Raw genomic sequence first — 72,089 nt, forward strand, 5'->3', positions numbered from 1 at the left:
ATAAGGCCGTTTTCATTTATGCAAAAGGAAAGACTTTTTAAAAACGAATTCCCAATTCCACCTATTTTTGTAATTCAACATTATAAATATCGCAAAAGTCAGATGTTTTATAATCCATATGTTTCTTGACATGCAGTAAAATCAGTTTTCAAAACAATCAAAGAGCAGTTCCTCAAAATGAGAAACAGATAAGCTAGAATGTTTCAGTCAAGAAAAGAACCTATGGCTTGGTAACTAGAAGGACTGGTGGCTTAAAAGAATAAGCATTAACTAAACAAAATTGCAACTTGATATAAATTTCAAAACATGCTAAGTTCAGTAACATAAGAAAAGATTCTGCATAATACACGGATGAGGTAGTCAAGACGCTAAGACCGATGAGGGAGGTGGCAAAAGAAACATTGGGGCTGATTTAATACTGTACTGAACGCTGGCATCATCTTGGCACAGACACTGCAAATGCTGTAGAAGATGGGCTTGTTTTGCAGTGCCTCAGGATTTCCGAGGCATTAAATACATAGGCCCAGACCAGCAACAGATGCCAGTTGCAAATAAAAAGAAAAAAACCTCTAAAATGCTGAAAATCTGAAATAAAACAAAATGGTCTATACCTAAAGCATTAATCAGTCTTTTCTCTTTACAGATGCTGATGAACCTCATGTGTACTTACAGCATTTTCTGTTTTTATTTCAGATGCTGAAGTCACATTTGCTTGCATTGTGTTAGGGAGAAACAGCCAAGGGTTGTGATTGTTTTTGTATCAGGATCATTATCTTTTTCCTTAAAAATAATGGGGTAAAGCCTGTCCAGTTAGGAGCTAAAAAATGCTATGTTGTAAAAAAAATTAATTTTTATTGCTGGACAAAACTAATGAATTCCTCGAGGATGTGGAAGGCAGTTTTTTTTAAAAAAACGAAAAGAAAAATCCAGTTATCTCAATTTCAGTATTCCATAGATGTTACAGTGACACAAAAGCTGAATGTATCAATGAGCTTCAGCACAGAGTACCACACTTCCTACTTCCACGTTGCAAATTCCAAATTATAGCCAGAGGAGACACAAAGCAAAGACAACATGCTTCTACTCCAGAAGGAGAGGTGGAAAAAATTTAGATAACTCAGAGTTTCAGTCAATTCTGAACTTCTTGTAGACCACCCAGCAGTAGATTTATAGCAGCAAATATCCCTCGGCTGGAAAAAGTGCAAGGGATCCAAAAGAGGGACAGGAATTCATCCAAAAAAAGGATAGTTTTATTAAGGTGGAAAATCAATACATTAAAATGCTCAATCCCTCCCAATCTGACAACACTGCTGCAAACTCATTAACAAGAATTGCCATATTTGCCACTGCAGAAACAAAATTGTAACAGCAAACTACTCAGTTTGGCTATGCTGATAACAGAAACATTAAAGATAGAGCAAAAAATCTGTGAAATCAAGAGACAGCAAGATGCTGCAATGGAACACCATTGATATCTATCAAAGGATGAGCAAGATGAGGCAAAATGGCCTCCCCAATTTGTACTCAACCTTTATGTCTCAACCTCAGAAATTGTGTCTTTTATGACTTCCAAAAGACAAGATTTTCAGCAAAACAAAGTGTACTATTACTGAAATAAACAAAATATCAAAGAACATTATTTTGTATGTACAGTATGCATCACCCAAGCCCTTTGGTTACTATATTCAACCAGTGCATGAAGCAGGAGTATGATGCAGTGACTTAAATGGAAAACGACTGTACACAAAATCATAGAATCGTTACAGCACAGAAAGACACCATAACGATTCTATGATTCCCTTTTGCTTTCCTTTAGCAGGTTTTGATGCAGTCTTCAAGACTAACGTACTCAAGGACTGTGGACTAAATGGATTTTGGCTGGCACTCAAAGCTGTTCTGTTAACAGAACATTTTCTCCAGGCTCAACCAAACTTTAACTTATTGATCTCTTTGGATGCAGGCTCTGTTTTATGCTTACCGTGCAGCCACTTCAGGTTTTCAAAAGATTAGTAACCAACCAAGCTTTTATACTTCATCTACTGCAGAGCATGTTTGTGAAAGTACCATTATACACATGGCATAAACAATCTACCAGGTACGACTGCAAATCATTGGAACTAACAATGTAATTTTGACTGCACCGCTCGAAGACTCTAGATTCAACAAAACTGGATTTTAAAATGCCTACCAGCTTTGACAAATACTTATAGTGATGTCGCATTTCACTAGCTTTACAGCAATAAATAGACCAAAACAAAAAAAGCAATATGTCAGGATTTATCAAAGGTAAAATCTAGTTTATTCATTGAAGAATACACAGGAAATATAAACATTTTCCTAAGATACTAACATTTCACCAAAGCGAATGAGTTGGTGCCCAATATTTGTTACAAAAACTAGATCTGGATTTGTTTTTGTTTTTAAATTGATTTATTAATAAATGAACTGCACATTATTGGATTTCATTTTTTTTTAAATGAGCCTCTTTCACAGACAGACTTTGGAAGATACCTAGTACGCATTATTACATTTGTTGATACAAAGCTACGTGGACAGGTAACAAGTAGAAAGGAAACAGGTCATCTTCATTAAAGCTTGAACCAAATGTAGATAGGGTGAGATATGGCAGATGGATTTTAATATGGATAAATGCAGGGTAATGTATATAGGAACAAGTAACAGTAAACATGTCTATAACATGAAACGGTCCTACTGTACACTCTATTGGCAGGGGATGAAAAGGATTTGGGAATGATCACTGATCACATCCTGCTCAGTGTGAAGCACTTATTAACAAGGCAAATCAGGTACTGGATGGCATTGAATTCCAAGTCAGAACAAGGTTTACTGAAGGACGCTGTTATACCGATCAATGATGAGGGGAAGAGGTTAGTCCTCTAAAATAACGACTTCTGACCATGCCTACCTTTTTACTCTTCTACTGCATGGAGTCAGTTTAGCTCAAGTCTAATAATTAAACGCTATCATGGTAAATTACTTACCGGAGAACAGATAGGATGCCCGATACATCTGCTATTAATTCAGAAAGCAGATAATATTCACAGTGCTAGGCCTTTGTGCAAGCTGAACTACGGTCTAGACTTATTTATACAATTAAATGATTCAGAGATACAAACAATAGGCAAAATAGAAGATAGCACAATTGGCCATTTGCAATACATAAAACTGGGATGGCTATTTAAAAGTCCATTGTTCTCCAGCAACTCTTCGATACAGACAGACTCTGGTGCTACTTGCAGAGCTCTACACACTTTCTATTATACACCAAACAGCAACAATGATCAGAAATAGTTGAACAGACGTTTCCACTATTAAGTATATTTCCCCTTTAGAATGTTAAGCAATTTCTTTGAAATAGTACATGCCAAATCTACTCAGTTCTTCCTCCACCCTGACATCACTGCCCTAACAAACACTCCCTTTTCTTCAGCCAATTCCATATCCATTTCCAGATTTTACCTTGAATTCCCACTGTTTTCAGTTTCAGTAGCTGTCTTTCATGAAGAACTTTAAGTCGAAGGCTTTTGAGAAATCTAAATGTACCAAGTCATATGGTTTTCCACTGTTTTCTTGGAATGTTGTTAATAAAGGAGGAAATCAATGCAATAGTGAGGAAGGATATTGGCTTGGAAAATCACGATGTGGAATCTGTATGGGTGGAGCTAAGAAACACCAAGGGGTAGAAAACGTTGGTGGGGGTTGTTTATAGGCCCCCAAACAGTAGTGGAGATATAGGGGAGGGCATTAAACAGGAAATTGGAGATGCATGCATGAAGGGTACAACTATAATCATGGGTGACTTTAATCTACATATAGAATGGTCAAACAAATTAGCAATAACACTGTGGGGGAGGAATTCTGGAGTGTGTAAGTGATGGCTTTCTAGACCAATACGTTGAGGAACCAACTAGAGAACAGGCGATTCTAGTCTGGGTATTGTGCAATGAGAAAGGATTAATTAACAATCTTGTTGTGCGGGGTCCCTTAGGGAAGAGCGACCATAACATGATAGAATTCCTCATTAAGATGGAGAGTGAAGTAGTTGAATCCGAAACTAGGGTCCTGAATCTAAATAAAGGAAATTACGAAAGTATGAGGTGCGAGTTGGCTATGATAGATTGGGGAACTTTACTAAAATGGATGACGGTGGATAGGCAATGGCTAATATTTAAAGAATGTGTGCAGGAATTACAACAATTATTCATTCCTGTCTGGCGCAAAAATAAAACAAGAAAGGTGGCTCAACCGTGGCTTACAAAAGAAATTAGGGATAGAATTAGATCCAAAGAGGAGACATAAAATTGCCAGAAAAAGCGGCAAGCCTGAGGATTAGGAGCAGTTCAGAATTCAGCAAAGGAGGTCAAAGAGATTGATTAAAAGGGGAAAAATAGAGTATGAGAGTAAACTAGCAGGGAACATAAAAACTGACCGTAAAAGCTTCTATAAATATGTCAAGAGAAAAAGATTAGTGAAAACAAATGTAGGTCCCTTACTGTCAAAAATGGGGGAAATTATAATGGGGAACAAAGAAATGGCAGAACAATTAAACACATACTTTGCTTGTGTCTTCACAAAGGAGGACACAAATAACCTCCCAGAAATGTTAGGGAAGCAAGGGTCTAGTGAGAGGGAGGAACTGAAGGAAACCAGCATTAGTAAAAGAATAGTGCTAGGGAAATTAATGGGGCAAAAGACTGACAAATCCCCAGGGCCTGATAATCTACATCCCAGAGTACTAAAGGAAGTGGCCCTGGGAATAGTGGATGCATTGGTCATCATCTTCCAAAATTCTATAGACTCTAGAACAGTTCCTACAGTTTGGAGGGAGGCAAATGTAACCCCACTATTTTAAAAAGGAGGAAGAGAAAAAACAGGGAATTACAGAGTAGTTAGCCAATCAGTAGTGGGGAAAATGCTAGAGTCTATTATAAAACATGTGATAACAGAACACTTGGAAGGCATTAGCGGGATTGGACAAAGTCAGCATGGGTTTATGAAAGGGAAATCATGCTCAACATACTGGAGTTTTTTTGAGGATGTAACTAGTAGGATAGGGGAGAACCAGTGGATGTGGTGTATTTGAATTTTCTGAAGGCTTTTGATAAGGTCCCACACATGAGGTTAGTGTGCAAAATTAAAGCACATGGGATTGGGGGGAATATACTGGCATGGATTGAGAATTGGTTGACAGACAGGAAACAGAGAGTAGGAATAAACAGGTCTTTTTCCGGGTGGCAGGCAGTGACCAGTGGAGCACCGCAGGGATCAGTGCTTGGGCCCCAGCTACTCACAATATATATCAATGATTTGGATGAGGGAACTAAATGTAACATTTCCAAGTTTGCAGACGACACAAAGCTGGGGTGGAATGTGAGCTGTGAGGAGGATGCAAAGAGGCTCCAATGTGGTTGAGACAAGTTGGGCGAGTGGGCAAGAACATGGCAGATGCAGTATAACGTGGATAAATGTGAGGTTATCCACTTTGGTTGTAAAAACAGAAAGGCAAATTATCTGAATGGTGATAGATTGGGAAAAGGGGAGATGCAACGAGACCTGGGTGTCCTTGTACATCAGGCGCTGAAAGCAAGCATTCAGGTGCAGCAAGCAGTTCGGAAGGCGAATGGTATGTTGGCCTTCATTGCAAGAGGATTTAAGTACAGGAGCAGGGATGTCTTACTGCAGTTATACAGGGCCTTGGTGAGACCACATCTGGAGTATTGTGTGCAGTTTTGGTCTCCTTATCTGAGGAAGGATGTCCTTGCCCTGGAGGGAGTGTAACGAAGGTTTACCAGACTGATTCCTGGGATGGCAGGACTGACGTATGAGGAGAGATTGGGTCGACGAGGCCTATATTCACTAGAGTTTAGAAGAATGAGAGGTGATCTCATCGAAACAGATAAAATTCTAACAGGACTAGACAGACTAGATGCTGGGAGGATGTTCCCGATGGCTGGGGAGTCCAGAACCAGGGGTCACAGTCTCAGGATGCGGGGTATGTCATTTAGAACCGAGATGAGGAGAAATTTCTTCACTCAGTGGGTGGTGAACCTGTGGAATTCTCTACCACAGAAGGCAGTGGAGGCCAAGTCATTAGATGTATTCAAGAAGAAGATAGATATATTTCTTAATGCTAAAGGGATCAAGGGATATGGGGAAAAAGCAGGAACAGGGTACTGAGTTAGACGATCAGCCACGATCATTTGAATGGCGGAGCAGGCCCAAAGGGCCGACTCTTGCTCCTATTTTCTATGTATGTTTTCTATGTCATTTCCTCAAAAAAGTTAGAGGTTAGTTTCTATTAACAATTCTCTGCTCACCCAGCATATATAGTCAGAGAACAATGCCTGGTGATTACATGCTGTGCCTATATGCATCTCTTCACTTCACCTGACGAAGGAGCAAAGCTCCGAAAGCTTATGATTTCAAATAAAGCTGTTGGACTATAACCTGGTGTCGTGCGACTCCTTACATTTGTCCACCCCAGTCCATCACCGACATCTCCACATCAAGAAATGAGTGGCCATAGTTATGAGACACCAAAGGAACTGGGGCTCATTTTATTAGAACAGCAAAGATCAGGAGGAAATCTGATGCAGTTTTTTCAAAATTAAGGCAAATAGGGAAAACTGTTTCCATTGGTTTGTGTCAGTGACTAGAAAGCATAAAGTTAAGCTCAGCACCAGAACAAAGGAAGAGGTTAGCAGCATTTTAAAAAAAAAAACTGTAGCCAGTTGTTGGGATATGGAATGCCCTACCACAAAACTGTGGTGGAAGCAGAATTTGTGTTTGGTTCTAAAAGGGGAGCGGGTAAATATTTAAAAAAGGAAAATATAAAAGGTTTTTTTTAAGTTGGCGGTGGGGGGGTGGGTGGGAAAGAGAGCAAGTGAATAGCTCTTTCAGAGAGCTGGAACAGGTGTGATAGCCAAATGGCCTCCTCCTGTGTTGCAACATTGTGACAATTTACTGGATGAAATATAAAAAATGGGTGTACTACATTACAGACATGCAGTCTCTCTCTCTCACTCACACACACAATTTTCCTCTATATGCTGCAGCCAGGCAATCATGTGCATCCAAAACAAGAGGAAAATCTGCCCCAGTAACTACAAGGTGTTTTTATCCTCAGAGCTCAAAATTCAGTTCAATCTTCTGCTAGTCAGCCTGGTAATGGTGTGGTCACAGGGTCTTACCTTTGAGCTAGTTTATTAACCTGCCAAAACTTGCATGAAGGTACTTTCTCTCCTATACCCTGATGGCCCTTATGGATTCGACCACAAATCTTGTTCCTCATTCCACCCGGAATATTGGTCCTATTCCAGTATACTTTTAAAAAGTCATTACTCAAGAGATCTTCATGTACACAATAATACTCTCAATTCATTAAGGACACCTTGAATATACTTTTGCCATCCTTTTCCACTTCACCCTATAGCCTTTTGAAATTTTCTGTTTGCAATTGTTGCCTCTCAAGTTTAACTCTCTGCCCAGACATCCAATTTCTGGTCTTAATTGCTTCAACATAGGTTTGTACCTTATTATCAGTATCTGATGCACATATATATTGAAATAGGATTCCTCGATAGTGCATCGACTATCTTTTTCTCTGGGACGTACCAATATTCCAGTGACGTTTCATCAAAATCTCAGTTAATTATTGGTACCAAAAGTTTATGGTTGGTAAATAACCTTAAAGTTGTATGTGTTTGACTATATCAAGCAAATCTCTCACCTTCAAGATACCTTTTCTTCAATTTGCCTGTAGCATCTTTCCATTTCCATCAACGTTCAGAAGCAAAATGCAACTGGTGAAAGCTTATTTCCATACTGTTGGAACAATGCATTTCACAAGTAGTAACTACTCACCACTCTGTTTGCTTGCGTTAATGAAACATTAACACTGGTGGTATTGATGATACAATGTTCTTAACTTGCTCAAAAAATTATTTTTGGCATGTTTGCAAATCCATTGTGTCTTTAAAATGCTTTTAGTAAGTCATTGGTTGCAAAACAGATGACAATTCTGACAGAACCCTAAGTAGTTGAAATCATCTCTAAAACTTGTCATAATTAATTTGACTTCCCTGCAGGCATGAAATTCCCCAATAGCCTTGACTTTGCCTGGATCAAGTTTAATTGAGGTGTCCAAAATACTCCAGCCTCTGCTTATATAGTTGGCATCTGTTTTTGTTCAATTTCAATCCAGACTCCAAAAAGAGTGTTCAATACCATCTCCAGACTTACTGAGGACTCCATTCGATGCTCCAAAGATAAGTTTGTCATGCATAATAGATACATTCCTTTTGAAAGGAAAGTCATTTTTTCCTGAAATATTTCTGGCACTGATATAATTCTAAATGGCATTTGGTAGAAACGTAACCTACCGAGAAGGCTAAAAAAAAAATGACAAGGGCCTTATCTGGATGCAATAGTAGCTGCCAAATCCTGGAAGATGCATCTAATGAGGAAAATATGTGTACTTCAGCCAGTATGGAGGCAATATTTGCTGGTGTAAGAAGTATGAATCTTTTCTATTTCACAGCTTCATTTAACCTTTTCAGATCTGGACTGTACCATTTATTTTTACAATTGGAACCATCAGTGCACACCATTCTGTAGGTTCAATGATGCCAGCATCTTTAATATTTTTTAGTTCCACTTCTATTCTAGAAAACACTTAGGATGAAACCCCACCCTGACTACAGTGATAACTTTTTTCAGATTATAATGAGACATGCTACATGAATTCTATAAAAAGCAATCACAAATGCTAATGGGATGTTGGCCTTTATCTCAAGGGGCTGGAATACAAGGGGGAGGAAGTTATGTTTCAGTTGTACAAAGCCTTGGTCAGACCCCATCTGGAGTACTGCATTCAGTTTTGAGCACCACAGCTCAGGAAGGATATATTGGCCTTGGAGGGGGTGCAGGACAGATTCACCAGGAAAGAGGGCTAAATTATGAGGACAGGTTGCAAAAACTTGGCGTGTATTCCCTCGAGTATAGAAGATTGCGGGGTGATCCGATCAAGGTCTTTAAAATGTTAAAAGAATTTGATAAGGTAGATACGGAGAAACTATTTCCTCTGCTAGGGGAATCAAGAACAAGGGGATATAATATTAAAATTAGACCTAGGCCATTCAGGAGCGAAATCACTTTTTCCACAAAGGATAGTAGAAATCTGGAAGTCTCTTCCTCCAAAAGGCTATGGATGCTAAGATAAATGGATCTTTCAAGACTGAGATAGATTGTTGTTAGATAAGAATATCAAGGGATATAGAGCAAAGGCATTAAATGGTGTTAAGGTGCAGATCAGCCATGATCTAAACGAATGATGGAGCTCGCTCTAGGGGCTGAATGGCCTACTCCTATTCTTAATGTTCTTATGCTTTGTAGGGCGTACTTTGTCTCTGATGCCAAGTTAGAGAAAAGACTGATATTTGCCTTGGTTTTGAACTGATTTATTAATAAATAAAACTACTTCCAATTTTTTTTTAAAAATTGCTCTTAGAGTGACTCTGGAAGACGATCACATACTTTTGTCAGTCACCTGAATCAATTAAATCTGATTCTTTCAAATGAGAAGTAGCCAGTCTTATAAGATGACAAAAACTTCTCACCAAGAGGAACTGTACCAATTATTCATCAAAACCCATATTTGCTATTACAACAATTCTTTTTCCTTTCCATGTGCCAGCTCAGATCCCACAATTTTCTGAGTTTACTATTGAAAAACTGAGGCCTTTTGCAGTATAAACACTGGGCAGAGTTTAATGATATATTGATTATTGCCTTTGGAATGAAATGATGTGTCAGGTTACAGGTTAAAAAAAAATATGGGTAGTCAGGCTCTAGGTTTTCATGAATGCATAGCTAACAGCAATATTACAAACAAACAAAATCAATTGTTAATTATACAATTGAAAGGCTGGACAAATGTATACACTGTAGGTGAATGAAAGGTGGCTAGTTCAGTAAATTCAGGACAATATTTTGTGAATGTGTCAGTGTATTTAAGATTTCACCAATACATTGTGAATTTTACAGTAAATAGAATACTGCAGTCAATTCTCCCCATACAAAATCAATGATTCAAATCATCCAATACCTTATGGTTTACAATGACATTAGAAGAAGCAGAAGGCCCCTCTATAAATCTGTGAAATAAACTTTAAAAACAAACAATCTCTGAGAATGAATCACTTGTACTATACCACGGCAGCTATAATAGATTGCACACTGGCAAAAAGAAAAAACTGGAATTTGTCAAACGTGTTTATTATAGTGGCTGCACACATCAAAACATAGGAAGTGAACTGTATAAAGTTACTCAACTAAAATCAAAAAAAACTAAATTAAAAGCAAGAACGAGAGTGTGGGGCTTCAGTAATAATTTTTTTTAAATTTAAAAATCAATCACAGTACACCAGAACTTACTTCTGGGATCAGGCAAACCAATTATTCAACTGAAATATGAGACACTAAAGCACACAGTAATTGTGAGCTCTTTACTGGAAAATGAAACAGACAAGTCTCAATTTTCATCACTGCTTATGTGTAATCTGAAACAAAAAAATTAAAACTTATGGGCTTTCTGGAGTCTAAAGAAATCAACTGAGTATTACATTCTCATATAAAAGCAATGTGTGTATTGCAGCATGATCTAAGGACATGATTAACTGGCTGGACAAAGGAACAAGTCAAATCACCATGATTTTGCTGAAGATTATTTTCCTGTTGTTAAGTGCAGACAATTCTTCTTGCAGGACTTCTGTTCATAGATAGGACAGGAACCAACACCCAGTATTATCCCTGGTTTATATGTAAACAGAATCTGTACATATCCAAGAGTCACACAGCTTCATCCTGCTATTCACTTCAATACAATGAACCACAATTTTACCACACAAAAAGGTGGTAGGGAGTAAAGAACATTAAAAAGATATTGAACAATACTCAAAATTAGAAGTTTGATTTTAGTCATGATTGAGATTATACTAAATATCCAAAGTAAAATGGATTTGACACCAAGCCAACTCCCAGCACAAAACTGCCATCAAACTGAGCATGAATTCTAAGCTCACATTCACTTTGAGATTATAAGGATGGTGTGAGAAACACAAGTCACTCTGGTACAGGAGGTTATATTTCTGCTAAGGAGAAAGTAAATTGTCACAATTACATACAACAGGAAGAATGCAATTACAAATGGCCCATCTCGTACTTTGGAAGCACATGACCAGGTGTTGCGGTAAAATAAAAATGAAATAACCTATGTTGCATCATAATTTAAGCTATATAGCAACTAAATGTTTACAACACAAGGGAGTTTTATGATATACAATATGGGGCAAGAAACAAAAAGTATAGAATCTAGAATCACATGGTTCCGGCTGACTTCAGTGAACTCAGCTAGAATTAGTGAGTTAGAGATTGATGTTTGTTTACTTCTGGGGTGCAGCAGAATAGCAAACCCTCTACTTACAAGTCACACAACAGACCAAAGGATTCTCTGCTTGGCATGCAAATAACAGAGGAGTCTGATGATGTAGACATCCTGATTGCATTACTGTAATCCAGAGTTAAATCATAAATTGTCCTACTTACAGATCAGCTAAACTTGTTTCAAACCAACATGTTCGAATTCTGAGAACAGACATTACCTTACTGGATTGGTGAAACAGAACATTAGAAGAACAAGCAGGTGACTGCTATAGAGAACACCACGCAATAATTTCCACAGAGAACACCAAACTAATAGCAATAATCAATGATATTGAAACATATTTAATAGGATAAAAACTTTCAGGTATCAGGAATCCCAGAATAGATCCAATAGGGTTTTAATTTTATTCCCCTTATGTATAAACAGAACATTAATTTCACTCCCCAGCACTCTTCCTTCCATTCACCCCAATCAATCAGGCAGATGTAGGCAGGGAGAAAACATTGTCAAAAAATGTCATATATGAAGGTCATATCATGGGGTTTTGCACAAATCTTGAAAGCCACCAGGGTTATAGTGCAGCTTAAGTGGTTCTATCAGAAAACCAATGTGCAAGGAGGAGTCTGCTGTTGCTAAAAAATTTAAGTATAAATATAGGAAGTTATAACCGGCCCAGCTTCAATTGTCTGTAGGATAAAGACACAAACTCCAGAGACATTCAAGTCTTTGCTATAAAACTACTTGCAATTGTAGCAGATGAGGAAGAAATCCAGTAGCTGACCCTTAAGGTTTTGTTATGTTTTGAATTTAGATAAAAAAGATTTGGAAGCCCGAGTTGGCATGACTTTTCAGTCTTAAGAGAGTTGGTTATCCAAGAATAGTAGTGAAAGCAGGAGCAATGACTAGGTGGAGAAATAATGCACACATCTGTCCGTACATAGACGTGAGCTGGTTTCTAACAAAAGCTACTGATATAATTTCTCTGCTACCACTTTGGAATGAACTCTATTAGCTCAGTTTTAATTTTCCCTTAAGGCATAGCTGCTTAAATACTTGCTGTATCCGAGTCCCGAAGAATGTTTTAATTCTTAACTATTTGCTAACACAATGGAAACCTGTTTAGATTTAGAAAGTCAAGAATATATTTTTACTAGTCATTAAGATTTAATCATACTGTAAAATGCATAAAATAAGGTTTGACTATTGTTGGCAAAGAGGGAATTCCCTTAACTGGATGTCCTTAAGCGGTCAAGGACAGAATCTATTTGGTTAGAGTTAAGGAACAATAGAGGCGCCATTATACTACTGGGTGTATTCTATAGGTCGCCAACTAGTGGGAAGGATATAGAGGAGCAAATTTGCAGGGAAATTACAGAGATGCGCAAGAACTACAGATAATGGGGGACTTCAACTATCCTAATATAGACTGGGATAGTGATAGTGTAAAGGGCAAAGAGAGGGAGGAATTTCCGAAGTATGTTCAGGAGAACTTTCTTGATCAGTATGTTTCCGGCCAATGAGGAAGGAGGCGTTGCTGGATATAGTTCTGGGGAATGAGGTGGGTCAAGTGGAGCAAGTGTCAGTGGGGGAACTTTTAGGGAACAGTGATCATAGTATCATAATGTTTAGATTAGTTATGGAAAAGGACAAGGAGCAATCTAAAGTAAAAATACTTAATTGGAGGAAGGCCAATTTCAGTGGGTTGAGAACGGATCTGGCCCAAGTAAATTGGAATCAAAGATTGGCAGGTAAAACTGTAATTGAGCTATGTGTGGCTTTTAAAGAGGAGATGGTTCAGCTACAGTCTAGGCACATTCCCTCAAGGGGGAAAGGTAGGGCAAAGCCAGAGCTCCCCAGATGATAAGAGAGAGAAAGATGAAGCAGAAAAAGGGGGCGCATGACAGATGTCAGGTCGATAATACAAGTGAGAACCAGGCTGAATATAGAAAGTACAGAGAAGTGAAAAAGAAAATGAGGGGCAAAGAGAGAGTATGAGAATAGACTGGCAGCTAACACAAAAGGGAATCCAAAAGTCTTCTATAGGCATATAAATAGTAAACTGGTAGTAAGAGGAGGGGTGGGCCGATTAGGGATCAAAAAGGAGATCTACACATGGAGGCAGAGGGCATGGCTGAGGTACCAAATGAGTACTTTGCATCTGTCTTTACCATGGAAGATGCGGCCAAAGTCAAAGTAAAAGGAGGTAGTTGAGATACTGGATGGGCTAAAAATTTATACAAAGGAGATACTAGAAAGGCTGGCTGTACTTAAAGTAGATAAGTCAACCTAATGGTGTTATGATCACTGTACCCCAAATGCTCCCCCACTGAAACATGCTCCACTTGATTCCCCAGAACTAGATCTAGCACTGCTTCCTTCCTTGTTGGACTGGAAACACACTGATCAAGAAAGTTCTCTTGTAAACATTTCAGGAATTCCTCTCTTTGCCCTTTACATGGTTACTGTCCTAGTCTATACTGGGATAATTGAAGCCCTCCATTATTACTCTATAGGTCTAGCATCTTTCTGTAATTTGCTCCTCTATCTGCTTCCCACTATTTGGTGGCTTATAGTATACACCCAGTAGGGTAATAGCTCCTCTACTGTTCCTTAATTCTAACCAAATAGATTCTCTGTCTTTGACCCCTCAACTGTATTATAAAAAGACTAGAGAGTAATTGTACTCATCCACAAGGACCTGAACATTAAGGACAATAAGTGAGATATGTTAACTTAAAAACATGAGAGCAGTCAAGGTGAAGAACAGGCCAGCCATCGAAGCTCATCCTTCTCCTGAGCGAGGCTCAGGCAGATTACTGTAAGCAAGATGTCCAAGCCCTGTGCCAATCAGCTTGAACTCTTCTCTCACTCCGGTTCTCAGACAGGGCTGTCCTGGGCAGAGTGAGAGGGGTCGGGGCCAGCGTCGTAGCCATCCGGCTGCCTGAAGTACCGCTGGCTTGCGGAGCTTTTGGCCTCTGCTGCAGGGACGCTCGGCCCGGGCTGCTCGGCGTTGCTCGGGCCGGAGTCTGGTCTCGCCTGGCCGGCGTCTGGTCCTCCATAGCGGACAGGTGTCGGTGAGGTTCCTTCGACGTAACCCGGCTTCCCAATATTCCTTGGTGTGACTTTATCTCCAGCTGATGTTTCTCCCGACTCAGGTGGTCCAGGTATTCCTTCAGGAGCCGTGCGTCGGTGCTTGGGGCCCTGTCGAGAACCAGCCTGCTCCTGTCCCGCAGAGTCAGCAGGAGTCGGCTCTGCTGCTTCTTCTCCTCCGAGGGGCAGATTCTCACCGCCTCCACATTGTGGCTCAGCTGGAAGGTCGTGGTGGGACCTCCGGACCTGAAGTGCACGACCAGAGAGACGAGGTTATCCTTTTCCACGATTTCAAAGCTGCCTTCTCTCCACTTTGTGGTCCCGGTCTGTGTGCTGCCGATCCGCATTCGGCCGGAAACTTTCATCGGCGCCATCGTGGACAGGATTGATCGGTCTCTCAACCCCGCAAACCTCCACGTTTCCATAGAAACCGTTCCCGCTCGAGCTTCCGCCACCGCGAGATGGCGGCAACCAAGCTAAATGGCAGTTTGTTTTTCCCCTCCCCCGCACCCCTGTAAAAAGCACTTCAATTAATTGAGCTTGTACCATTACTGGATAAATCAGTGGTATTCAGTGAGATAGATTGGCTTGTTGAACATGTGGTGGTTGGAAAGCCCCGTACAATGGGACTATTTTTTTCTTTCATTTGTTCCTTTGTTATTGGCTTTTTGTAAGTGGTAAACTCACTTAATAAACCTAGTTCACATCGTTCACCTGAGGAAGGAGGTAGCCTCCGAAAGCTTGTGAATTTAAAATAAAATTGCTGGACTATAACTTGGTGTTGTAAAATTGTTTACAATTAATAAACCTAGTGACAGGGGCAGCTGCTGCCACTACCTCAATCTTTGAATCCGTGGACCTTTCAACTGAATAGACCCAAGCCGTATTGAACCCTCTGTTGCAAAGCTTTTTGACGCTTCAAGTTCAACATTAGTTCTGTAACAGGTAAAATTGTACTCAAGGCCTTCAGAGAAGCAAGATTATTGTATATATGTCAGGGAGGGAATAAACTAAGTTATTTTGCTTGAACAAAGCACTAAATTGGAACAATGCATGCATTGAATGGTGACCAATAGATTTGCAATTGGTATATATTTAATGCTCTGATGGCATTTTAGGCTCAGATCCACTATTACAAACATAATGAGAAAGGAGGATCTTTCTTGCCATATGTGCTAACAAAAGTTGAAATGAAATAATTGGAAATGCCAGTTGGATCAATTATCAATGGCATATTTGCTCACTTTTATACTAAAATTATATAGGGCAGACCAACTTAAGTTTAGTTGAGAAATTTACAGCATAGAAGAAGTCTGCTCCTTTTTCTCCAGAAGCCATTAAACTCATTGTGTCTGCTGGCTCTTTGCTAAAGCAATCAAAAACTAATCCCACTACACCATTCTCACCCAATAGTCCTGGAACTGGGAGCTTCAAGCCACTGTTTGGAGGTAACAGAATATCCTTGAAAAGCCACTGGAACTTGACAAAGTTTATAATTCTTTCAGTTCATGAAGAATAAGACTTAGTTTTACCTGTAATTATGTAAATGTGCTTCAATATAGCGTAACACTGGAGGTAAACAGTGTTCTTTCCTGGATGAATGGATGGCAGGATAAACATTGGGAGGTATATTCGAGGGAGTCTATTTAAATAGGTTACTAGTGTATTAGATGTTGCCTGTGTTATTGGAATCACAGAAATATCATTTGTGGCAAGGATCTGGACCAGTTCACAGTTTTAAATTAATAAAAATTCTAAATTACAAAAATAGGATATAAGACAAATCAAGGTGATTTCCCCCCCCCCCCTCCATTACAATTTCAAGTGCTTACTACAGTGTACCACGTCATTTCACAACAAAAATATGACAGTACCTTGTCTACGCCACATGCATTTATACACAAGTCATCTTGTTAGAATATTGTAAACTTTTCTATATATAAAATTCTTACCGTCTGCACGAACTTACATCAACTTTTTTCATTATAAATTTCTATGTCAATATTTATAATGGAAACTGCCTATGTACACTTGTCACACTGTAATTATACTCTCCTGCCACTACATCACCGCCACTGGAGGCTGTAATTATACGCTTACATAATGGGCCTGATTTTGCTGCAAAAATAACAGTGAGGCTAACCGCGCTCACCGTTATTCATGTGCAAATCGGACAGCAACTTCCACCAACTGCACATGCGCAGTTAAATGTGGAAAACCGAAAGTTGCTGTACGGGATGCGATACTCCTCCAAAAGCAGTGCGAATATGGCATCGCACCGTCTGGATCCCCATTCAAATATATTGAACAGTGTGAAGTTCCTATACTTACTTGATAGATACAAACTAATCGCGCCAAAAAAAGTTGCCAAGTCATTTCAAAGTCTAAGTACTCTTTTAACTGCGTGGTAAGTCTTAATTACTGCCAAACAACCTCTTTGGCGCTGAAAATTAATTTTTACAAGTGTGGTGTCTCATTGCTTCAGATTTTAACTGCTGTTGGACATTTTTTTTTTAAATTATACTTTTTAACTTTTTCTTTCTGTCTCTTGATTAAATCAACAACAACAACTTGCATTTATATAGCGCTTAAACGTAGTAAAACATACCAGGAGCGTTATCAAACAAAATTTGACATCGAGCCACATAAAGGAGATATTAGGACAGGAGAGGTATTTTTTAAAGGAGCGTCTTAAAGCAGGATAGACACGTTGAGAGGTTTAGGTCAGGAATTCCAGAGCTTACGGCCTAGCCAGCTTAATCTTCCTTACCCTCTTTATTTCACTTTCTGTACCTGATTTGACATGGAATTCACTATTCCAACTTACACTTCCTGGTCTGACTCTGTGCTGCTCATTAACAATGCTTCAATTTGATTGGTTAAGGAGATACACAGCCGCTTGCCCTATTCACGCAGGTCCCAGATGCCCTGTAGAAGGTGCCGTGCTTTTTGGTTTTCTAATTTAGAGAAACATGCTGTGCAAAAGCTCATGGAAAGTCTATGGACAATTACAAGTCCAATGAACGTTAAAATGGGGGCTGAATTATGTCTATGCAGCCTAGTCCAATTATCCCATGCCTTCTAAACACGCTTCACCGGAAGACTACACTTGGTCTTGACTTCCCATGTGCAACACCACAGGAGATTGACTAGTATTGAATACTTTTATATAGATCTGAAAAGGTCACGTGCTGTCTTTCCTCTACCCTCTGGAGATTTCATAAAGATAGGGTATACAGACCTTGTATTAGAAAGGAAAATACAACTTGTAAATAGTAATTTGTATGTACAAACTATCCCATTACAATACACCACAACTTACACATCATCTTTAACAAAGCAAAACATCACAAGGAGCTTCACCAGGAAAGGGGAAAGGGACACTGAGCAGCAGATAGAATAGTTGGGGGAAGGGAGATGAATCTTGAGAAGGTTGTTGAAAATGGGAGAAATTAGTATGGAGGACAGGTTTACAAAGAGAATTTCAGAATCTAGGTTCAGAATGAGTGAAGGGTCTGCTATCAACGGTAGAGCCGAGGAAGGGAGAAAATGTGTTGTAGAGAACAATCAGAAAAGTTGAGTGTGCGAGCTGGGACGCAAGCCTAGAGATCATGTGGTCATTTAAATGCAATCAATACATATTTAATAGACTGGAAAATTCAAGAATTGTGATCTGTTCATATACTTAGATTCTGTACAGTAGCTGTTATTTCTTAACTTGAGAATACTGTATAATGTTATCCCTGATAGCATGCCGGAAGAAAGGCAAGAGTAGCTGTCTTTGACATTAAGGCAGCATTCAACCTAGTAAAACTGAGGTCAATGGTGGTCAAGGGAAAAACCTTCCAGTGGCTGTAGTCATACCTGATACAAGAAGCCCGTGGTTGTTGGAAGCCAATCATCATAGCATCAGGACATCGCTGCAGAAGTTCCACAAAGCAGCTTCACTTGGCCTAACTATCTTCAGCTGCTTTATCAATGACTTCCCTCCATCATAAGGTCAAAAGTGGGGCTGTTCACTGACAATTCCATAGTATGCAGCTCCATTCACAACTCCTCTGATAATGAAGCAGTCTATACCAGCCTACTGCAGGACCAGGACAATATTCAAGCTTGTCCTGACAAGTGGCAGGTAATGTTTGCACCACCAGACAGTGACCATTCCAAAAAGAAAAGGCCAAACCACCTCTCCTGACCTTCGACCGTACCATCACAGAACCCTCCACCATCAGCATCCTAGGGATAACTAGTGACCAGAAGCTGAACTGGACCAGCAATATCAACAATATGGCTAGAAGAGTAGGGCAGAGGCTGGGTACTCTGCAATAAGTGACTCACTTCCTGACCCATCTCTCCACAAGGCTCAAGTCAAGGAATACTTACCACTCAGGAAGCTTGACACCATCCAGAACAGAAGGTCCAGTTGATCCAATATCCAGAAGGCAGCAGACCACCACCACCTCAGGGCAACTAGGGATGATCAATAAATGTGGCCTTGCTAGCCTCGCCCATACCCAAAGAACAAATTTAAGAAAATTATTAGACCAGCTATGCTTTGGACAAAAATTAAAAGAATTGCATTTTTTATCAGGAACATTTAATGAACAACATTTGAATATGCAAATTGAGTCAGATTAACCATTTTAACGTTATCCCTAATAGCTTAACAAGGGATATTATTAGGAATAGCAATACCATCCAAATTTTACGAACAGCAGATTTATGTTTTTGCTTTTTAGGCATGTCTGGCTGCATAAAGTTTGGTAAATTAATAAAGGTGAGCAATATATTTGCCCTAATACCATATTAAAGCATCTTGTTCAATTGTTAACACAACATAATCCTTGAAGGACACAATGCACATTTATGTACCATAGCTATCATCTTTCACCCCGAAACACTATAAACACACACATACACAATAAATTAGGCCATAACATAGCATAAACGCTTTCAACACGATTAGCTTTAGCTAGTTGATTTATAACTAAGTCTATTCTGCTTATCTTACATTACCATTCCTTTCCACCACAATAAAACTTTGAGAAAGAGGATGGACGGACAGTGGAGAAAGTGAGAGATCAGTTGGCAAGCGGCGGGAAACAGCGAGATCAGAGCGGGGATATAAACAGCGCGGAGAAAGCAGGAGTTCAGTCGCTGCCAGTCATAACCCACCCATCACGTTCTGAGAAAAATCAAGTGTGACAATCGCATAAATGATTGGTTGGTGAATAATTGACTCGTTTAATTTCAAAGCGAGTGTAACTTAGTAATTGTACGGTTTTAGTCGTAGTAGAAGGTTTACTAGCAGTTGTAAAGTTTATTGGGAGTAGTAGGGTTTATAAATTATAAATTTAATTAATAATAATAATAATAAATTAATTAACACATAATAAAGATGACAGGGCAGGTGATGTGTAGCGATTGCAGAATATGGGAGCTCCTGGACGCCAGTGAGATCCAGGGCAAACACGTCTGCAGTAAGTGTCTGCGGTTTGAGGAGCTTCGGCTCAGAGTCATTGAACTGGAGGTCGACTGCAGACACTGCGACACATCAGGGAGGGGGAATGACGTTCGGTTCCAGGAGGCAGTCACACCCCTTAGGATAAGGTCGCCTAAATTGGTCAGTGTTCAGAGACAGGAGGGTGTGACTGCGAGCGAGACAGGTTAGGGGATCGAGAAGGTAGAAGTGGAGGAGTCTCTGCCTTTGCAATTGTCCAACAGGTTTGAGGTGCTTGCAGTCTGTAGAGGCGAAAGTGGTGGCTGCAGGGTGGATGAGCAAACTGACCGTGGCACCACAGTACAGGAAGCCATTCAAGCAGGGGGAGTTAGTAGGAAGGTAGTGGTAGTAGGGGACAGTATAGTCAGGGGATAGACACATTTCTCTGCAGCCAAGAACAAGAGTCCAGAATGCTGTGTTGCCTGCCCGGTGCCAGGATTCGGGATATCCGCTCTGGGCTGGAGAGCAATTTGAAGTGGGAGGGGGAGCATCAAGTTGTTGTGGTCCACGTAGGTACCAACGACTTAGGTAGGACAAGGGAAGCAGTTCTGCTTAGGGAGTATGAGCAGCTAGGGGCTAAATTAAAAAGCAGAACCTCAAAAGGTAATAATCTCTGGATTATTACCTGAGCCACGAGCAAATTGGCATAGGGTAAATGAGATTAGAGAGAGTCAAATTCGTGGCTCAAAGATTGGTGTGGGAGCAATGGGTTTTGATTCATGGGGCACTGGCACCAGTACTGGGAAAAGTGGGAGCTGTACCGTTGGGACGGGCTTCATCTGAACCGTACTGGGGCCAGTGTTCTAGCGAATTGTATAACTAGGGCGGTAGAGAAGGCTTTAAACTAAATAGTGGGGGTGAGAAATCAATTAAGGGAAGATGTGATAAATTAAAGAAAAAAGACAAGGTAAGAGAGCAAGGTAGCAATAATGGAAATGATAATCAGAGAGTGGCAGGAAGAGACAGAGCATGTAAACTTAAGAGTGCGCCAGCAGATAGGCTAGAGGGTGCAAAAATAGTAAAAAGACAGCACTAAAGGCTTTGTATCTGAATGCGTCTAGCATTTGTAACAAAATGGATGAACTGACAGCTCAAATAGAAATAAATATGTACGATCTGATAGCCATTACAGAGACATGGCTGCAAGATGACACAGGCTGGAACCTGAATATTCAAGGGCACTTGACATTTCAGAAGGACAGGAAGCGAGGAAAAGGTGAAGGGGTAGCTCTGTTAAATAAGGATGACATGAGTATAATAGAGAGAAATTATCTTAGTTCTAAAGCACTCTGGGTGGGGGACTTCAATGTCCATTACCAAGACTGGCTCGGTAGCACCACTACTGACTGAGCTGGCCGAGAAATGAAGGACATAGCTGCCAGACTGGGCCTGCGGCAGGTGGTGAGTGAACCAACACGAGGGAAAAACCTACTTGACCTCGTCCTCACCAACGACCTGTCGCAGATCCATCTGTCCGTGACAGTATTGGTAGGAGTGACCATCGCACAGTCCCCGTGGAGACGAAGTCCCGTCTTCGCACTGAGGATACCATCCAACATGTTGTGGCACTACCACTGTGCTAAATGGGATAGAGTCAGAACAGATCTAGCAGCTCAAAACTGGGCATCCATGAGGTGCTGTGTGCCATCAGTAGCAGCAGAATTGTATTCCAGCACAATCTGTAACCTAATGGCCCGGCATATTCCTCGCTCTACCATTACCAACAAGCCAGGGGATCAACCCTGGTTCAATGAGGAGTGTAGAAGAGCATGCCAGGAGCAGCATCAGACATACCTAAAAATGAGGTGCCAAACTGGTGAATCTACAACTCAGGACTACATACATGCTAAACAGCGGAAGCAACATGCTATAGACAGAGCTAAGCGATTCCACAACCAACGGATCAGATCAAACCTCTGCAGTCCTGCTACATCCAGTCGTGAATGGTGGTGGACAATTAAACAACTAACGGGAGGAGGAGGAGGCTCTGTAAACATCCCCATCCTCAATGATGGCGGAGTCCAGCACGTGAGTGCAAAAAACAAGGCTGAAGCGTTTGTAACCATCTTCAGCCAGAAGTGCCGAGTGGATGATCTATCTTGGCCTCCTCCCGATGTCCCCACCATCACAGAAGCCAGTCTTCAGCCAATTCAATTCACTCCACGTGATATCAAGAAACGGCTGAGTGCACTGGATACAGCAAAGGCTATGGGCCCTGACAACATCCCGGCTGTAGTGCTGAAGACTTGTGTTCCAGAACTAGCTGTGCCTCTAGCCAAGCTGTTCCAGTACAGCTACAACACTGGCATCTACCTGACAATGTGGAAAATCACTCAGGTATTTCCTGTCCACAAAAAGCAGGATAAATCCAATCCGGCCAATTACCGCCCCATCAGTCTACTCTCAATCATCAGCAAAGTGATGGAAGGTGTCGTCGACAGTGATATCAAGCGGCATTTACTCACCAATAACCTGCTCACCGATGCTCAGTTTGGGTTCCGCCAGGACCACTCGGCTCCAGACCTCATTACAGGACAAAAGAGCTGAATTCCAGAGGTCAGGTGAGAGTGACTGCCCTTGACATCAAGGCAGCATTTGATCGAGTGTGGCACCAAGGAGCCCTAGTAAAATTGAAGTTAATGGGAATCAGGGGGAAAACTCTCCAGTGGCTGGAGTCATACTAGCACAAAGGAAGATGGTAGTGGTTGTTGGAGGCCAATCATCTTAGCCCCAGGACATTGCTGCAGGAGTTCCTCAGGGCAATGTCCTTGGCCCAACCATCTTCAGCTGCTTCATCAATGACCTTCCCTCCATCATAAGGTCAGAAATGGGGATGTTCGCTGACGATTGCACAGTGTTCAGTTCCATTCGCAACCCCTCAAATAATGAAGCAGTCCGAGCCCGCGTGCAGCAAGACCTGGACAACATCCAGGCTTGGGCTCATAAGTGGCAAATAATATTAACGCCAGGCAATGTCCATCTCCCCTTGTCATTCAACGGCGTTACCATCGCCGAATCCCCCACCATCAACATGCTGGGGGTCACCATTGACCAGAAACTTAACTGGACCAGCCATATAAATACTGTGGCTACAAGAGCAGGTCCGAGGCTGGGTATTCTGCGGCCAGTGAGTCATCTCCTGACTCCTCGAAGCCTTTCCACCATCTACAAGGCACAAGTCAGGAGTGTGATGGAAGACTCTCCACTTGCCTGGATGAGTGCAGCTCCATCAACACTCAAGAAGCTCGACACCATCCAAGACAAAGCAGCCCGCTAAACATTCACTCCCTTCACCACCGGCGCACAGTGGCTGCAGTGTGTACCATCCACAGGATGCACTGCAGCAACTCACCAAGGCTTCTTTGACAGCACCTCCCAAACTCATGACCTCTACCACCTAGAAGGACAAGAGCAGCAGGCACATGGGAACAACACCACCTGCACATTGCCCCCCACGTCACACCATCCCGACTTGGAAATATATCGCCGTTCCTTCACCGTCACTGGGTCAAAATCCTGGAACTCCCTTCCTAACAGCACTGTGGGAGAACCTTCATCACACGGACTGCAGCGGTTCAAGGCGGCGGCTCACCACCACCTTCTCAAGGGCAATTAGGGATGGGCAATAAGTGCTGGCCTCGCCAGCGATGCCCACATCCCATGAACGAATAAAAAAAAAGTTCTAACGACCAAAATGTAGAATCAGTTTGGGTAGAGATAAGAAATAGTAAAGGCAAGAAATCACTTGTGGGAGTAGTTTATTGGCCCCCTAACAGTAACCACGCTGTAGGACAGAGTATACAGGAAGAAATAATGGGGGCTTGTGAGAAAGGAACAGCGATAATCATGGGTGATTTTAATCTACATATAGATTGGAAGAATCTGATTGGCAAAGGTAGGCTGGAAGATGAGTTCATAGACTGCTTTCGGGACAGTTTCTTGGAGCAGCACGTTCTAGAGCCAGCCAGAGAGCAGGCTATTCTGGATCTGGTAATGTGTAATGAGACAGGATTAATTAATGACCTCGTTGCAAAGGAGCCTCTCGGTAGCAGTGATCACAATATGATTGAATTTTACATTCAGTTTGAGTGAGAGAACAGTAAGTCTAAGAATAGTGTTCTTAACTTAAATAAGGCCAATTATGAGGGCATGAAAACAGCTGGCTATGGTGAACTGGGAAATTAGGTTAAGGGATATGTCAGTAGAAATACAGTGGCAGACATTTAATGAGATATTTCACAACACTCAGCAAAGACACATTCCAGTGAGAAAGAAAGACTCCAGGGGAAGGATGTACCATCCATGGCTAACTAAGGAAGTTAAAGATAGTATCAAATTGAAAGAAAAAGCATGCAATTCCGTGAAGATTAGTGGCAGGTCAGAATATAAAAAACAGCAAAGAATGACGAAAACAATAATTAGGAGGGAGAAATTAGAGTACGAGAGAAAGCTAGCTAGAAATATAAAAACAGACAGTAAGAGTTTCTACAGGTATTTAAAAAGGAAAAGAGTAAGTAAAGTGAGCATTGGTCCTCTAAGGAGTGAATCTGGGGAATTAATAATGGAGAATAAGGAAATGGCAGATGAATTGAACAGATATTTTGCGTCCGTCTTCACTGTAGAGGATACAAATAACATGCCAGAAATAATTGTGAATCAAGAGGTGAAAGGGAGGGAGGAACTTAAAACATTTACAATCACCAGGGAAAGGGTTCTGAAAAAAATATTAGAACTAAAATCTGGCAAGTCCCCAGTCCTGACGGACTTCATTCTAGGGTCTTAGAAGTGGCTGCAGAGATAGTAGATGCATTGGTATTAATTTTCCAAAATTCCCTAGATTCTAGAAGGGTCCCATCAGATTGGAAAATAGCGAATGTAACTCCTCTATTCAAGAGGGAAACAGAAAGCAGGAAACTACAGGCCAGTTAGCTTAACATCTGTCATAGGGAAAATGCTAGAATCTATTATTAAGGTGGTTATGGCAGGGGACATGGAAAATCTCAATGCAATCAGGCAGAGTCAACACGGCTTTGTGAAAGGGAAATCATGTTTGACTAATTTATTTGTTCTTTAAGGAAGTAACAAGCAACGTGGATAAAGGGAATCCTGTGGATATAGTGTACTTGGATTTCCAGAAGGCTTTTGACAAGGTGCCACATCAAAGGCTACTACACAAAATAAGAGCTCATGGTGTAGTGGGTAACATATTAGCATGGATAAAGGATTGGCTAGCTAACAGGAAAGAGAGAGTAGGCATAAATGAGTCATTTTCAGGTTGGCAAGGTGTAACGAGTGGAGTGCCACAGGGATCAGTGCTTGGGCCTCAACTATTTATAATCTATATCAATGACTTGGATGAAGGGACCAAACGTATGGTTGCTAAATTTGCTGATGACACAAAGATAGGTAGGAAAGTAAGTTGTGAAGAGGACATAAGGAGTCTACAAAGGGATATAGATAGGTTAAGTGAGTGGGCAAATATTTGGCAGATGGAGTATAACGTGGGAAAACGTGAACTTGTCCACTTTGGCAGGAGGAATAGAAAAGCAGTATATTATTTAAATGGAGAGAGATTGCAGAATTCTGAGGTACAGAGGGATCTAGGGGTCCTAGTACGTGAATCACAAAAAGTTAGTATGCAGCTACAGCAAGTGATCAGGAAGGCAAATGGAATGTTGTCATTTATTGCAAGGGGAATGGAATATAAAAATAGAGATGTTTTGCTACAGTTGTACAGGGCATTGGTGAGACCACATCTTGAATACTGTGTGCAGTTTTCATAGAATCAAAGAATGTTACAGCACGGAAGGAGGCCAAACGGCCCATCGCCTGCTCTATGCATGAGCAATCCAGCTAGTCCCACTGCCCCGCCCTATCCCCGTAGCCCTGCACATTTTTTCGTTTCAAGTACTTATCCAGTTCCCTTTTGAAGGCCATGATCGAATCTGCCTCCACCACTCCCTCAGGCAGTGAATTCCAGATCTTAACCACTCGCTGTGTAAAAATGTTTTTCCTCATATCACCTTTGGCGAAAGAACCAATCACCTTAAATCTATGCCCTCTGGTTCTTGACCATTCTGCCAATGGGAACAGTTTCTCTCTATCTACTGTCTAGACCCTTCATGATTTTGAACACCTCTATCAAATCTCCTCTCAACCTTCTCTGTTCCAAGGAGAACAATCCTAGCCTCTCCACTCGAGCCACGTAATTTAAGTCCTTCATCCTGGAATCATTCTAGTAAATCTCCTCCGCACCCTCTTAAGGCCTTCACGTCCTTCCTAAAGTGCGGTGCCCAGATCTGGACACAATACTCCAGTTGTGGCCGAACCAGTGTTTTATAAAGGTTCATCATGACTTCCTTGCTTTTGTACTCTATGCCTCTACTTAAAGCCTAGGACCCCAAATGCTTTTTTAAATTGCTTTCTCAACCTGCCCTGCCACCTTCAATGATTTATGCACATTCACCCCCAGATGCCTCTGTTACTCCAGCCCTTTTAGAATTGAGCCCTCTGGTTTGTATTGCCTCTCGTCATTTTTCCTACCGAAATGCATCACCTCGCATTTTTCCGCGTTAAACTTCATCTGCCATGTGTCCGCCCACGCCACCGGAGGGTCTATATCCTATTGAAGTCTATCGCTATCCTCCTCACTGTTCACTACCCTTCCAAGTTTTGTGTCATCCGCTGATTTTGAAATTGTGCCCTGTACACCCAAGTCCAAGTCATTAATATATATCAAGAAAAGCAGTGGTCCCAGCACCGACCCCTGGGGAACACCACTGCACACCTCCCTCCAGTCCGAAAAACAACCATTCACCACTGCTCTCTGTTTCTTGTTATTTAGCCAATTCTGTATCCATATTGCTTTTGTCCCCTTTATTCCATGGGCCGCAATCTTAATAGCAAGCCTACCACGTGGCACTTTATCAAACGCTTTTTGAAAATCCATTTACACCACATCAACTGCATTGCCCTCATCTACTTTCTCCATTACCTCATCAAAAATCTCTATCAAGTTGGTTAAACAGGATTTACCTTTAGCAAATCCGTGCTGGCTTTCTCTAATCAATCCACACTTGTCCAAGTGACTGTTAATTCTGTCCCAGCTTATCGTTTCCAAAAGTTTCCCCACCACTGTCATTAAACTGGCCTATAGTTGCTGCATTTTTCTTTACACGCTTTTTTGAACAAGGGTGTTACAGTTGCAATTTTCCAGTCCTCTTGCACCACCCCAGTATCTAAGGATGTCTGGAAGATTATGGCCAGTACCTCTGCAATTTCCCCCCTTACTTCCCTCAGCATCCTAGGGTGCATCCCATCCGGACCAGGTGACTTATCTATTTTAATTACAGCTAGCCTTTCTACTACCTCTATCAATTTTTAGCCCATCCAGTATCTTAACTATATCTTCCTTTACAGAGACTCTGGCAGCATCTTCTTCCTTGGTAAAGACAGGTGCAAAGTGCTCATTTAATACCTTAGCCATGCCCACTGCCTCAATGAGCAGATCTCCTTTATGATCCCTAATCGGCCCCACCCCTCCTCTTACTACCCGTTTACTGTTAACTTGTCTGTAGAAGACTTTTGGATTCCCTTTTGTGTTGGCTGCTAGTCTATTCTCATACTCTCTCTTTGCCCCTCTTATTTCCTTTTTCACTTCTCCTCTGAACTTTCTATATTCTGCCTGGTTCTCACTTGTGTTATCAACCTGACACCTGTCACGTGCCATTTTTTTCCCGCTTCATCTTATTCTCTATCTCCTTTGTCATCCAGGGTGCTCTTGCTTTGTTGCCCTACCTTTCTCCCTCGTTGGAATGTACCTTGTCATGGATAATCTTATCAAATGGCAGAGCAGGGTCGAGGGGCCAAATGGCCTACTCCTGCTCTTAATTCGTATGTCCGTACAATAGAATCTTCCACAGCTGACAATATCATTGCTTTGTTTTCATCTCACTGTTGTTGCTGCATAAATCCTTTAAACACATCAGCATCCACCTTGGACATGACCACAAATAAAACCACTTTACCTAAACAGAAATAAAATAAGTTTTTTTTCTCTTTATGCATTGTATGATATTTTCTTAAACCCTTTTTAGTTATTTTGTCTTCTTTTAAGTCCCGCACACCCACGTTTGATCCTGCAGCCTCTACCAATTCCGCTCTATAACTGGCCACCGGGAACTAAGCAAATAGCTCGGGGTAATTGGACTACCAATTTTCTCTCTCTCACTCTTACAAAGCTGTAAACATTTGCTCAGAATTTCCTCTACCAGTACAAAGCATGGGTACACTAATACATTGCTCCACCATGTTAACAAGATCTGTGGCCACCATAGGGGCTATAGTGTTGTATCTAATCATCACACATGGTTCAAGAAGCAATGGATTTTCTTTCAGACTGGACCATTTTCATGGTTCTGGTCTGAACCTCTCACATCTAAAGCAGACCAATTTCTGTCACATCACTTTAGTTCTCTCAGTTGCCTGCATATCCCTAGTCATTGCCAATTTCTCTATCATGCTGATCCCGGTTTTCTTACCAGCCTTGTTGCCATGTTCACCAAATCTTCGTTCACCAGATTTCTCCCTCTCCAGGTGTCCTTCCTCAAACTTCCTCACCTGTCTGTCCACCAACCCCAATCCAGAGCTGCCACGATAAGACTAAAAACTGACATTGAGTATAATATTCCACAGTTGCTTCAGACATCAGTCCTCTGCTACCATGCAGTCTACTTTCTTCCACACCAATAGATGAAACATTTTTAAAACTGAAAGCTACACATTGTGACATAAAAAAACAGAAGGAACAGACCAGTTCAGATTAACTATCTAATCTACTTAGCTCTGTGCTTTATGAGTTCTTAAATAGACCAGTTACCACTACTCAGTGTAAAGACATCGTACGGATTAACACATTGAACATAATCTTTCAATGTCACTTTTAAAAAAAAAAATACTCATGAAAAAGTACAACTGAAATCAATCTAATTAAAATGTTTTTCAAAATGACTACTAAAAAGGAGAGTATTTCAATGTAAAATATTCCCCTAGATATAATTAAATTTGAAGAAAAATTGAAAGTTCCTGCTAGAAGATATTCTCAATTTTGCAAGTAATTTCTCTCCACCACACCCCACAAAGACTCACTATTTCAGATCTTTATTGGCACCCAGACCAATGGTCACATAAATTACCAGGACCGTCCTTCAGTGCCCTAGGACTGCTTCAGGATGATTTGAAGGTATCTGATTCAGAAAAAATTAGTATGAGCTGGAGACTACATGTACCACTGTGACTTTTTATAGCTTTATATAGGTGTAAACAAAATACACAAAATAAAGCTTTAACTACAGTGAAAGTATGCATTTACACTTTATGTAATAGTGCATACCCAGGGGTTTCTAGTCTAATTGAGAGGTTCATCATAAACCATAAGAGTTGATCTCAGATTGTTTGAAATTGCATCTGATCCTCAAGATTAGACCGTGGTCTTAATCTCACTCTTGCTTATCTTACAGTATGTACTTTATCTGATCATTTGATAAACTCGTAGTGAAAGCATTACAATTATCAGTGCCCGAGTGGGGATACCACTTATCAACTACACGGAGCACAGCCATTGGTAGCGGCCAGTCATATCTAACAAAGAAAAAGAAACTCACATAGGCTCAAGAAAACTAATACACAGCAGATACTTTATGGTTATAATTCTAACTAAATTGAGGTAAATTTTACATGATTTGTGGAGAGGGTGAGCTTAATGAATCAAATTGCTTTTCATATTCTAGGCTTTACAATGTTTCCTAAGTTTCAGTTATAAACTGTTTGAGGTTTCCTGTTGTGGTTCTATCAGAATGCTGCCTTGTAATCGTGCCCTGATTTATTTATATGTACACATACAGTATTTTCTTTAGAGTTAGAAATCATATTGTCTATTTTTAATGTCAGTATAGTTTTAACATCTCAATGCTATTATCCTCAAAAGTGCATTATTCTTAATAGTATTACAAGGGCACCATTTACATGTAAAAATAAATGCTGTAATATGTCAAAGTATTACTATACCCTGCATAACTACTGTTCATCCTTGAAACTTCCAACTACAGTGGAGGTCATTGCACAGAAACAAAATTTCTAAGCTGTTAATTTTTGGGTAATTTCCCTTGAGAGAACTTTGATTGTGCAGAGTATTCACATTTCAGTAGTTTTCAGTGGTGCTGCAATCATTTTACTGCCCTACTTCCAATCTTCAGAGCAACAGACTACAACCAAGCAGCAATTCTTTTAGAATGGGTCATTAGCAACTTTAAAAATCCCTTTCCAAATTATACACCAGTATATTGCTGCTTCAGGACACAATGGGCCATGTTGTCAGCAATCAAAAAGGGAAACTGTGTAAGTGAATGGAATTTTAAATATTCAGTTTCAACCATCTAGTTTTAAAGACAGCCAATAATATTGCAAAAGCTGATAACATCTCATATTGCCAGGATACAAATGTAGATATAAGATCACAAAGTGGGATGAATGTAGATTAGCATTTTCCTTTGGGTTTCAAGCAAGGTAACCAACCGTCTGCTGCTGTGGGGAATCTGGGACACTAACCAGTGGCCATAATTCTTAAGTGTCCCAAACACTGTTAGTGTAATAGAGAGATGTCACTCCTGGACCACTTCATTAACACTAAATTTCTCTGCAATTAGTTGATGCAGCAGTTCCTCCAGCAAAATAATTCTTGCTCTGCCCTAGCTCTTGCACTCTACTTTGGCCCATCCTATGCTAATGTGTTTGACTGGTAATACTTGTGGGTAATGGCCCCATGCTAATGTGTTCAATCCTTGGTCAGACAAGACTGGCCTCTGCTGTGTTCTGCCCATGGATGCACAGCATTCTGTTTTGAGCCAGGCCACCCTGCACTGATGGTATCACATCCACACCACTTTGTGTTAATGCCTTAGGTGGTCTGTTCCCTTCTAGAACTCTACTTCTACTATGGCATCAATATTAGAAAGCACCACCTTTAGTAGGCCAGCAACCCATAGTCAGATAGCCCTAAATACAAGCTATCACCCAAGGCCAATGTGATCTACTCTCAATGCAAGATACAGCACACTATGCTTTTGATAAGGCACACCATGTTAGTGCACTCCTCAAGCAGATGGCATGTGCCACCGTGCTCTGACCTCAGCTGGGCTGCCTCATTAATGCGTTCAGTCTTCAGCACTCAGTCAGACGATCCCTCAGTCAATGCTATGCCTTTTAGTTTAGTATTCTCTACCGCTATTTCTCCAATGTGTGCTGCCCCTCCCCATGTGCCATCCCACTCTTAACGTGCTCCTCCCCACTTGCCTCCACAGGTTTGTCCAAGGTTTAGTCAGTTCACCCCGACGCTGACCCTCCCTCGGATGCCCCATTCTAACACATCCCAAGGTACCACAGCTCCTGTCCTGGAGCCCTGCCCTGAACCTCTTGCCGACACACCCGTCCCCTTCTCCAGTTGCTCCGCCCCGGAGGCTGACCATCGCTTCCGCGCTCCGCCCTCAAACCCACACCGCGCAGCTGGCCGCTGTGGAGTCGAGCAGTCACTCTCACCTGCAGCCGATAGTGAGCGGAGCAAACAATTTGGAAGATAACACAAAACACACCGGCAGCCCCAGCAATGCAACCCACCCCCGGCTCTACCCTCAGCCACTAACCATCTATTGCTAACAGCCACCCTCCCAAGTCCAAGCTCAACAGCATATAATTGCCAGATACATAATAAGTGGTGTCTGAGCCCTGTAATCACAGAGACCAACCTCCGGAGTTAGCAGCGCGCAGCACATTCAAAAACAAGACCCGGAATATTTACCTTCTTCAACGCTGACATGGTATTTTTTCCCTTTCAGCACGCCATGCATGACACTGTGAGGACGGTACGTGAGAGCCACGCTTGCAATTCTGTCTGCAGCTACACAGACTTTTATTTTCCTCCTCTATTCCCAGGCACTAACCGTCACTCTGGCTCGCACCCACCCCGCGTGCACCAGATCCGCTGCCCCAGAAACATCAACCGCGCATGCGCGCCGGCGGGAGGCCCGGGCGAGTGCCGTCAGACGGAACCACGACGACGCATGCGCGGTGCCTGGACATTTCCCTTCTTTCCCCCCGCCCGGCCGGCCGCAGTGGGAAGGCGGGGAACCCGCTAGCCCGGCACAGCCAATTAGAGGATTCGAATTCCGTCAGGCCACGCCTCCTTTTTTTTCGTGATCGACGTGTGGCCGCGCGGCGGATGTCCGTTAAACCGAAAAGGAACGAGCTGGAGATTGGAATTAAATCAGTGTGATGGTGGATAGGAAGCAGGGTAAGGGACGGCGGCGGCGGCGGCGGCTAAGGGGTGTTTTGTTTTTAAAATTGCGGGGCTGGGATGTGTTTACTTGCCCCGACCTCGGATTGGTGGCAGCGGCCTCCTGGCTGCGATTAATCACTGTCACCGAGGCCCCCCGGGGGGGGGGGGGGGCAGCGGACAGGTGTTAACACACGAGGGAGCCCGCGACTCTCAAACGAGGAGCGGAAAGAAATTTGCTCAGACGCTGCAAATCTGAGTCAAAAGAAAACTGCTGAGACAACCCTGAGCAAGCCGGTCAGCAGCTGTAGAGACAACAGGCCTGGCAACGGTTGGACGAAGAGCCCCGCCCGAATCGGTAACGCCCGCTGTTCTCTCCACAGGACCAGCCGAGCCCCGCGCTTCCGGCGGTTTCTGGTTTTGCCTTTGACTCGGAGTCGGTTTAAAGTTAACTAACAGTTTACCCACAGCTTTAACGTGAAGAGACAGGCGGACAGGAAGTGAACAAAGGACTGTGGTCTGTCTGTCTGTGTGTGTGTGTGTGTATAGATTTTGTGTGTCAGGCCTTGTGGGGAGATTGCATTTATAGAGAGCGCCTTTCGCCTCCTCGGGATGTCTCAAAAGTGCTCCACGGCCAATTCACACATTTTGAAGTGTGGTCACTGTTTTAGTGTAGTCAGAGGACCAACCTCAGTGAAATCCTCAGCTGTTAAGAAGTTGTGACATATTTCTCCTCAATCCTTCGGGAACTTTATAAACAGTTTTGAAGTGGCAATTCTAGAAGTGAGTATACTGCACATTAGCTAAATGGAAATTTTTTTCTTGGATAGAGGTTTAGGGGCTTGCATCCCCCTCCCCAGAGTTTTTTTAAACAATTTTTTTAGTTATAATTTTTCCATTATTATCTATATATTTTAATATGTGGAAAATATACCCCACTAAGCTCAGAACAAATGTAAAAGTATGTATGTTGTAGCAATCTCTTGTAAAGCCACTGAGAGTCTGGAATGTACTCTTGACAATATTAGCACACAAATGCTAAATCAGTTTGTTTGATATTCTTTGGTCATTATTTTAATGCAGGTATTAAACCTTTTTAAGCAGGCTAACACCACCATTAAAGTATCTATAGAATTTTAAAAATGTTGTAGCACAGATGTAAGCTATTTAGAACATTTTACCTATGCCAGCTCTCTGAAAGAGTTATCCACTTAATCTCATTCATGTATATAAGTTTTTTTTCAGATGCTGCCAAGCCTTTATTCACAGAGCTCCACATTACACCCACACCCGAGATCAGCTCTTATAAATGGATATGAGAGTTCCCAATTGATACGCACTCCTGAATACAATTAACACTAATTCATATAAATCATAAGGATACAATTAACACCATTCCCTTGCTATTGCCCTTTCATTTTGCCCTTTTAATATATTACCTTTTCAAATACTTATCCACTTCCTTTTAAAAAGTTATTATGAATTTTGTTTCCTCCTATTTCTAAAATTTCTCATAATCTTGCCCTTTTAATTTTTTTGGTGATTTAAAATTTATGCCCTCTAGTTACCAACTAGTGGAAATATTTTTTTTCCAATTTACCTCGTAATTTTGAGCTCCTCTATCGGATCTCGCCTTATCCCGTATTGCTCTAATTTTTTTTAAAAAGCCACGGTTTTTCTAGTCTCTTATAACTGAATCCTCTCATCCTTGATATCAATGAATGCATCAACTTTTGCTCTGCTAATATCGCCGACGGTCATTTCTGGGCTATAATTGATATAACTTATCTGCTGTGCAGCTGTACAATTTTCATCAGATGATGGCTGCATAGAACACCCTGACCTTTTCTCATTTGCTGCCCTGTGCTTTTGGAGTCAGGATATAATATACTTATTTGGGCCATCTCTTTCTCTGCAAGATCCATTCAGGTCCACAATGTAGAACTTGCTATTTTTAAAGGAGTGAATAAATATTTGAAAGAGAAAAGCGAGCAGGGCAGTAGAATTGGTTTGGGATTATTCTAGCAAAGACCTGGCATAGACACAATGAAGAGAATGGCTTTCTGTGCTATAAAATTGGAGTTGTATTCTTTGGAGTTTGAAGGTTAAGGGGAGATCTGATCGAAGTTTATAAGATATTATGGGGAACAGAAAGGGTGGATAGAGTGAAACTATTTCCGCTGGTTGGGGATTCTAGGAGTAGGGGGCACAGTCTAAAAATTAGAGCCAGACCTTTCAGGAGTGAGATTAGAAAACATTTCTACACACAAAGGGTGGTAGAAGTTTGGAACTCTCTTCCGCAAACGACAATTGATACTAGCTCAGTTGCTAAATTTAAATCTGAGAGAGATAGCTTTTTGGCAACCAAAGGTATTAAGGGATATGGGCCAAAGGCAGGGATATGGAGTTAGATCACAGATCAGCCATGATCTTATCAAATGGCGGAGCAGGCACGAGGGGCTGAATGGCCTACTCCTGTTCCTAAATATCTATGGTTCTATGGAATATATATAAATGAGAATATAACATAACTTAATGGGGATAAGGTATAAATAAAAATTAAATTAAGTGCACAAGATGTATATGGAAGATAAGTTGCTGAGGCTAAGCATAACACTGTTTAATTTTTAAAAATAGATTAGCCTCCAAAAATAGTGAGTATACTCAGTACACCCAAGTGTAGCCTTGATTACATGCTAACAAAAAGTGAGCATACTTTTGCCTCTGAAGTAAAGTATGCATTTCACTACACCACTTATCAGTCTACTTCCATGCTGCTTGTCCTTCACACTTTCTCTTTTCTTGAAATCTTAACATCCCTACAGATTTTTTTAAATGCACCTTGAGGCTGTTTCTGTGCTAACTATAAATTTTGTCATGAAAGCCAGACTTTTGGCAGTTTGAAGTTTTTTTTAAAAGAAGGCTCAAAAGATAGATTCCAAATGTATGGGAAGTACCATTGTTTAGATAAATGGAGTTTCTATAGCAGAACCCCATTTAATTTATTCGACTACCTTGTAAAGTGAACAACTGATGCTAGCGCAAAAGTTGAGGCACCAGAAATTTCCTTGGAAGAGAATTTCTTGGGATGCTGTCAACTACTGAAGCACCAAAAATTATCAGCTGCCGCCAGTGGCTCTTGCATTTGGAAGCCTGATGAAAGGGTTCCAATGCAAGTATACAAAATGCCCACTGGGAGAAGTCCGATATAAAACTACAAGTTGCACCTATTTCTCTCTCTAGGATCATTATTTAGCAATGAGTTCATTAGAATCATTGTTCTTCAGACAACTTGCTAGTTCAAAACATTTGTGAACAAAATTAAGTGGAAAGGGAGAAAAATAAAGAAATGCAAAAGAGAGAAGGAAAGCTAACAACAAAAATGGGGAAGTGAAAAGAATTGAAAAAAATGAAGCACAAGATAAGCGAGAGAGAAAATGAAGTTGGGGACAGGCAAAAGACTAAAGTTATGGAGGAGTGGGCAGAGAGAAAGAAACAAGTGAAGAAGAAGGAAAGAACAGCAGAAATGGGGGAAGAGAGAGAACGGGAGAAAGAAACATCAGGCAGGAGCAGGACAAAGAGAGGAGAAAAAGAAACAGGAGTGGGGAGAGTTAGAAAGTGAGACAGACAAAAAAAGAAACAGTGTGGGGAAGACAGAAACCAGAGAAGGCAAACTTTTTTTTTGGAGATTTACATTTTTTTTTATTCGTTCATGGGATGTGGGCGTATCTGGCGAGGCCAGCATTTATTGCCCATCCCTAATTGCCCTTGAGAAGGTGGTGGTGAGCCGCCGTCTTGAACCGCTGCATTACATGTGGTGAAGGTTCTCCCACAGTGCTGTTAGGAAGGAAGTTCCAGGATTTTGACCCAGTGACGATGAAGGAACGGCGATATATTTCCAAGTCGGGATGGTGTGTGACTTGGAGGGGAACATGCAGGTGGTGGTGTTCCCATGTGCCTGCTGCTCTTGCCCTTCCAGGTGGTAGAGGTGCTGTCGAAGAAGCCTTGGCGAGTTGCTGCAGTGCATCCTGTGGATGGTACACACTGCAGCCACTGTGCGCCGGTGGTGATGGGAGTGAATGTTTAGGGTGGTGGATGGGGTGCCAATCAAGCAGGCTGCTTTGTCCTGGATGGTGTTGAGCTTCTTGAGTGTTGTTGGAGCTGCACTCATCCAGGCAAATGGAGAGTATTCCATCACACTCCTGACTTGTGCCTTGTAGATGGTAGAAAGGCTTTGGGGAGTCAGGAGGTGACTCACTGGCCGCAGAATACCCAACCTCTGACCTGCTCTTGTAGCCACAGTATTTATATGGCTGGTCCAGTTAAGTTTCTGGTCAATGGTGACCCCCAGGATGTTGATGGTGGGGAATTCGGCGATGGTAATGCCATTGAATGTCAAGGGGAGGTGGTTAGACTCTTGTTGGAGATGGTCATTGCCTGGGACTTGTCTGGCGCAATTGTTACTTGCCACTTATGAGCCCAAGCCTGGATGTTGTCTGGGTCTTGCTGCATGCGGGCTTGGACTGCATCGTTATTTGAGGGGTTGCGAATGGAACTGAACACTGTGCAGTCATCAGCGAACATCCCCATTTCTGACCTTATGATGGAGGGAAGGTCATTGATGAAGCAGCTGAAGATGGTTGGGCCTCGGACACTGCCCTGAGGAACTCTTGCGGCAATGTCCTGGGGCTGAGATGATTGGCCTCCAACAACCACTACCATCTTCCTTTGTACTAGGTATGACTGCAGCCACTGGAGAGTTTTCCCCCTGATTCCTATTGACTTCAATTTTACTAGGGCTCCTTGGTGTCAAATGCTGCCTTGATGTCAAGGGCAGTCACTCTCACCTCACCTCTGGAATTCAGCTGTTTTGTCCATGTTTGGACCAAGGCTGTAATGAGGTCTGGAGCTGAGCGGTCCTGGCAGAACCCAAACTGAGCCTCAGTGAGCAGGTTATTGGTGAGTAAGTGCCGCTTGATAGCACTGTCGATGACACCTTCCGTCACTTTGCTGATGATTGAGAGTAGACTGACGGGGCGGTAATTGGCCGGATTGGATTTGTCCTGCGTTTTGTGGACAGGACATATCTGGGCAATTTTCCACATTGTCAGGTAGATGCCAGTGTTGTAGCTGTACTGGAACAGCTTGGCTAGAGGCGCAGCTAGTTCTGGAGCACAAGTCTTCAGCACTACAGCCGGGATGTTGTCAGGGCCCATAGCCTTTGCTGTATCCAGTGCACTTAGCCGTTTCTTGATATCACGTGGAGTGAATTGAATTGGCTGAAAACTGGCTTCTGTGATGGTGGGGATATCGGGAGGAGGCCGAGATGGATCATCCACTCGGCACTTCTGGCTGAAGATGGTTGCAAACGCTTCAGCCTTGTCTTTTGCACTCACGTGCTGGACTCCGCATCATTGAGGATGGGGATGTTTACAGAGCCTCCTCCTCCCGTTAGTTGTTTAATTGTCCACCACCATTCACGACTGGATGTGGCAGGACTGCAGAGCTTTGATCTGATCCGTTGGTTGTGGAATCGCTTGGCTCTGTCTATAGCATGTTGCTTCTGCTGTTTAGTATGCATGTAGTCCTGAGTTGTAGCTTCACCAGGTTGGCACCTCATTTTTAGGTAAGTGTGGTGCTGCTCCTGGCATGCTCTTCTACACTCCTCATTGAATCAGGGTTGATCCCTTGGCTCAACTGAACTCCAACTAATCCAAAACTCTGCCACCTATTTCCAATCCCAAATAAATCTTGTTCACTTATCACTCTGATCCTTGCTTCCTGTTCCCCAGTGCATCAAATTCAAAATTCTCATCCTGAAAACATCCTCCATTGTGTCTTTGCAATCTCCTACAGCCCTTTCTCCTCTGCTCTTTTAGTTCTAGTCTGCTGCACGTTCTCCCCTATCTTCACTCTACTACCATTGGCAGAGCTTTCAGCCACCTCGCTCTCACAGTCTGGACCACTCTCTATCCACTCCCTCAACTTGCTGCATGTTCCTAATCCTCCTTACAACCTAAAAAATCGGCACAGAGCCTTTGGCCATCTCTCTTAGTTCACCTGCTGCGGGTGCTTTATCTGACTACTCCCCTCTTTCCCCCCCCCCCCCCCCCCCAGGTAAAACGCTTTGGGATGCTTTGCTCTGTTAAAGGCAGAGGAAGGGTGACATTCCCAAGGGGAGGTAGGGGAATAAAGAAAATAGTGAAGACTTCTTTGGAACTGGTTGGTGGCAGCAGAGACCCTGTTGAAGTGGCAGCAGGTGGTGTGGGAACAAGGAACAAGTAAGGAATAGACACCTTGTATGGGTGTATGACTGACATTGGCACAATATAAGGTTACTGAGAAGCTCATACAAGTCAACAGATGGTCAAACTCTGCATCTAGTTTCATAAAAACTGTAGAAACCAGAGTCTGTCAGATTGTTTCTATCTCGTTAGTGTAGATCTATTGATCCAGACAGGGCAGAAGGGTTATTGCTGTTATTCCAAAAGGACAATCTGTCAGGAGAAAAAGCTATAAATAATAGACAAGTTGGAACTATTGGTCAGTTTCTCTAGAAGCAAACTTGCTGCTGGCTTAGTTTTGTGGGGTCTATGGGTTGCTAGATAGAAGGGGAATGGTTTCAGAGTTATTATCTATCGGTGCTGCCATTGAACCTCTTGTGGATAGTAGATGCAAAGGTGAAACACATTCGTGCACTCCAGGCATCTTGTTGCTTTTAACACTGTATAATCCATAAAACTGGAAGAAAAAGGGATGTAACTATGCTTAATTTACATTAGATGTAGTGAAGCAATGCTCATTTTTTGACTTGCTGCAATATGGAAAATGTGATCAAAGCACACCTGTATTCCAATGACATCAAACACTTAAGTGCTGCTTATTTAAAATTCAAAGAAGGTTATGGCTATATTTTAGCTAGTGATCTGAGATCGAGATCTACAGTATCAATTTGCAACCGGCAGTTATTTTTTATACTACTTGATTGCAAATCCAACTCTCCTGATTAATAGCGAGCTTTAGACTGGTAAATTTTAAATGTATGTAAACGTAGGAATGCCTGTATACTCAACATTTTAAATAAATTCTGCTTAAGTTTATAATGTGCCCAGGAGATCCAATAGACCCTGTGGCAGCTTTTAAAACTTGGTTTGACACTGCACTGGAGTTATATTTTGAAACACCTTTTTAGAACAATCCCAATTGGCTCATAACCCTGAACTATTTTTGTTTGGGCCTGACACCCAACTGTTAAACTCCTTGGGATGACTTGCTATGTAGAAACGGCTCTATAAATCTAAGTTTGTTATATGTAGTAGTTGGCATTTGGATTGGCTTAGAAGCTGATCTGGGGGCTCCCAATTTGTTAAAAGATTAGCTTCTGATCTGAATAAATTTGTACGTCATGCTGTGTAATTAATCATTTTAACTTTTTTTCCCTACAGCATTTAAACAAAAGGTGTTAAAGAAATTATATTCTTCGCCACCTCTCGAAGAAAAGATCCATGAAGCTCCTACAAAAAATTCAAGGGCAAAACTAGAACAGAGGGAAGTGGAAAGGAACAAAATCAATGGTGACGCAGTAGGTAACTGGTGTAAAACATATCTGCACTGCAACAAATGAACTATAGACCCTTTTGTATATAGTAAATACAGTACTATGAATCTATTTTGGCATTCTACAACTGAAATTGACTTGACAGCACTGCTGAATCACCATGTCCCCTTGTATGCAAGCTGTCGTGACCCCCAGCAGTCTTACAATTTAATTGTATGGCTTCCACCAAGTATAATACATCTATCTTGATGGAAATATTGATTATTATTTTCATCCTGCTGTTTTAACTTTAGAAAAATAGCTATACACAAAACTTCAGTATCATCAAGACAAGAACTCAAGAAATGTATATAGTTAGACTTGCTTTGTTTAGACTTTTATACTGTGTACTAGAAGTTTAAATTTTATACATTAGATATAGCATTAGTTAGATAAAGTTTAGAAGTGTCGCAATGGCAGCATAACAGTGACCTATGTTGTGCTAATCTTGCTGGGTTTAGGATTATTTGGATGGTTTGAGCATCTAGAGTCATCACACTTGCACAAAGTGTTTCAAGCTTCATTCGCTCAAGCTTAAAGTTACATTTGGGAAGTGGGAGTGGTTTCTGGAACAAATGTTCCAAGACGTGGTCAGCATCAGACTGACCAGTAGTAGAGGATAAAAATTGGAAGCACGTCGCCATCTGTTGAGGTCAGAAGAGGAAGAAGGAGGAAGTGCAAGGGACTCCTGAGGGTGTTACCTTAATGTATAAGTACTAAATACTTATTCCAAGGAGACCAATTTGTGACGGGTAGCCACAAGCTAGGCCATGGTGCTGTATAAAAACTGGTTGCTCAAGGGAGAGAAATCCAGGAACACAGTGATAGTGGAAGATTCAATAGTGAGAGGAGTAGATGGTCACCTCTTCTGTACCCATAAATGTGAGCCCTGAATGGTCTGTTGCCTCCCAAGTATCAGGGTGAGGACAGAACTGAGTGGGTGCAGAAGCTTTTAGAGAGCAAGGGAGATCAGCCAGAAGTTGTAGTTCATGTCAGAACCAACAGTATAGAGAAGACTAAGATTAAGATCCTGAAAAAATAGTTCAAGAAATTAGGTAATTGGATAAGCAGCAGGATGTCAATGGTAGTAATCTCAGGATTAGTACCAATGCCACATGTTAGCCAGTACAGGGCCAGCCAGATTAGGAAGGTAAATATGCGGCTAGAAGAAAAGGGCTCAGATTCCTGGGGCATTGTGACCAATATACCTGAACAGAGCCAGTATTCTTGCAGAGAAGTTAACTAGAGCTGTGGAGGAGGCTTTAAATTAATCTAGTGGAGAAAAGCAGGAAAACAAAGTTGGCAGCCTGAAAGGGAAAGTAAGCTTTAAGTGTGTAGGTAATAAGGAGGTAGAAAAGTTGAAAGACACTAAACGGGATAAGAATGTTGTTTTAAAAAAAAAATTGGAGTGTGTAAGAATAAAAAAATAAGATTGACGTGGGAGTTCAAACTAAATGCAAAAAGAGTATAAGAAACAACATCAGGCAACTAGAGTCATCTATTAAAATAGAAAATTATGATCTAACAGTACCTGGTATGTGGCTGCAGCTGGTCAGGGTTGGCATTAAAATATCCCTAGGTATAAAACTTCCAAAGGAATACAGAAGGAAGAAAGGGATGTGTGGTAGTGCTATTAGGTAGAGAAATATCATGGGACGAGAGCATAAGAATTTAAATATTCAGTCCAAATTGAATCCCTTTGGATTGATCTGAAGAATGCTAAAGTGTCAATCACATTATTTGGAGTACATTATAGACCATTGAACAGTGGAAAGAAAATTAAGGGTGAAATTTGTAGACAAATTAGCTCAGTATATATTAACAATAGAATTATAATTGTCAAATTTTAACGATCCAAATATAGACCGGGTCAGGTAAAATGTTTATGGTGAACAAAGGTAGATTTTTTTTTTTTTGCAATGTCTTCAGATCTATGTTGCTCCAGAAAGGAAAGAAGCAATAGTTGACCTGGTTCTGAGTAATGAAACAGTACAAGTAGACCATTTAAAAGTAGGGGAACATTTGGGAAACAGTGATCACGATATAATTAGGTTCAGTGTTGGAACAGAAAAGGACAAGGGTATTTGGGAAAAAATTGAATTTTGCTGAGAAAAGCAAATTATAGTGAGATAAGGGACCTTAGACTAAATAGAGGGTAAAATTGGGAAATAGAACTATAGGTCATCAATAGAAAATATTTATACAGACAATGGAAAGGATAGAAATCAGGTACATTCAATGAGGGAAGAAATGGGAGTGTTTCAAAGGCTGAGTTCCATAGCTAAATCAAGGCACTGGATCAAATTTGAAACTTTTTTTTAAAAAGCAGTTAGCACTTTTTTATTCGTTCACGGGATGTGGGCGTCGCTGGCGAGGCCAGCATTTATTGCCCATCCCTAATTGCCCTCGAGAAGGTGGTGGTGAGCCGCCTTCTTGAACCGCTGCAGTCCGTGTGGTGACGGTTCTCCCACAGTGCTGTTAGGAAGGGAGTTCCAGGATTTTGACCCAGCGACAATGAAGGAACGGCGATATATTTTCAAGTCGGGATGGTGTGTGACTTGGAGGGGAACGTGCAGGTGGTGTTGTTCCCATGTGCCTGCTGCTCTTGTCCTTCTAGGTGGTAGAGGTCGCGGGTTTGTGAGGTGCTGTCGAAGAAGCCTTGGCGAGTTGCTGCAGTGCATCCTGTGGATGGTGCACACTGCAGCCACAGTGCGCTGGTGGTGAAGGGAGTGAATGGGGTGCCAATCAAGCGGGCTGCTTTATCTTGGATGGTGTCGAGCTTCTTGAGTGTTGTTGGAGCTGCACTCATCCAGGCAAGTGGAGAGTATTCCATCACACTCCTGACTTGTGCCTTGTAGATGGTGGAAAGGCTTTGGGGAGTCAGGAGGTGAGTCACTGGCCGCAGAATACCCAGCCTCTGACCTGCTCTAGTAACCACAGTATTTATATGGCTGGTCCAGTTAAGTTTCTGGTCAATGGTGACCCCCAGGATGTTGATGGTGGGGGATTCGGCGATGGTAATGCCATTGAATGTCAAGGGGATGTGTTTAGACTCTCTCTTGTTGGAGATGGTCATTGCCTGGCACTTATCTGGCGTGAATGTTACTTGCCACTTATGAGCCCAAGCCTGGATGTTGTCCAGGTCTTGCTGCATGCGGGCTCGGACTGCTTCATTATTTGAGGGGTTGCGAATGGAACTGAACACTGTGCAGTCATCAGCGAACATCCCCATTTCTGACCTTATGATGGAGGGAAGGTCATTGATGAAGCAGCTGAAGATGGTTGGGCCTAGGACACTGCCCTGAGGAACTCCTGCAGCAATGTCCTGGGGCTGAGATGATTGGCCTCCAACAACCACTACCATCTTCCTTTGTGCTAGGTATGACTCCAGCCACTGGAGAGTTTTCCCCCTGATTCCCATTGACTTCAATTTTACTAGGGCTCCTTGGTGCCACACTCGGTCAAATGCTGCCTTGATGTCAAGGGCAGTCACTCTCACCTCACCTCTGGAATTCAGCTGTTTTGTCCATGTTTGGACCAAGGCTGTAATGAGGTCTGGAGCCGAGTGGTCCTGGCGGAACCCAAACTGAGCATCGGTGAGCAGGTTATTGGTGAGTAAGTGCCGCTTGATAGCACTTAGTAGATAATGGAAAAGTAAGCCAGGATAAAATATAGTACGGCTATGAAAAGGAAGAATGGAAAAGCTAAGAGGCACTATGAAAGAAAACTGGTAAAAACCAAGAAAGGCAATTTTTTAAAAAAAAACTTTCAATGGACACGAGTAATAAGAGGAAAGTCAAGGTGGGGTAGAGTCGCTACAAAGTGAAGGGAACAAGCTCATGGCGGAAAGTAAGGGAACTGCAGAAATACTAAATAAATTATTTTCCTCTGTTTTCAGAGGAGACGAATATTGGTATTTTAGAACCACCAGAGATGATATAGGGCACTTGGTGGAGGTTGTTATTGAAAGAAAGATGGTACTAAAGATGTTACTCAAGCTTAAGGTAGACAAATCACTCGGATCTGATCATTTACATCTGAGAATCTTGAGGGGAGCTGGGGATAAAATTCTGTGAAAAGCAAAGTGCCAGAGAACTGAAGGACGGCCAATGTGACTTCCCGCCACAAAATAGGAGACTGGATAAGCCAGTTAGTCTTACTTCAGTTGTTGGTAAACTACTAGAGTCCATAATACAGGATGAAGCTGCAAAGTACTTGCACTGTCATGAGTTCATCCTGGTCAGTCAGCACAGATTTCTAAAGGGTAAGCCATGCTTGATTAACCCTATAGAGCTCTGAAGAAATAATTGATAGGTAAAGGAAATGTTATGGTTTGTGATTTTCAAAATTTGATAAGATACCACATAAGAGACTTTTGGCAAAGATAATACACGTGGAATTAGCAACATGGCTAAAGAGATAGTTGGAGGGCAAAAACACAAAGAGTAGGAATAAAAGGAAGGTTCTGATTGGAAAGATGTGAATTGCATTCTGCATTTGAGCCACTTTTATCTTCTACATAGTGAAATGATCGAGATATAGGAATTGAGAGAACAATATCAAAATTTACTGAATACCCCAAATTGGGGATGGTGATACTGAAAGACTCCACAAAGATGGAATAGGCAGGCAGCTGGCTGATACAGCTGATTGTAGAGAAAGAGACTGGGAAAAGAAAGTACACTTTAAGTGGTAAAATTTTAGATGGAGTAGAGCGATTTTAGTGTACATATACACAGGCCATTAAAAGTAGAAATCCATAAAAATGCGAACAATTGATGGATTTCGTACGGTTTTAGGCACCCCACCATAGGGTGGATATAAAAGCAGAAGAGGTGCAGAGTAGATACTGTATATTACTGGGAATGAAGCACCTTTATGAATAGACACTTAAGAAGTTAGAGCTTTTATCACTAGAACTGAGTAGATTAAGGAGTGACTTGAAGGAGGCTTTCAAAATTATGTAGGATTATGATCAATTAAATAGCAATGAATTATTTCCACATTGCTAGTTCTAGTTCAAAAATCTGCAAAGGAAGGTACAGTGCCATTTTTTTAAAACTGATGACTCATAATTAGGGTTCCCTGTTTTTGAGTTTAACTGATTTAAAACCGTATAGAACAAAAAACGTTGAAGTCTGTTTGGAGGAGGGGGAAAATGCACATTTGGACCACAGAAGCCTATTAACTTACTAGTTATTGGGTAGTCGAGGTAGCAGGACACAAATTTGTCTACCTAATGTTTTTAAATTGAAACTTTGGAAAAAGCTGCCAACTTAGTGGTTGAGTTAGAGTGGGTGATCAACTTGAGACATTTCTGTACAGAGCACACTGTGGTTATGGTGGAATTCTACCCAGAATACATTACTAGAGAAGAAGTCATGACAGTCCCAGTGGTGGAAAGCATTCAATGATGCATAAGAACATAAGAAATAGGAGCAGGAGTAGGCCAATCGGCCCCTCGAGCCTGCTCCGCCATTCAATAAGATCATGGCTGATCTGATCCTAACCTCAAATCTAAATTCATGTCCAATTTCCTGCCCGCTCCCCGTAACCCCTAATTCCCTTTATTTCTAGGAAACTGTCTATTTCTGTTTTAAATTTATTTAATGATGTAGCTTCCACAGACCTACTACCCTCTGAGTGAAGAAGTTTCTCCGCATCTCAGTTTTGAAAGAGCAGCCCCTTATTCTAAGATTATGCCCCCTAGTTCTAGTTTCACCCATCCTTGGGAACATCCTTACCGCATCCACCCGATCAAGCCCCTTCACAATCTTATATGTTTCAATAAGATCGCCTCTCATTCTTCTGAACTCCAATGAGTAGAGTCCCAATCTACTCAACCTCTCCTCATATGTCCGCCCCCTCATCCCCGGGATTAGCCGAGTGAACCTTCTTTGTACTGCCTCGAGAGCAAGTATGTCTTTTCTTAAGTATGGACACCAAAACTGAATGCAGTATTCCAGGTGCGGTCTCACCAATACCTTATATAACTGCAGCAATACCTCCCTGTTTTTATATTCTATCCCCCTAGCAATAAAAGCCAACATTCTGTTGGCCTTCTTGATCACCTGCTGCACCTGCATACTAGCTTTTTGATTTTCTTGCACTAGGACCCCCAGATCCCTTTGTACTGCAGTACTTTCCAGTTTCTCGCCATTAAGATAATAACTTGCTCTCTGATTTTTCCTGCCATAGTGCATAACCTCACATTTTCCAATATTATTGCATCTGCCAAATCTCCGCCCACTCACCCAGCCTGTCTAAATCCCCCTGTAGGTTTTTTATGTCCTCCTCACTCTCCACTTTCCCTCCCATCTTTGTATCATCTGCAAACTTTGATACGTTACACTCAGTCCCCTCCTCCAAATCGTTAATATAGATTGTAAAGAGTTGGGGACCCAGCACCGACCCCTGCGGAACACCACTGGCTACTGGTTGCCAGTCCGAGAATGAACCATTTATCCCAACTCTCTGTTGCAGGCTAGAATTCTTCATAAAATAGTAGAACATACAAGATTCTGAGGGGTCTTGACGACAGGGTAGATGCTGAGAGGTTGTTTCCCCTGGCTGGAGAGTCGAGAACTAGGGGGCATTGTCGCAGGATAAGGGGTCAGCCATTTAAGACTGAGATGGAGGAGGAATTTCTTCACTCAGGGTTGTGAATCTTTGGAATTCTCTACCCCAGAGGGCTGTGGATGCTGAGTCGTGGAATATATTCAAGGCTGAGATAGATTGGACTCTAGGGGAATCAAGGGATATGGGGATCAGGTGGGAAAATGGAGTTGAGGTCGAAGATCAGCCATGATCTGATTGAATGGCAGAGCCGGCTCAAGAGGCCGTATGGCCTACTCCTGCTCCTATTTCTTATGTTTCCAAACACTTGGCAAGAGGATTTTATCTGTGAATACACTACTGATATCTTCCTGGGTTTTTTAAGGGGGAGTTTTCTTTTAATTTTTATATTTCCACATTTTGGCCTTTAAAATCAGTCTAATGTCAACAATTGTATATGACAAGAAAAAGATAATTTCATGTCAGTTATACATGAAGTTTCTCAGTTATACTGCAAAATGCCATTTCCAGTTTACAAACCAATTAGTTGCAACAGTAGTAAGGAAAATTTTAAGATACTGAGTTTAATTGTGGATCTGAATTTGTTCCCAAATTTAGAGGATGTACATCTCTAGTAATTAGTGAGGGAAAGGAATCTTCTCAGGGCTGGGAAGAGCGAGGGATATGCAGTTACACTGCTGACCTCACCATGACCTCACTAGAGGAGCAAATGGTTAACCTGCTGTTTAATAAAAGCATAGGCAGCCCAATGTTTACTAATTGCATTTAGCACACAACAAAAAGCCAATGCTTTTCTTTTGTATTTAATTATTAACTGTGGCACTTGTATTGTGGTTGCTGTAAACACTCTGATTTTTTTTTAAAAATTCATTTAAGATACTAAATGTAATATCTTTTGTACATGATTTCTTTACATCTTCTCTACAGATGATGCCCAAATTATTCCAGTATGCAGGAAAGTCTATACAGTGAGCCTGCCCCCTTCTGGATATGAAGTGTGCTCAACTAGACCAAATGAGCAGCTTGAGTCTCAAGATTCAAGTGATGAAGAGCCAGATGGTAAGAATAGCATAATTTTGTTCCTTTTTAAATCTTTTTTCTAAAACAAAAAGGGGCAATAGTGATGTCAAACATCAGTTATATACTCATAACACACATTTTATATCTCCAAAGATGGGTTCCAGTGTACATCCGTCGCCCTATTTGATCTCACCGTTCGTGAATACCAACCCTTCTGCCTTCCCATTACAGCATGTAGTTGTTTCTTCCGTGAGTCTAGGGTCCTGCCCCCAACCATTCTTCCTGACAACCTGTTCCAGCTGTTGAACACCTGTGTAAAGAAATACTCATATTTAGCCTAAATTGGCTCTTCACAGTGCTGAAGCTGTGTCCGCTTGTCCTGCTGCCCTGGTATATCTATATTGTTTTAGGTTTAATTTATCCTGTTAAGTATCTTGTATATCTCTAAAAAGTTATATTGGCTGTTACTTTTCACAGCTTAAGAGCTCTAGATTATCAAGTTATTCATCATAGCTCCTCCCTCTGATCCCAATGATTAAGATTGTTGCTCTCCTCTAGACTGCCTTCAAGGTTGTGATGGCCCCATTATGTTTCACGAACCAGAACAGTACACTATGGCATGAAGAGGACACAGTGTAGCTTCAGTAGGACTCTGGCAAATCTAGGAAATGATTTGCTTTGTACATTACTACCTCACACTGTTTAGACATGATGTGGAGATGCCGGTGATGGACTGGGGTGGACAAATGTAAGGAATCTTACAACACCAGGTTATAGTCCAACAATTTTATTTTAAAATCACAAGCTTTCAGGTGACGAAGGGGATAATCTCCGAAAGCTTGTGATTTTAAAATAAAATTGTTGGACTATAACCTGGTGTTGTAAGATTCCTTACATTTGTTTAGACATGGTGAGCACTGAGTCAACTAATGCCTTGCCCTGTGTTTCAATGTTTCTGTAAGTAAGTTCTACCCCACGTAGTAAATGTGTCTCCTATTTTTATTTCTATATATTCATTCCCCATAAGCTAATTGAAAATTGCTTAAGAAACAAAAATCCTGTTCAAACATGCGGTGTTCCTGTATTTACATCAAGTTACATCAGGTCTGTAGCACAGAAACAAGCCATTCGGCCCAACTGGTCCATGCCGGCGTTTATGCACCACACGAGCCTCCTCCCTCCCTACTTCATCGATCCCTACCAGCGTACCCTTTTATTCCTTTCTCCCTTGTATGCTTTTCTAGCTTTCCCTTAAATGCATCTATGCTATTTGCTTCAACTATTCCTTGTGGAAGCGAGTTCTACATTCTTACCGCTCTTCGGGTAAAGACGTTTCTCCTGAATTCCCTATTGGAATTATTAGTGACTTATCTTATATTTATGACCTCTAGTTTTGGACCCCCCCCGACAAGTGGGAACATTTTCTCTGTCTTCCCTATCAAACCCTTTCATTATCTTAGACCTCTATCAGGTCACCCCTCAGCCTTCTCTTTTCTAGAGAAAAGAACCCCAGCCTGTTCAGCCTTTCCTGATTGAAAAATTTCCTCTCAGTTCTGGTATCATCCTTGTGAATTTTTTTTGCACCTTCTCCAATGCCTCTACATCCTTTTTATAATATGGGGACCAGAACTGCTCACAGTACTCCCAAGAGTGGTCTAAACAAGGATCTATACAAGTTTAACATCCCTGCTTTTCAATTCTATCCCTGGAGAAATGAACCCCACTGCTTGGTTTGCCTTTTTCATGGCCTTATTAACCTACATTGCTACATTTAGTGACATGTAGAGATATTATCCAAGCAATATATGGCCTCCTTATTCTTCCTACCAAAATGCACCACCTCACTTATCTATATTGAAATTCATTTGCCAATTACATGCCCATTCTGCAAGTTTATTAATGTCTTCTTCCACTTTATCGCATTCTTCCTTTGCAATAACTACATCCCCCCCACCCTCCTCCCACCCGATTTGGTGTCGCTCGAAAATTTTGAAATTGTATTTCCGATTCCCGAGTCCAAATTATTAATGTAAATTGTGAACAACAGTGGTCCTAGTACTGATCCCTGTGGAACATCACTTCCCACTTGTTGCCACTGAGTAGCTACCCTTAACCCCTACTCTCTGTTTTGTAGCCAGCTTGCTATCCATTCTACTACTTGTCCCCTGACTCCACATGCTCTGACCTTAGTCATGAGTCTACTATGTGGTACTTTAATGAAGGCCTTTTGAAAATCCAAATGTATTACACCTATTGCATCACCCTTGTCTACTCTTTTTGTGTTACTTCTTCAAAGAATTCATTAAGGTTGGTCAAGCATGACTTTCCCTTCTGAAATCTGTTGCTCACTACTCTTTATTATATATTTGTTTTCTAAATGGTTTTCTATTACACCTTTGAATAAAAATTCCATTATCTTTCCTACCACCAACGTTAAGCTAACTGGTCTATAGTTTCCTGGACTTATTCTAACTCCCTCTTTAAATATAAGAATAACATTAGCTGTCTGCCAGTCCCCTGGCGCTATTCCCTATTCTAATAAATTTTTGTATACATGTAATAGTGCCTCTGCTATCTTTTCCCTAACTTCTTTTACTATGCGTGGACGCAATCCATCCGGACCGGGGTTTTATCCTCTAAGTTTAATTAGTTTATCAATTATCTTTCTCGCCCACCCCTCACCCTCCCCACTGTTCTATTTTAAATGTCTTTTATATCTTTTTTGATCTCTTCTACCTTGTTAGTCTCCCTAGTAAATACTGAGGCAAAGTAATTATTCAATATTTCTGCCATTTCGCTGTCATCACCTGTGAGTTTATCTTGTGCATCCCTTAGTGGCCCTGTCCCTATCCTGGTTTTTCTTTTGTTATTTATGTATCTGTAGAATATTTTACTATTTTTATATTCCTGGATAATTTAATTTAATCATTCCTCTTTGCTTTCCTAATTTATTTTTTACTTCTTTCCAAACTCTTCGTATTCCCTTTTGTCATCCTCCTTTATTGTTTATGTACTTAAGAGTATGCCTTTTTCTTTAGTTTCAGTTTTACCCTTGTCTCGTTATTCATCCATGGGTGCTTCATTATTGGCGAGTTTGTGCTTGTTTCTTAGAGGAATATATTTCTCCTGATCACCTCTTGATTACCGTTTTAAATATTTCCCATGGCTGTTCTATCTCTTTGTCAAGTTTAAACATTTTTAAAATAAGGAATGAGCAACATGGCAACATCAACAGTCCAGTTAAAGAATATGGTGGGTTTATGGCTGTTCTGATTCCGTCTCGTTAAATTTGTGAACATCTAATCCAACCATATACAGTATAGCTATAATAGATCCTGTGGACCACGACTTTTTAATTATTTGTTCTCCGATGTGGGCGATGCTGACAAGGCTGCATTATTGCCTATTAATTGTATGATTTATATCAATTAGTGTTAATTGTATTCAGGTGGTGGGTATCAATTGGGGACTCTTGTATTTTTATAGGAGAGCTTAGCTAGGGTATGTTGTGTGTAAGGGGAATCTCTGTGAATAAAGGTTGGAAGCAACTAAATACCAGGCTCGAGTATTCTATCCTTCACTACATAGCTATCCAATTTTATCATTGCCTACCCTAGATCTCCTGCATTCCTTGTGGTGATGGTGCTCCCATGATGTAGGGAATTCCAGGATATTGGAACAGTAACACACGTTCGGTGAGGTGGTCACACCGCAGGTAAAGATTACGCAGGCAGAAAGGAAATGGGTGACCGCCAGGCAGAGTAAAAGAACTAGGCTGTTAGAGCAGGAGTCCCCTGGGGCCATCTCCCTCTCAAACAGATATTCCGCTTTGGATATTGTTGGGGGAGATGGCATCTCAGGGGAATGCAGCAAGAGCCAAGACCGTGGCACCATGAGTGACTCAGCTGCACAGGAGGGGAGGAAAAAGAATGGGAGAGCAACAGTGATAGGGGATTTCATCATAAGGGAAACAGATAGGCGTTTCTGCAGCCGCAGATGTGACTCCAGGATGGTATGTTGCCTCCCTGGTGCTAGGGTCAAGGATGGCACGGAGCGGCTGCAGGACATTCAGAAAGGGGAGGGTGAACAGGCAGAGATCGCGGTCCATATCGGTACCAATGACATCGGTTTTTTAAAAAAAAGGATGAGGTCCTGCAAGCAGAATATAGGGAATTAGGAAATAAATTAAAAAGCAGGACCTCTAAGGTAGTAATCTCAGGATTACTCCCAGTGCCACGTGCTAGAGAGAGCAGAAATAGGAGAATAGACCAGATGAACGTGTGGCTTGAGAGATGGTGTAGGAGGGAGGAGTTTAAATTCCTGAGGCATTGGGACCGATTCTGGGAAAGGCGAGACCTGTACAAGCTGAACGGGTTGCACCCAAGCAGAACCAGGACCAATATCCTCACAGGGGCATTTGCTAGTTCTGTTGAGGAGGGTTTAAACTAGTGTGGCAGGGGGATGGGAACCAAAGAGCAGGTACAGATAGGACAAATTCAGACCAGGAAACCGGGAAATAGAAAAGCAGTTAGTGACGTAGTTAGCGACTCAAAGGCAAAAGAAGCAAAGATTAAATAGTATTCAGCACAGGAATTTGACGGGGTTAAAGGGTATATACTTCAATGCAAGGAGTATCACAAACAAAGCAGATGAGCTAAGGGCACCGATAGACACATGGCAGCATGATATCACTGCTATAGCGGAAACCTAGCTTAAAGTGGGGGATAACTGGCAGCTCAATATCCCTGGATAGAGTTTACAGGCAGGATAGAGCGGGTGATTTTTTTTTTTAAAAAAAAGGAGGGGTAGCATTATTGGTTAAAGAATCAATTACAGTTGTAAGAAGGGATGATATGCTAAATGGATCATCAATCGAGGCCATATGGGTTGAGCTAAGAAATAAAAAAAAAAGGGTAGTCACACTACTAGGAGTGTACTATAGACCCCCGAATAGCGAAAGGGAGATAGAAGAACAAATATGAAGACAAATTTCTGAGTGCAAAATTAAGAGGGCAATTATAGTAGGGGACTCAACTACCCTAACATCAACTGGGATTCAAACAGTGTGAGGGGCACAGAGGACGCAAAATTCTTCATCGGTGTCCAGGAGAACTCTTTTAGCCAATACGAGACAAGCCCAACAAGAGGGGATGCAATTCTAGATTTAGTCCTGGGAAATGAAGATGGGCAAGTGGGTGAAGTGACAGTGGGTGACCATATTGGGGATAGTGACCACAATTCAGTTAGTTTTAGCATTTTTATGGAAAAGGACAGAGTTAAATCAGGAGTAAATGTTTTAAATTGGGGGAAGGCAAATTTTACAGAACTAAGAGGGGATTTGGCAGAAGTGGACTGGACACAACTACTTGAGGAGAAATCAGTGGCAGGCACTAAAAAGTGCAATTACAGGTACAATGCAGACATGTCCCCTCAAAGAAAAAGGGTGGCACTGTCAAATTTAGAGCGCCCTGGTTGTCTAGAAGTATACGGGGCAAGATAAAGCAGAAAAAGAAAGCTTATGACTGTCACAGAAAACTAAATACTGCAGAAAGCCTAGAGGAGTATAGAAAGTACAGGGATGACGTAAGAAGGAAATAAGGAAAGCAAAGAGAGGGCATGAAAAAATATTAGCTAGTAAGATTAAAGAAAACGCAAAGATGTTTTATCAGTACATTAAGAACAAGAGGATAGCTAAGGAAAAGGTGGGACCTATCGGGGATGATAAGGGTAACTTTTGTGTGTAGAAGCAGAGAATGTGGGTAGGGTTTTAAATGAATATTTTGTCTCCGTATTCACAAAGGAAAGGGATGATCCGGACGTAGTAGTTAAAGAGGAGAGGTGTGAAATATTTGCTAAGGTAAACATAGAGAGAGGAAGCACGAGAGGGACTGGAATCCTTGAAAGTTGAAAAGTCACCAGGGCCGGATGGATTGTTTGCTAGGCTATTGAAGGAAGCCAGGGAGGAAATAGCGGATGCTCTGAGGATCATTTCCAATCCTCACTAGATACAGGGGAGGTACCGGAGGACTGGAAGACTGCAAACGTAATACCATTGTTTAAAAAGGGTACGAGGGAAAGGCCGAACAATTATAGGCCGGTCAGTCTTACCTCGGTGGTGGGCAAACTATTGGAATCAATACTGAGAGATAGGATAAACTGTCACTTGGAAAGGCATGGTTTAATCAGGGATAGTCAGCATAGATTTGTTCAGGGAAGGTCATGCCTTACAAATCTGATTTTAAATTCTTTGAGGAAGTGACCAGGAGGATTGATGAGGGTAGTGCAGTGGATGTTGTCTACATGGATTTTAGTAAGGCATTTGACAAGGTCCCACATGGCAGACTGGTCAGAAAGGTAAAAGCTCATGGGATACAGGGAATTGTGGCTTATTGGATCCAAAATTGGCTCAGTAACAGGAAACAAAGGGTAAAAGTCGATGGATGTCTTAGCGAATGGAAATGTTTCCAGTGGTGTGCCACAGGGCTCAGTGTTGGGTTCCTTGCTGTTTGTGGTATATATTAATGATTTGGACTTGAATGTAGGGGGCATGATTGGCAAATTTGCAGATGATACAAAAATTGTCCGTGTAGTTGACAGTGAAGAGGATAGCTGTAGACTCTAAGAAGATATCAATAGGTTGGTGGAGTAGGTGGAAAAGTGGTGAATGGAGTTCAAACTGGAGAAGTGTGAGGTAGTGCACTTAGGGAGGGCAAACAGTAAAAGGGAATACGCAGTAAACAGGAATATATTGAGAGGGGTAGAGGAAGTGAGAGACCTTGGAGTGCATGCGCACAGGTCCCTGAAGGTGGCAGTACAGGTAGATAAGATTGTGAAGAAGGCATACGGAATGCTCTCCGTTATTAGCAGAGGTATAGAATACAAAAGCTAATGATGGAACTGTATAAAACGCTGGTAAGGCCACAGCTGGAGTATTGTGCACAGTTCTGGTCACCACATTACAGGAAGGATGTAATTGCTCTGAAGAGAGTGCAGAGAAGATTTACAAGAATGTTGCCAGGGCTTGAAAATTGCAGCGACGAGGAGAGATTGGATAGGCTGGGGTTGTTTTCCTTGGAGCAGAGGAAGCTGAGGGGTGACTTGATTGAGGTGTACAAAATTGAGGGGCCCTGATAGAGTAGACAGGAAGTACCTGTTTCCCCTAGCAGAGTGTTCAAGAACAAGAGGACATAGATTTAAGCTGATTGGCGGAAGGATTAGAGGGGACATGAGGAAAAACTTTTTTACCCTGAGGGTGGTGGGTGTATGGAATTCACTGCCCAATTTGGTGGTAGAGGCAGGGATCCTCAACTCTTTTAAAAAGTACCTGGACCTGCACCTAAAGTGCTGTAAGCTGTAGGACTACGGACCGGGTGCTGGAAGGTGGGATTAGAATGGGCACCTGGTTGTTCTTCCAGCCGGCGCGGACATGATGGGCCGAATGGCCCCCTTCTGTGCTGTATCTTTTCTATGGTTCTAGTAATGAAGGAACAGTGGTATATGTCCAAGTCAGGATAATGTGTGACTTGGAGGTGACGGTGCACCCATGACAATGCTGTTCTTGTCCTCCTTGATGGTAAAGGTCATGGGGCTGGGCGGTACTGTCGAAGAAGCCTTGGCGAGTTGGTGCAGAGCATCCTATAGGTAGTATATATTTTTTGATTAATTAATTATTGGCATATGAGCATTTATTGCCCTTGAGAAGGTGGTGGTGAGCTGTCTTCTTAATCCGCTGCTGTCCATGTGGGTGAAGGTTCTCCCACAGTGCTGTTAGGTAGGGAGTTCCAGGATTTTGACCCAGTGATGATGAAGGAACGGCGATATATGTCCAAGGCAGGATGGTGTGTGACTTGGATAACTTGGAGGTGGTGGTGTTCCCATGCGGTTGCTGCACTTGTCCTTCTAGGTGGTAGAGATCGCGCAGTTGGGAGGTGCTGTTGAAAAAGCTTTGGTGAGTTGCTGCAGTGCGTCCTGTGGATAATACAACAGTCATGGTGCGCCAGTGATGGAGAGAGTGGATGGGGTGCCGATCAAGCGGACTGCTTTGTCCTGGATGGTGTCGAGCTTCTAGTGTTGTTTCAGCTGCACCCACCCAGACAAGTATTATTCCATCACACTTCTAACCTGTGCCTTGTAGATGATGAGGATTTGGGTAGTCATGAGGTGAGCCACTCGCCACAGAATAACCAGCCTCTGGCCTGCTCTGGTAACGACGGCATTTATTTAGCTGGTCCAGTTAAGTTTCTGGTCAATGGATCCCAGAATGTTGTTGGGGAATTTGATGATAGTAATGCCATTGGATGTCAAGGGGAGGTGATTAGACTCTCTTGTTGGAGATGGTCATTGCCTGCAGCCACAGTGCACTGGTAATGGAGAGGGTGGATATTGGTTGGAGTGCCTATTAAGTAAACTGGAAAATAGTGAGTATTCCAGGTAAATAGTGTGTGTTCAATTACATACCTGACTTAAGCCAGAGGCTAAGGAGTCAGAAGGTGAGCTGCTTGTTGAGGAATGTCCTGCTCTTGAGGCCATGGTATCGATATGGCTGATCCAGTTAAACTTCTGGTTAATGGTGACCCCCAAGCTGTTGATGACAGGGATCTTGGTGATAGTTGGGGGAGGGGGTTGTTGGGCTTTCTCTTTAAGATGGTCATTACCTGGCACTTGTATGGTACAAATATTACCTGCCACTTGTCAGCCCAAGCCTAGATGTTATCAAGATCCTGCTGTATGCTGGCATGGGCTACTTCATTATAGAAGGAGTTGTGAATGGAACTGAATTTTCAGCGAACAGTCCTAATCTTGAATTATGACAGAGGGAGTCATTGATAAAGCAGCTAAAGACGATTAGGCCAATGATGCTTGAAGAACTCCTGCAGCAATGTCTATCGCTGTGGTCTTCAACACCACTCTTCCTTTTTTGTCTGGTATAATTCCAGTCATTGCAGGATTTTTTTCTTGACCCTCATTCAAGTTTTGTCAGAGCTCCTTGGTGCCATACTTGGTCAAGTGAATCGAGCCTGGGGGTGGGGAGAGGTTGGCAATTGGGGTGGAATTCAGGAATCGGGGCTGCGGTGCATCAGGTCTGCAATGGGGGGTAGGGGGGGAGATAGGCTGGTGAGCGGGACTGGGGGAGGCCGAAGACTTCCTTGGGGGAGTACTCCTGCTCTTCCTGGCCCACAAGGAGTGCTGAAAGAGGCACTTGCCTTGGGGGACCGGCAGCTCCCGCTTCTGTTTCACTGACTAGTTTCCTGACCCGGGAAACCCATGCAGCAGCAGTACATTTCAAATCGGGTTCCCAATTGTACTCGGATGCCCCAATATCTGCCGACCACCCCCCCCCCCCCCCCCCATCCTTTGTGGATGGGACATACCTGGCCAGTATGCCTCATTGATGGGCAGATGTGAGAGGGAGTGGTTAGTTCTGGTGCAGAGGCCGCCAGCATTTAAGTTGGGATGTTGTCAGGGCCCATAGCTTTTACTGTGTGCAGTGCACTCAGCAACTTAGTATCATGTGGAGTGAACTGAATTGCTTGGACATTGGCATCTATAATGGTGGGTACCTCAGGAGGGGACTGAGTAAGATCATCCACTCGACACTTCTGGCCGAAGACATTTGCAAACACTTCAGCCTTGTCTCTTGTGTTCATGTGCTGTGGATATAGTTGAGAATAGGGATGTTTATGGATGCCCCTGCCTCCTTAGTTGCCTTATTGTCCTCCACCATTCTCAACTGGATGTGGTAGGATGAGAGAACTTTGGTCTGATAATGTCATCAGTTAGCTCTGTTTATAGCCTGCTGCTTTTGGTGTTTCGAGTGCAGGTAGTGTAATAGCTTCACTAAGTTATTGCCACATTCTAAGGTATGTGTAGTAAATCTCCTAGCACACCCTTCTGTGCTGCCCATTGAGCCAGGGTTAGTCCCTTGGTGCGATGATGATGTATGATTGAGGGATAGTCCAGGCTACGGGTTATAGGCTATAGTGAGCAAAGTTTCTCCCAATTTTTCTGTATGCACAAACCAGAATGAAATTTGGGACATCTGTACTTATTACATCCACAATTTGTTTTTGGCTGGATATTTTTTTTTAAAATGTGGTGTAGTCAGTTGTGTGTATGTAGATACATGTTATCAGCACCAGTTGTAGAATTTGTTCTAAACTATTGATGTTCGTGTGCCCACAGTGAAGGGAAGAGATAGGTAATATAGTTGAGTTCAGACAATTTTGTTTGCTTGCATGGATTTAATTCACATCTGCTCTAGGCAGTGAAGTAAGATTTAATTTAGTGTAAACTGATTTGATTCACATCTTAACATGGTCTGTTTTATAAAATCTGAACCATTATTAATTTGCACTGAATTCAATTATAGCGTAAACTGGAAAATAGTACTTTAAAGGACTGCCATATTTTGGAGTTTTTTAAAAGCTTAAAATGACACTCATTCCTCCAGAATTTTGTTTTAAAGTCAGATTGAGTTGGTTCAATGATTAGAGTATTGCCTCTTGAACCCGAGCAACAAAGTCATCATCTTTTGTATTACTGGAAGTAAAAGTCAGACTGCATTTAGGGAACCCTTTGTCAGAATTGTCACACTTCGGCCAAGAAATTAAACACAGGTCATCTCCGCTTGTTCAGTGGATACTAAAGCTGTAACGAGGACATGATCAGGCTGATGTTCTGAAAAAGATGAGTAGCTCTTCAGTTTTACGATATGTTGGAATTATAATATAAATAATTTACTTTTAAGTATGCTTATTCTGTATAAAGTTTATTTCTGGTGTCTATAAATATTAGTAATAGAACAAACTGCTTAAGTAAATACTGATTCATATTGTGCTGTAATGTTTGGTTTTCTATTCCCAAAAGATTACTATTCATATTGTGACGTTATCTATCACAACTAACGTTTCCTCAATTGCAGGAGGAGATTCTTCACCAAAATTTCAAAGAAAACGTAGGCGGAGAAGAAAGTTCAATAGCTCATTGCTTGAGCACATTAGTAAAAATGCACAATCTGCACTTCAGCAGCCAGAGGCGTTACAAACTGACATCTTGCAGACACTGCAAATAGATTCTACAAAGCTTGGACCAGAAACATTAACTAAAAACAGAAGAAGAAAATTGAAAAAGAAACGACATAAAGAAAAGCTAAAGGCTGCTGGACTGGTTTCCAGAGCCACAGCTGTGGAATTCACTTATCAACCAGGAGAGGGCAGCAGTGAAGAAGATGCTGCTGAATGTGAAAAGAAGGCAGCTGAGGTCATTGACTCCTTACAAGCAATCTAGGAATTGTACTTTGATGGTACGTTCTGTAAATCCTGAATAAAAATCTTGGATAATTTCTTTCCTAGCATTTTTTTTATTTCCCCCCCCCCCCCCCCCAATCTCAAAAAAAAGTTCTTAATCTGACTTCTTCCTTGAGATTGAAGTCTATTGTAACCAGAGTTCAGTCAGCAACTAAAAAAATACTAGCCTGACTTGGACTGTTTCATGTCACAGGGAAAGTATATTTTTTGGTGTCCAAATTTATACATAATTTTTATTAGGTAAAGAAAAAAGCTTAAATGATTTCATATTGAAAGTATCTTTCTTCTCTGTTGCTTGGGAAGATGTCCATTTTGTTATGGTATGCCTGACTTACTACTGTCAAATTCAGTCTGCACCATTCTTCAACTTATTTGTGCCTTGTAGACTGGAGGATTATTAAAAAGGGTTTCTTTTTGACATTTAAAAACAATTTTACAACATTGTCAATGTAGTTATGTCAATGGAAAAAATAAAATATTTTGAGATATAACTTTTGTTTCTATAACAGGTATTTGTGAAGAGGATAAGTGATATTGGAACAATTGTAGCATATGTTAGAATAATTCACTTGTGATGCAGATAGTATGTGTTATGTTGCCGAACTGTTTTCCTCTGCCTGACCTGAATACCACTGATTTTAGAAATAGCCACCAAGATTATTGGAAAAGACATGGAGCTAGATTGTGTATTTTTCTCAAGAATTTCTGTGGCTAGTTTAGGATATATGAAAGAATGGCTGCATTTTTCACTTCCATTTCACTGTTTTTCTCCCAGTCATTTACCAGTACCATTCCAGAATCAGCTGCCAGGAGCTCTGCAAGAGTGGCTCAGGGATGACTACTTCTGATTTTCATGGCTTCCTCTCCATGTGACCCCCAAGTGACATGACTGAGATTGGAATGCAACATCTGGGCTATTGTAAATCTGGACCCCTGCCCATTATTCTGTAGCCCTAAAATTAAAATTATTACATCGATTTAAAGTAACCAGAATGTTAAGGAAACGTATTATTTTAATCGAGCAACATGGATTTTTTTTTAAAAAGCACTATTTTGTGGATGAATAATTCTTTCATTTTCCACTCTCAAAAGTCTTTGTTTTATAATTTTAAGTTAAATCTAAAGCTGGCACTATATCTTTCATCTTGGAAATTATGCATCAAATCCTGCGGGGTCTTGAGTCCTCTGATGCGCTGCTTCATTGAAGCTATTGTTGTACAGGATATTAACAGATTATCCATTGCTATGGAGGAATTCAAGGAAATTACAAGATGACTCCCTGGTACGTGCTTATTTGTATGTGGTGTTTTCAGTAGTTCAAACAAAATGCTTGAGGAATACATAAGGAGCAGTGTTTCTGTAAAATGGACTTGCCGAGTGGGTTGTAGTTATATCGAGTTTACAGCACAGAAACAGGCCATTTGGCCCAACTGGTCTATGCTGGCATTTATGCTCCACATGAGCCTCCTTCCTCCCTACTTCACCTATCCCTTTCTCCCTCGTGTGCTTATCTAGCTTCCCTTTAAATACATCTATGCTATTTGCCTCAACTACTCCTTGCAGTGGGTGCCACATTCTACCACTCTTTGGGTAAAGAAGTTTCCCCTGAATTCCCTATTGGATTTATTAGTGACTATCTTATATTTATGACCTCTAGTTTTAGAGTGACATTACACAAATTGAGACTCCAAGAAGTGCTGCCTAACAAATCCAAGGCGATTTGAGATTTACTCTGTAGCTTCAGATTTTGTTCCTAGCCCTACAAACCTTACAAAGGAAAACTGTAAAAATTTGTTAGAAACATGTTGATTTTTTTTATCCTCAGTACTGCGGAGCGCTTGTACACTAGCAGGGCTCACAGGTTTTACTGAAATAGCACTTATTAAATGGGAGAGCAATTAACCTTGGATTTAAATGTGATTTATACACTAAATTTTAAACTAAGTTTGGTCAGTGCTGAAATATAACTGAACTTGTTAAAATGTTGATTCCTGGCTTCATTACAATTGTCTAATGCAATTCATTGTCAGTTGATCTACTCTGATTCTTTACAGTTTTATTAACTAATGACAAATTTTTACAATGCTAAATTTGATCCATTTGTTTAAGTTTATACAGAACTTGTGTGTTTAATTGTTTTACATCTGATCATTTTAAAACATTTTTGTCACTTCCATTTTATAAAACTTCTAGTTACCAACATATTGGTATGCCTGCTGGTAATTATAGTGAGATTCTAGTTTAGTCCAAACTAAATTGCCCTTTGAAAGCCACTATGTTTAAGGATTTCAGAAATTTCCTTGATTTAATGACTGGGGAATTGCATTGGTGTGGATGTTTCCCAGTTGGGTCATTGGGCATTGTGAGCCCCTGGTGTGCTGCCTGAAGCAGGCTTTGGGCCTCCTGCTTCAGGCCCTCGCTCCGACATTGGTTTGCTCTGAGGCCTCAGAGAAAACCAACCCTGAACATTGCATACATTATTTTTTTTAAAAAGTTAAGTACTTACCGCAATTGCCATCCTGAGCGTCTCCACTCCCGTTCCTGAGATCCCCGATCTTCAGGCCCCGGTCGCTCCCTTCTGACTACAGCATCCAGGCCCCTCTGATTGTGACTTCCCCCTTCCCGAGGTCCCCGCGATCCAACTCCTGAAGACCCGATCACTTACCTGTGGGCTACAGCACCGTTTTCATAATAATGAGGTCCGAGGCCCAAAACTGGGGCGCCTCTGACCTCTCCATTTGTGCGTAGGGTAATAACCCAGATTTCACCCCCACTAGTTATTTTCTTTCCATTAATAAGAGTTTACACCATAGACATGAGTTGGCTTGTGTGCAAACCATTAGTTCTAAAGAACAATGGGAATTTGATGCCAGATGTAACATTCTTCATGTTCTGACATAGTTTGAAGAAAATGCTGAGGGGTAAAGTACTTCAAGTATAGTTGTGTGTGTCCAATGATGCATAGCGATAAACAGTAGAACGCCTTCAGATTTCCATGAGTGAGACTTAATAAATTAGATTAGTCTACCTGTAGTGAGGACTAGAGTTTAGAGGGCCTCTAGAACTGAGTGGCATCACATTGAAAACCTTTCAGCAGAGATGAAGAATCAGTTGCCTTGGCTCAAAATAAAGTTTTTTTTTAAGTCATGGAGCAGAAGTGAGATTTCAACTGAGAGTCTATTTGGGGGAAAAAAGCAGGAGGAAAAGTATTTGTCCACTATTTGGCAAGCTTTTGGGGAAAAGAAATCTATCTAATCATTGAGAGGCAGTAAAAGGAGGGATTTTGTATAGGGACAGTATCCCTTTCAGGAATAGGTGCCATTTAGATGAGGTGATCTGCCCTACTCTAGTTACAAGGCCTCCTGCTGTATTGGAGCATTAATTCTCTGTCCCGTTGGTAATGGTTTTAACTATTGTCTGGATGCAATACAAAAAGTTTACTGTAAAACAATGCAATTTGTAGCTGACTGTTATGGTAATAAAGAAAGAACTTGCATTTGTATAGTGCCTTTCATGACCTCAGGATATCCCAAAACACCTTACAGCTAATGAAGTACTTTTGAAGTGTTGTCACTGTTGTAATGTAGGAAACCCAACAGCCAATTTGTGCACCGCAAAGCCTAACAAACAGCATTGAGGTAATGACAAGATAATCTGTTTGTGATGGTTGAGGGATAAATATTGGCCAATATTGGAAAAAACGCCTGCTTTTCTATGAATGGTGCAATGGGATCTTTTGCATCCACCTGAACGAGCGGACAGGGCCTCATTTTAACATCTCATCCAAAAGACAGCCCGTCTGACAGTGCAGCATTCCCTCAGTACTGCACTGAAATGTCAGGCTAAATTATGTACTCGTGTCTCTAGAATGGGATTTGAACCCACAACCTTCTGACTTGGACTGAGCCACGGCTGACACCTAATAGTACAGTAAAGGGTTTTTTTTTACTAGTTTTGCAAGAATTTTACTTTTGCTTACCTATCAAGGTAGTTTTCCTTAGTTGATGCTATGGTGCACTTTAGTATTGATTCAACCTCTGAGGTTTATTTAATTCAGTTTAGTTCCACTTAACTCAGTCCTCAGTTTCTAGTCTGCCAGCTTTGATTGCAAATTGCATGTCAAATGTTTTTTCTCATACTGACACCCACACTACCTGCATATACTGTCTTTTGATGTTGCATGACTTTCAGAGCTGTGAAGCCGCTTCCAAATTTGCCAGCATAGCTTAACTTGCACATCTTATATACTGGAAAGCTATTCTGATGAGGATGTCCATCCTTCCAATTGCAAAAACCTCAGGGTTCTGGTTCTGGGAAGAAGCACACTTTGGGCAGAAATTTTAGTGTAACCAAGTAATGCTCCTAGAAATGTTTGAGTAAGTGCACCAACTGAGCAGTCTTTTGCAAGAATGGTGCAGTCTTCTAAGGCTTGGCACTGGCTGCAGTTCTGATGGAAAATGATCTACTGCTGTATTGGCTCTGGCATTAAACCTTCTCACCAAAACCTCACTCAAGCAAATGCATTAACTGAGGAATCTTAATTTCCCCTACCCCCATCCTGTTTCCAAGGCACCTTCTATACTAGGTCATTTAATGTAAAGTTTCTTGTAGTATATTGCCTCATAATACCAGTTTTGGCACTGGTCCTGGGGCAATAGCCAGAGGTGCCCGAGTCACCTGAACATAGTGGATTTTACTCAGTATTACCAGAGGTATACTACCTTTTCAGAGAAAAACTGCAGCGATGAAGGAGTACATCCTAGAGGGTCTGCTGCAGAGGATCCACTTGTAAACACAAAACACACAATTGTGCTAATTTGTGAATGTTGTAATTATGTAGATTATTATGGTGGGGATTTTTTACAAATTGCACTTTACTGATATGAATATTTTGAGCCTTTTTATGATCTATTGCAGAGGAGGCCACCTGCAGTCTGCTTTCTATTCCATGACTGAATCATTGACATTCTGTCTTATCAAAGACTAGGAAATGAAATGAGTAAAGGATAATACTTGTTATAATACAGTTTTTGTGAACTATGCTTCCTTTTAAAGAATTCAAGATAAGTGAACTGATTTGCATAAGGATACTGTTTGTAAACGACATGCATAAAATCGGCAGTAACTGAAATTGCTGTGACTATTGAATTTTTGCAATAAAGACTGAAATAAATATATTTGGATCTTCTGAATTATCTTTTTTGATGTTGAAATGCTGTCTGCCATGTCTTACCAGATTTGCAAATTCTGCATTATGAATTTTCAGTATTTTGCATCATGCACATGTTAATTGTCTTAAATATTTGAAAAAATTACAAACTTCGAAGACAGTTGGGCTCTTTCTCGCTAGACTGTATCTGCTATGTAATATCAGAGAGCAGGTAGGCAAACTTTAATTTGTCTTGGAAGCAAAATACACCTCATTACTATCGCAGTAAAGCTTTGTTTTGTAGGTGTAACTGTTATAGTGAGGGATTGTTATGGAGTGCTAAATGCGCTGTCTCAACACATCAGGAGTGCTATAGTGAAATCCTACACGCATTTGTGCTATGTGAACTAAATTTACTGACATTTAATCTAAGCTTAGTCTGTTAAGGAGGACCATTTCAAAAGCACAAGTTCAGTTATTTTCATATGCTTTTTAAATTAATAAATGAACTCTACTTTCCACAATCTATTAAGATCAAGCAGCTGTGTGAACATATTAAGGACTAGAAACTTGGCAAACTACTTTCTGCAACATCTCTTGACACTTGATGGAGATCTAAGGTAAATGTTTCTGTGATCCAACACTCGATGGCATCTAGTCTGGCCCTTAATACGTTCCATAAATGAAGACTGCTTCCTGACATTCCAGATATAACTGGGCATTAATAACCTACCAGATGCAACCATTTAAAACCCTGACCTTGACTTAAATTGACTACACAAAAGGTAAACTGAAGAAGGGCTAGGCTGGAAATGTTTTTTTTAGCTTTGAGAACTTGAACTTTTTATATTTTCATCCTTCCAGTACTAAGATTCTTGTGAATATGTAAATAGTTAATATCTGGGTTTATTGCACCATTATTGCTAGATGTTGGAATCCTATGTTCTCCTATGAGGAGAGATTGTGTAGAATGGGCCTATATTCTCTGGAGTTTAGAAGAATGAGAGGTGATCTCACTGAAACATGTAAGATTCTAAGGGGGCTGGACTAGATAGATGCTGAGACGTTGTTTCTCCTGGCTGGAGAGTCTGGAACTAGGGGTAATAGTCTCAGGATAAGGGGTTGGCAAATCTGGAGTCAGGCAGGGCTGTCCTCTCTCGTCCGTCTTGTTCGTGTGTTGCATCGAGCCCTTTGCTGAGTCCATCAGGAGGGATGCGGGCATAAGAGGGGTGATGATCCCAGGCAGCAGAGACACTCAGGTCAAAGCCTCGCTGTACATGGACGACGTCGCCGTCTTTTGCTCGGATCAGCTGTTGGTCCGCAGATTGATGAGCATCTGCGACCAGTTCGAACTGGCCTCGGGGCCAAGGTAAATCGTAGCAAGAGCGAGGCCATGTTCTTTGGGAATTGGACCCACCGATCCTTTGTCCCCTTCACGGTCAGGTCGGATTACCTGAAGGTGCTGGGGATCTGGTTCGGCGGGGGGCCGGGCGTGCACCAAAAACTGGGAGGAGCGTATTTCCAAGGTTAAGCAGAAACTGGGACTATGGGATCGACGATCCTTCTCGATCGTGGGCAAGAACCTGGTGATCGTGGGCAAGAACCTGGTCATCAGGTGCGAGGTGCTCTCGGTGTTGCTGTACGTGGCGCAGGTCTGGCCCATACCTCGCTCATGCGCCGCGACAGTCACCCGAGCCATCTTCCGCTTTGTCTGGAGATCAAAAATGGACCGGGTCCGCAGGGTCACGATGTACAAATCTCCAGAGAAAGGGGGGAAAGGCGTGCCCAACGTGGCCCTCATCCTGATGGCCACCTTTGTGTGCGGCTGCATCAAGCTGTGTTTAGACCCTCAGTACGCAAACACAAAGTGTCACTACGTGCTGAGGTTCTACCTGTCCCCGGTGTTGAGAAGGATGGGCCTGGCCACGCTGCCACGGAACGTTCCGTCCAGTTGGACCGTTCTGCCTCACCTGTCCTTCGTGGAAAAGTTTGTGCAGAAAAACACCTTTGACCACAAGGCGATCAGCAAGTGGTCCGCACGTAACGTCCTCGAGACCCTGAGGGAAAAGGAGATGGTGGATCCTGTCGGTTGGTTCCCCGAGCAGACTGTCAATGCGATTTGGCAGAACACCTCATCGCCAGAGCTTTCAAACAAACACCAAGACCTAGCTTGGCTGGTGGTGAGAAGGGCCCTTCCCGTCAGATCCTTCATGCACTCCCGGACTCTCAGCGCCACCGTGCGCTGTCCCCGAGGAGGCTGCAGTGGAGACGAGACCGTCAGCCATCTCCTTCTGGAATGTGCCTTTGCAAAGAAGGTCTGGAGAGAGATGCAGTGGCATCTGTCCAGGTTCGTCCCGAGCAGTTCCGTAACACAGGATTCTGTGCTCTACGGGCTGTTCCCGGGGACGCACACCGAGACGGACATCAACTGCTGCTGGAAGACCATCAACTCGGTGAAAGACGCCCTTTGGTCTGCCCGAAACTTCCTGGTCTTCCAGTGGAAGGAGCTGTCCTCGACCGAGTGTTGCAGACTGGCACATTCCAAGGTCCAGGACTACGTGCTGAGGGACGCACTGAGGATGGGTGCGGCCGCTGCAAAGGCTCTGTGGGGAAAGGCAACCGTTTACAGCCTTCCCGCCATTGTATGCTGAGGGGCTGCAATCAGGGAAAAACCCCCTCGGGCAGAATGTAAAATTCTAATTGATGTAATGTACCCGAAATAAATCTGCAATGTATCTGAAATGAATCACCTGTATTGATTGTGATGCAATGAGGCACCGCAGAGTGTCATGAACTGTAATTATGTCCAATGTGTTTCATTGAACTGTACTTGATGTAACCTGCAAATTGCATAATCTATATTGTGTACGTTTGGAATGTGAGATGACAACTGTATTGTATGTACTGCTGCAAATTTTATCAATAAAGTATATTTTTTGGGAAAAAAAGGGGTTGGCCATTTAGGCCATTTATCGCTTCTCGGCCTTTTGGCTAAGATCAAGTGTGTTCCTATTCCTTCGCTGGATGCCAGAAGCTTCTTCAGGTCTTCGAGGAGAAGGGGAGCAAAGGACCGCTGGCAATTCTCACTGCGGAGCCGCTCTTCACCTTCCCAATGCAGAGGAATCGGAAGCTGATTGTACACATGTACAACCCACACGTCCCGGTCGTCGATGTGCTGACGTTCCTCGCCAGATACGTCAATGGGGCGGAGAACAGCGTTGACGTCACCGACCAGTTCGGGATCTGGAACAGCAAGAGGGAGGTCACGGCAACGTTGAGAGTGGACGCCCACGGCAACATCCTCCACCCCCCCCTCCAGCTTCGCCATCGGAGGACGTCGAGGGTACATCATGTACGGGGGGCAACCCAGAGTCTGTCGCACCTGCGGCAAATCCGGCCACGTGGCGGCCTCCTGCACTGCAACCGTCTGCAAGAACTGCAAGCAGGAAGGACACCAGACTAAGGACTGCAAGGAGAGCAAGCGCTGCAACCTGTGCGAGGAGGAAGGCCATCTCTACAGGGCCTGCCTCAAACGCAGCTTCAGCTACGCCCAGGCGGCCAAGAGCAACACAGCGGAGGAGGAGGGGGCAACAAGCAAGGCTGCCCCAAAGAAGGCCAAGAACCCTCGCCCGGCCACGACCCCCTCCGAGAAGTCCCTGGCCCAGGAAGACAAGGAGCAAGGAAAGGGTCAAGCCGAAAACTGCCAGACCTCAACACCCAGCTCCGAGCCTCCCCACCAGACGACAGAGTCCATGGACGAGGAGGCAGCAGAGGAAGAGTGGCAGCTGGTGAGCAAGAACAGAAAGAGGAAGCCAGAGGAAAGGAAACGAGCTACTGCCGACACTGCAACCAGGGGTAAAAGAGCACTCGAGTCGCAGTCGGACTGCAGCGACTACCCCGCGTCTGACGAGGAGGGACGACAGGAGCGAAGCAGTCAGACGTCCAACCGAAAGCGGCAAAACATCCAAGGCGACACCGACGCGATCGACAGCCCCCATCGCCAGAACACTGGGAGTGACAACGCCTCCAGCACCCTCCAGCTCTGGGACGCTGGGAGCAGCACCACAGAGAGCGAAGAACGGCTCCGGGAAACCGGGAGCAGCAACAACGAGGAGCCCCAACCGATCGAGGATCGCACGGACTCTTCACCCGACACCACGCCGCCGATGTCACCCCGGCGGAACGACGACCCCCTCTCTGAGGCAGAACAGGACTCGTACCTCAGCTCAGGGAGCGTGGAACACTTTGCACAGATCACCTGGATGCAGGGACACGGCCAAGAGCTGGAAACAGCAAACGGACTGTCGGGTGAGACTTTAAACTGTTGTTAAAATGGGTCTGAAAGTCGCATCCATTAACGTGCGTAGCGTTAAATGCACTACGTGATGTGCGTCGACCTTGGACTACCTGGCCATGGTCAAGAGCGACCTGCTGTTCTTGCAGGAGAGCGGCCTGCCGCACCTCAGCAATTACCGGCAATGGTCGCAGCGGTGGGCCCACGGGCCGTCGATCTGGTCGGGAGGCAACGATTGCCGTGCCTCCGGCCTGGGGATTCTGCTGCGGGGAGGCAACTTCACCATCACCGAAGTAAAGGAGGTGGTGGGGGGTCGTCTCCTCGTAGCAGACGTAATGTACAAAAACACTCCACTCCGGCTGATCAACGTGTACGCCCCGGCTCTGAAGAGCGAGCGGCTGGCCGTCTTCCAGCAACTCCCACTGCTGCTGGCGATGTCCAAGCCGGTCATTCTCGGCGGTGACTTCAACTGCATCATCGATGCGGCTGGGCAATCCGGCAGAGCCGACAGCAAACTGGACACCACGTCCAAACTCCTGATGGAAGCGGTGAAAGACGCCAAGCTGTGCGACGTCTTCAGCAACCCTGCAGACGGAGCGGCATGTCAATACACCTGGTCCAGACCAGACGGGTCCATCCGTTCCAGGATAGACTTCCTGTTTGTGTCCCCGAAGCTCAAGGTCACACCAGTGTTCTTCTCTGACCACTGCCTCCTCCTGGCCGACTGTCACCTACGGGATGATCAGAGAGTGGGCAGGGGGACATGGAAGCTGAACTTGAAACTGTTGACCCCGGGAAACATTGAGGAACTGAAGAGGGATTACAAAGATTTGAGAACCGTAAAGCCCCTCTTTGATTCCCCAGTGCACTGGTGGGAAGCCATCAAGGTGAACATCAAGAGGTTCTTCATCCTCAAAGGTGTTCAGAAGGCGAGAGAGAGGCAGAGGGAAACGTCCCGACTCCAAAAAAGCATGCAGAATCTTCTCCTGCTGGTGTCGATGGGGATCGATGTCGGGGAGGAACTCAGAGAGGTGAAGGACCAGGAAGCCTCGCTCTTTGCCTCCGAGGCCTGAAAGATCATCTTCCGGTCCAGAGTCCGCTCCGTAGAGCAGGACGAGACTTGCTCGCGCTTCTTCTTCCAAAAGGTGCACAGAGAGAGCTCTGTGATCAGCAGCCTGAAGGAAGAGGACGGCTCGGTCACGTCCTCGCAGCCCGACATACTGAGGATCTGCAAATCCTTTTATGCCGGACTGTACGACGCGAAGCCCACAGACAGCGCGGCCTCCCAGTCCTTCTTGTCGTCTATCACGGAGGTTATAGACGACAGCAAGCGGGAGAGTCTGGATCACCCGCTAACTCTGGACGAACTGACAAAGGCCGTCCGTTCCTTCGAGAAGAGTAAGACTCCCGGAAGCGACGGCTTACCGGTGGAGTTGTACTCGGCTCTGTGGGACTGGATAGGCCCAGACCTGCTGGAAGTGTACGGGGGTATGCTCCTGGCAGGCAGCATGTCAGACTCCATGAGGAAAGGCATCATCACCCTCATCTACAAGCAGAAGGGGGAGAGGGAAGAAATCAAAAATTGGCGACCCGTCTCACTACTTAACGTGGACTACAAAATTCTGTCCAAGGTCATCGCCAATCAGGTCAAGTCAGCCCTGGAGGTGGTGATCCACCCCGATCAGACCTACGCCGTACCCGGCAGGAAGATCTCTGATAGCCTGGCGCTAGTCAGGGATACGATCGCCTACATACAGGACAGGGGGGTGAACACCTGCCTGATCAGCCTGGACCAGGAGAAGGCCTTTGACAGAATATACCACACGTACATGATGGACGTGGTCTCCAAAATGGGGTTTGGGGAGCGAATCCGCAATTGGATCCAACTGCTCTACACAGACATCAGTAGCGCAGTTTCAATCAACGGGTGGGAATCAGAAAGCTTTCCGATCAAATCTGGAGTCAGGCAGGGCTGTCCTCTCTCCTCCGTCTTGTTCGTATGTTGCATCGAGCCCTTTGCCGAGTCCATCAGGAGGAATGCGGGCATAAGAGGGGTGACGATCCCAGGCAGCGGAGGCACTCAGGTCAAGGCCTCCCTGTACATGGACGACGTCGCCGTCTTTTGCTCGGATCAGCTGTCGGTCCGCAGATTGATGAGCATCTGCGACCAGTTCGAACTGGCCTCGGGGCCAAGGTAAATCGTAGCAAGAGCGAGGCCATGTTCTTTGGGAACTGGACCCACCGATCCTTTGTCCCCTTCACCGTCAGGTCGGATTACCTGAAGGTGCTGGGGATCTGGTTCGGGGCGGCCGGGGCATGCACCAAAAACTGGGAGGAGCGTATTTCCAAGGTTAAGCAGAAACTGGGACTATGGGATCGACGATCCCTCTCTATCGCGGGCAAGAACCTGGTCATCAGGTGCGAGGTGCTCTCGGTGTTGCTGTACGTGGCGCAGGTCTGGCCCATACCTCGCTCGTGCGCCGCGACAGTCACCCGAGCCATCTTCCACTTTATCTGGAGATCAAAAATTGACCGTGTCCGCAGGGTCACGATGTACAAATCTCCAGAGAAAGGGGGGAAAGGCGTGCCCAACGTGGCCCTCATCCTGATGGCCACCTTTGTGTGCGGCTGCATCAAGCTGCGCCTAGACCCTTGGTACGCAAACACAAAGTGTCACTACGTGCTGAGGTTCTACCTGTCCCTGGTGTTGAGAAGGATGGGCCTGGCCACGCTACCACGGAACGCTCCGTCCAGTTGGACCGTTCCGCCCCACCTGTCCTTCGTGGAAAAGTTTGTGCAGAAAAACACCTTTGACCACAAGGCGATCAGCAAGTGGTCCGCACGTAACGTCCTCGAGACCCTGAGGGAAAAGGAGATGGTGGATCCTGTCGGTTGGTTCCCCGAGCAGACTGTCAATGCGATTTGGCAGAACACCTCATCGCCAGAGCTTTCAAACAAACACCAAGACCTAGCTTAGCTGGTGGTGAGAAGGGCCCTTCCCGTCAGATCCTTCATGCACTCCCGGACTCTCAGCGCCACCGTGCGCTGTCCCCGAGGAGGCTACGGTGGAGACGAGACCGTCAGCCATCTCCTTCTGGAATGTGCCTTTGCAAAGAAGGTCTGGAGAGAGATGCAGTGGCATCTGTCCAGGTTCGTCCCGAGCAGTTCCGTAACACAGGATTCTGTGCTCTACGGGCTGTTCCCGGGGACGCACACCGAGACGGACATCAACTGCTGCTGGAAGACCATCAACTCGGTGAAAGACGCCCTTTGGTCTGCCCGAAACTTCCTGGTCTTCCAGTGGAAGGAGCTGTCCTCGACCGAGTGTTGCAGACTGGCACATTCCAAGGTCCAGGACTACGTGCTGAGGGACACACTGAGGATGGGTGCGGCCGCCGCAAAGGCTCTGTGGGGAAAGGCAACCGTTTAGAGCCTTCCCGCCATTGTATGCTGAGGGGCTGCAATCAGGGAAAAACCCCCTCGGGCAGAATGTAAAATTCTAATTGATGTAATGTAACTGTAATGAATCTGTAATGAACCTGTAAAGAATCTGTAACGTACTTGTTATCAATAATCTGTATTGAGTGTAATGCAATGAGGCACCCTAGAGTGTCATGAACTGTAATTATGTCCAATGTGTTTCATTGAACTGTACTTGATGCAAATTGTATAAACTGTATTGTGTACGTTTGGAATGTGATATGACAACTGTATTGTATGTATTGCTGAAATTTTATGAATAAAGTATATTTTTGGAAAAAAAAAAGG

General features: G+C 42.8%; 1 protein-coding gene across 1 annotated transcript; it reads left to right on the forward strand.

The window, feature by feature from the left end:
- Window positions 1–32,378: 32,378 nt before the first annotated feature.
- On the forward strand, window positions 32,379–58,915 carry erich1 (glutamate rich 1). The gene is made up of 5 exons (XM_067985256.1): window positions 32,379–32,397; window positions 32,579–32,737; window positions 39,825–39,965; window positions 47,480–47,611; window positions 58,494–58,915. The coding sequence occupies exons 1-5, from the start codon at window positions 32,379–32,381 to the stop codon at window positions 58,856–58,858; spliced, it is 816 nt and encodes a 271-aa protein (XP_067841357.1). The 3' UTR covers window positions 58,859–58,915.
- The last annotated feature ends 13,174 nt before the right edge of the window (window positions 58,916–72,089 follow it).

Source organism: Heptranchias perlo, chromosome 5 (assembly GCF_035084215.1).
Source record: "Heptranchias perlo isolate sHepPer1 chromosome 5, sHepPer1.hap1, whole genome shotgun sequence".
Taxonomy (NCBI): domain Eukaryota; kingdom Metazoa; phylum Chordata; class Chondrichthyes; order Hexanchiformes; family Hexanchidae; genus Heptranchias; species Heptranchias perlo.

Excerpts from the sequence above, each read along its gene's own strand:
- erich1 (XM_067985256.1), top strand. Across the intron at positions 32,738-39,824 it reads GAAGAGCCCCGCCCGAATCG|CATTTAAACAAAAGGTGTTA; the intron begins GTAACGCCCGCT and ends TTTTCCCTACAG. Across the intron at positions 47,612-58,493 it reads AAGTGATGAAGAGCCAGATG|GAGGAGATTCTTCACCAAAA; the intron begins GTAAGAATAGCA and ends CCTCAATTGCAG.